Genomic DNA, 59,486 nt, shown 5'->3' with positions numbered 1-59,486 from the left:
TGGAGGAAATGGACGGATGAGGGGAGCCTGATCTGTGATTTGCGGTATAATGGAAGCCCAAGGAACAAGGAAAGTTGGAAACATGCAAGGGGCCAAAGATTCAAATGAGAGAACATAAGACCTAATTAACTTCAAACGATCACAAATCTCATGTGTATAATAAATTAGGCTCTGGATAGGGTATCAAATTAAATCTTGAAATCTAGTTTTCAGCGGCTCAAAACATTCGTCATTTGGATATTCCTACTAAAAGTTATGGACATTTTACTGAAAGTTGTCAGTCAAAGCTTAGCATTGCCCATTTCCGCATAATTTGTTTATGATTGTGGGATATGTGCGTTGGTTGGTTCTCTCGGTGTGATTAAGGCATTGGATGCCGATTACGGGAGCTTACGATTAAAGCATTGGATGTCGATTACGGACCTTATGATCTTGGGTGGTACCGGCCTCATCAGCGCACTAACCATCCTAATCTTCATTTATGTCTATTCTATGATTTTTTGGTAATGTAATCATGAATTTATTCTTACAAATGTAAACATAAGTTGTTCAAATATGGTAACTTATTCTCTTGACATGGTAATTTGGACCGCAATTTCTTGGATTTGGCTGAATTGATCAATCAACAGATTTATCTCAATTTCAAGTGTGGACATCTATCTATATATAATACGAGAAACAAACAATATTAGGCTGAAAAGTGTCATCATCAGAAAATTCTTAATTTAAAATTTTCAAAAGACAAAATTAAATAAAAAATTACAAGGATTAAAAAATAAAAATAAAAAAACTGTAAGGAGCATATGACTAGCAAAATTAAAAAATTAAAAATTGCCAGGGTAAAAAAATATGAGACAATAGCCATGTTATGGACTCTCCATCGGCACTCTCTCTATCATTCACGCGTATTTTGATCATTCAAGCCCTCCTCCAATCCGTCGGAACAAACTTCCTTCCATGTGTGGGCTTGAAATTCTTCCATTAAATTCAAGTTTCTCTTCACTATTTCTGCAATTTTACATCTCCCGCTCAAAGGTATCTTCAAATATTGCATGTAACATTGGCCTATAGACAGAAAGGTAATTATTTTATATATTTCTTTTACCTGTTAGGATGTGGACAGTAGAAATAAGCTCATCTTCTTTCCTAAATAAGCTTATCTTCTTTCCTTTCTATTGGACATGGAGTTGTCAGTTTACTGTGTTGCCAGATTAACATTGCCTCTGATTGTACTATTGAAGCGACATCTCAAATTGCTTCTGAATTAGCCGTTACTGCTCAGGGTGATGGAAAAATGATCAAAAGGTGTTATTACAAATGCCTAAGAGGCAATTTACTAGGTCTGCTTTGAAAGCAAAAGAAGATGCAAAGATATTATAGTTTGATAGCATTAAGATTGAGGAGATTCATGACACTGATTCTGTAGGAACTATGTCTGCTCCTGCAAAGCTGGAGTTGAAGATATCTAATAAAGTTGCACTAACTAAAATTTCCACAAAGTTGAAAGATCTTGAAACATGTTTATTGGAGGATTTACCTCGTTGCTACTTTTGTGGCACCACGAATGTGAGTTTTAAAAACGCATGTATTGAGTTTCCATTTGGAAATGGTTGGTATTTTGTTTGGAGATTAACCCAATCATTGTAATTTAGAGGAGACGACGACCCCAAAAAAGACTTTGTGGAGAGACTAGAGTCGGGGAGTATTATGCTTCTGTAATAACTATCATGGAACAGCTGTAAGTGTAGATTTTTGGATTTTCTTCGGTAGATTAGCTAAAGTATCCCGTATATGATGTGCTTCTTTGCTCAATACAGGTTGTTACACCAAATCAATTTGAGCTGCATGCCAATAGTGCCAACAAACGTCCACCAGAATACATCTTTTTGGAGAATAGAAAAACTCAGAGGGATGTATTAAGTATGTGTGAATATGCTCCTTCTCATGAAGTGGAAGTAGTGATATGCTATATATATATATATATATATATATATATATATATATATATATATATATATATATATACCAGTTACTGCAGGTCCGTGCTAAGCTCGGGCCCAAACTCAGAATATAAAATTAATAATATTTTAATTAGAGAAGTATAACCTGTATCAATTTTTTTTACCGCATAATTAATATGATCTAGTGGCACGTTGAATATGTATTTTTATATGGTAGTGAACCTACTAATTTTTTACTCAGAACGGAAAATCTTGGAAGCATTGTGTGTGGACAAATTAGGAGTAACCACGTATTAGGCTGTGTCAAAAAAATTGTTATAGGTAGAAGTCTTCGATGTAAGATTATTTTAAACCAATTGGAAAAGAAAGATCACATGACAATTAGCTTTTATAATTGGTTTGGAAGGTTTGGTTGGAATTGTAGACTTCTTTTCAAGGGATTAACCCAATGGTGGAACTGAATCGGAGCTGTAGACCTTTCTGGGGATTATTAAAAAGCTCTAAAGCAGAGCTCCAAACTATCAGCAAGACTACCTAAAGATGGGCTACCTTCCCAGTAAATTTAAAAAAAAAATACAAAAAGATATTAACAAATGCACAGGATGCTGCTTGACTTGACAGAGAGCACCCCTGGGACACTCCTCATGCGGAAGATGACCACACCCCGATATTGCAACCAGTCTCTGTACAGTCTCTGTACGTTAAATAGATATCACAGTTAATAGCCTGAGACTACTAAATTTATGCAAGCCCATAAAATTTTGTTTCAATTTCATTCTGAGATGGTATAAGTATTTTTTTTCGCTATACATGTTATCGATATTATGTGCATACAAGTCTACACCAGTGAAACAGAATTATCAACATAATAAATGTGTCATTCAGGACATCATTGAGCATTAATATGTGAAGAAGAATTATAAGAAGAGATTAAAGTAGTGAAGCCATCTAATTTCTCCACATACCACATTGAAATTGTCAGAAGCAGCTAATTTTACGAAGCACAACCTAATTCAAACCAAAAAGTAGATTATATTGAAATTGCATTTTGCAACAAGCAGTTTAGATTATAGTTATAGGACTCCCAAGTTGTGCTATTTGACAAAAACACATTTTCACAGTGGGCAAAACTAAGGCTAAAAGATATAAGCACGGATAGTCTTGTATATTTTAACCGTTGATCCATGACCATCTGGGGCATCAAAAGTTTGGTATGTACAAGCCACCAAAAGACGTATGTACAAGCTCGCCACAGTCATAGCGAACTGTAAATAGAAATAAGGGATATGTTATTAGTATCAAACGTAGATAGGTAAAATAGAAAAGAAGATAAGAAACTAAAATTCTTTTCCTAAGTAATATATTAAGAAGATTGATTTGACCAAAAGTTTCAAAAAAAATAAAAAATCACAGATCACAGAACATCATCATTTTTTCAACCAAACCGAACCATGAACACCCCTAGCTGATATATGTGTAGTAGCTCCCTTAATTTTCATGGTACCACCTTTCATGTTTAAGTTGGTATAGAAGTTTTCTCAACATTTTTATGGCATTCATTTTACTTTTACCTTAATGGATCACTACTAAAATCAACTAAGAGATCTAAGATGATGGATGGAGAATTAATTTCAATAAGTACTTGTTTTTACTGAAAAATCAGTTCGGTGTTGCTCATCTGCAGAAATGAGCAAATGAAAGAACTTAGCATTTGTTTACTTTGCTGATAATTTTTTTTCTATTTGAATATTCAAGATGTCACATAAAGGACAGTCAAATTCTAGAAACTATTTTGTCAAAATACAGACCAATACTCGAAGCATTCTACATAGTTTACTGACCTTTACTTTTTCTTAGTTGGAGTGACTGGTTCGATACCCTCCCTTTTGCTAGAAGATGTAGTTTTTTTGGTTGGAGTTGGTCGCTCAGTCTGTTGTCTCTTGCTAGATGAGGTACTTCCAGATTAGCTTTTTTTGTTCTTCTAATGATGATACCTTGTCAAGTTCTCTTTTACTGCTTTCTTCAGCATTGTAGAAGTTGATACTACCCGCAATTGGAGAGTATCCTGCTTCTCAGCAAATGACAAAATGAACAGTTTGCTGGTGTTTCATCAGAATTTCTAGAAAAAGATTTCTTCAGTTGTACTTTAAACACTTTGTCAGCAAGATGTTGTTGAATATGCGGAAGGGGCAATGGGTCTTCTACAATTAAGAAGAAGCTCTTCAAGTTCTAAGATATCGGTTGAAGTGAAGAATCTCAATTGAATTCTAACTGATTTGTACCTTTATGTTAATTGTTTCATAGATTTGTTGAGCTTTCATTGAAAGAAGATTCTCTTCAGGTTCACCTACTAATGTTGCAATTGTTGATCCACTTCCATCACTAATTTGGACTTGAAAGCAGCACCTGTTATATAACATTATTACATGTTATTTTGCATTCATAAATTAATTGAGAAAGTAAATTTGGATTATAAAAGATGCAGTTTTTAAAAGCTATCTCTTGAATAAAGACGTTTGGTTACCTGGGTGTTAACATCGCTTGCTGATCACAACTTACACAGTCAATAGCCTTTATTATTTTGACCCTAACAAAGTTCTTGCATTTTGAACACATTAACTCATAAAACAGCTGCTCATCATCCAACAACGATATTTTACCTTCAACATGAAAAGATTGCATCTATTCAAAAAAGCGAAGTGTATAGGATTAGTTGTGTTGCTGGTAATAATATTGAACCTAAATATATAGTAGCATATGTTGGACATATACCGCAGGTTGTGCTGGGATATTTCCTATAGGTATGGCCTCATCATTTAGTGATATAAGAATTGGCGATGAAGCTCTTTCCGGAGAACTTCTTTGCGTATATGTGCTAAACATTTCTTCATTCTCTTTCGCCCTGTAAATGAACATAGTAATATTATTTTGGGTCATATACACAATTAACTTTTTGTACATGCTTGTACCATTGTTATGTATTTATCTCATACCAGTTCATCAATTATGTAGCCTGTGGATAGAATGGATTTATCAATATTACAGAATTGTATCTTGTTGTCAAGGATGTTCCTGTGTTGTACATCGTATAAGTAAGAACAATTAATGTTCTTAATATACACAGAAAAAATTAAAGTCTAGTTCATAATGGCATATGAAGACCGTGCAATTCGTTTTGCTAGGATTACTGGATGTTTTTCAATTTGTGCAGCTAGGTCGCTTCCATCAATCTCAGCAAAGTCCTCTCACAAGGTAAAAATACAATGATGCATACTATAGAGAAGAAATAATTAGCAATAGTTAATAAGGATTGGCATTTGGCAGTAGAAGGGCCAAAGGGCAAGAAAAGTTGAGGGATGATCGTCAACTAAGGGAAGAACAAGATGTAGCTTACATTGCATTACTTCAAATTGATGAGGTCCATTTATGTTTATTGTTCCATTTACTTTATACATAGTTCTTCTTATCAAGAGAAAGCTGGAGACCAAACAAGTTCCTTGAAATTTCAGGAGAAAGAGAAACTCAAGAACATAATGCCCTTACAGCGAAATTTAAAACCAGAACACATTCCAAATAAATCAAATCAAGAGAAACCTAAGCAAAATCCAACACAGACCCAATCCTGTAAGAAGAAAGAACCTACTTGTAATAACTCATGTTTTTTAAATAAGGGTTTGTTCGGTAATTTTTGCTAAAAGGAATTAAAAGAAAATAGAAAAGAAGGAATTTAGTGGGCCAAGCCCAAAAAAGGAAAAGGAAAAAAAAAATTAAAAAGGAAGGGCTGAAGCCCAAATTTGAAAGAAAAGAGAAGAATGATTTAAAAATAAAAAGGAAGCCTATGTAACAGAAGCAGAAAAGGCAGAAGCAACAAAAAATATGCAGAGAAAGAAAAGAAAAGGGAGGGAGAAAAAGAGAGGAAAAGAAAAGATAAAAATAGGGATTTTCAACCCTAATCATCAAGGTAATGCTTCTAATCTTTTATTTAAGTTTATTAAGTAATTATGGGTAAATTTTTGTGGAGAAAACATGGGGATATTTTGAGGAATTGAGAAAGTTTAGCTCTAGGGTTCTTCAACCAAAATCATTAATTTGAAAGGACAAATAGCGTCGGATTTTAGATTTCTATATATCATTGGAATCCTCTCGTTAAGGCCTTTCCGAAAACATAAGTCTTGTCGGGTTTTGAACACATTGACCAGAGGGCGTTTTCATCCTTTAAAATTTGACTTTAACCGTTTAAGCCTTTAAAAATATAGAAGTGGTTTACCCTAAGGGTTTTGACCATTCTAAATCTGTTTTTGTGTAGTTTGAGGCAATCCAGAGAATCGAGAACGCAGTTTTGATTTATTGGGAAGTGTGCTTGAATTGTGAATTTGAGGTAAGTCAGACTTTAAGCTTTGAGTACTTGCTTTTCAAAGCCCGTTTTAAAAATATGTTTTGTCTGCCTGGTCCATGTGTTGGAGTGAGCGTGTGCTTGGCAGAATCGGTGGTCCTTAAGGCCAACCACATATACTTTATTTTCAAATAATCCAATACTCTCTTTATAAATTATTTTGTGATGTGATATAGCTGTGAGTCATGATATTGGGGCATTGTGTATGCTTCCCTTAGCATTGTGTATGCTTCTTGATTATATTGGGGCATTGTGTATGCTTCCCTTAGCATTGTGTATGCTTCTTGATTATATTAGGGCATTGTGTATGCTTCCCTTAGCATCGTGTATGCTTCTTGATGATATTGGGGCATTGTGTATGCTTCCCTTAGCATTGTGTATGCTTCCTGACATATTTGGCACATTGTGTATGTTGCCGTGGATTCATAGTGTTGACTAATTCTTTAACTGCCACTTATGACGGTCCGTAGTGTAAATTGTGTTGAGATATATAATATATTTGATAAACAGTGGTTTGGACCTTGGTTGCAATTATATAATGATATATTCATGTGCATAATATTTTTGTGCTTGTTGTGTGTTTGTATTTTCTAACACTTGTCCCAGGGGTATTTGAAGTGGCGGGTCGAGGATCTTACTGGGTTATATTTATGTATAACTCACTCCTTACCTGCATGTCCATGCAGATACTGTTGTTGAGAACGAGGCTGGTAATTGAAGACTTCGTGAGTGGATTCTGTTGCTGAGGTGAGCCACCGCATTGTTCGTGGAGGCAGTCATTTCAGCTTTATCTAGTTTATTTCTAGTTATTTCTTTTATTTTGGGTTTACATGACCGACACTCAAACTCATGTAACTCTGTTAGATGCTCCATGGTCTTAGCGTGGGATGTGGGCTAGAGATTCTTTTTATCTTAGCATTGATTGGTTTTCATAAATCGATTATGGATTTGGTTGGCGACTATTTTACATTTTTATCATTAATAACGTTGTTGGACCTGCACTTATTTTTCTTTTAGTGCTTTTGTAAATGATTAAGAGTATGATATATGGTTCGCCTGGCGGGTGGTGTTTGCTGGGTGCCAATCACGTCTAGCGGGTATTTTGGGACGTGACAAAGTTGGTATCAGAGCCTAGGCTTTAAGTCCCGGGTCATGGAGCAATGTTTAGTAGAATCTTGTTCATGGGTATGTAGGCGCCCATACTTATGACCTTGAGGCTACTGAACATCTAGGATGGTTCCCCTTCTTTCATTCCTTATTCGTGCGTTGAGTTGAATCTAGTCTAATTGTTGTAATACTTATTCCGCAGACGGCTAGGACATGCATATCCTCCTCTGCTAGATGTCATAGTTGATTCGAAAGTTTTTTTTTTAACATCATATGTGCAACTGAGAGAGATACTGAGTACATGGAATGTTGTGTGTGTTGATTGTAGTTAAGATTGGACCGGTGTACACTTTGGGATAGTTTTATTTACAAAGAAAATTTTGCCAAATATTTTTTTGAATGTTTAGGAGTTAGTGAAAAGTTTGAACGTTAAGAAATCGTTGAATGAAAGGGTAGCGTCTGCTGGTTCCCTAGTCATCAAAAAAAAAAGTGGTCAAATGATATAAAAAAAAAAAAAAATGTGTAAGAGCGACCATCCAAATCTGGGGTTGTTGGTATAACTTTATATTATGAGTCTTATCGGTAAAGAGAAAGAGGGTAGCGGGAAAGTAAGAAGTGTAATTGCATACCCATGCCTAAGTTGTTGGGCTTTATGGTGAAAGATATTTTGAGGGAAGTGCTTAAATGGCTCTAAGATTAATGCCTCTTAAAGTGATTCACTATTATTAGTAACGTTGTGATGGTGATGTCATAAGTGTGACTGTGGCGTAATATTACATATCTTAAGTGTATTAAGTATGAGCATGATAATAGCCCTATGAGATACACAACTTGTTCGTGAAGTAGGTCCCTGGGTGAATTCCAGATTGTGAGCGAGAATAAGACTTAAGTATAAGAATTATTGAAACAAGATAGTAAGATGTTTAGCATGAAACTTAGTGTATAGTGGCTTGATTAGTTGTTGAAGGGAAAGACGTGGAATATTAAAGACTATCACGCACCAAGAAAATAAGTGAACCATAAAAGAAGTTGGAGTAAATAAGAAATGACATGATTGCCACAGATAACCAGTTCACACAGTTTTGTTAATATATGTTGTTTTAGATAAAGCACAAGCTTGAGGAAGATGAGAAACACGTTAATGAGATGATAGTATAGATGAGGATAAAGAGAAAAGTTGATACTTAGATGTACCCTTTGTGATTTCGCGATGGAGTCTACTATTATTGGCCGGTCTATCGAACATGTGTGGACACAGTTCAGAGTCATGATATGTTTATGTGCTGGGAAAAAAAACATGGCATTATTGACCTTGAGGTTATCTTTGATTCAGATTGAATAACTTCGTCTTTCCTTAAGCTTGATTGCCATAAAAAGACCGTTCCATTTTCCATTTCGATAGAGCCTAATATTGAGTTTGTAATGAGTTTAAAGGATTCAATTGGTATGTCCACAGACAAAGCAACCTCGTCGATAATATAGGTCGTATCTAACTTTAACTCGAGGCACCTGAGTTGAATAACTAACTAGTGGGTTAGTGTGAGTAGTTAATAAGTTTTTGAATATGAGTTGGTAATAAGTTTTTGACTATTCTTTCAGCGAACCTACTAATTATACCATATGATTGGGAGGTCGACTAAAACTTGGTATTGATATGCTGTCATTAATCTAGTATATTTTTATTTTTAATTATAGAATGACTGCAAAGTCAAAGGAAGTAAATTGTAAGTTACAAGATTTCGTGATTGAGAGGTCAGTATACCAAGTATAGAGCCCGGAGGTGCTTAATTTCTGTTTGTTGGGGAGAACATTGAATCTATGCAGATTTTTATCACTAAGAGAAAAATGACTTAATTTTTATCATATGATGGGCAAGTATCTTTTTGTCTTTTCCTAAATTACATAATATGTGGCTTCAGTTACAGGGTGTTATATGCTATTCTAAGATAGACTTGTGATCAGGATACGCTGAGTAGTAAGAGAAAGGGGTGGATAATCTGAAGACATGTACCAAGACTTATTTTGGTTAGTGTAAATTTCTGGTGATATCTTTTGGATAGAGAATGCATTAGTGATTGTCATGCACTAGAGGATTGGGGTATTCAAAAACGTTTCTTAGCTCTCTATTTGTTATGTTCATTAATGACATATACAAATATCTTCTCAGTCGATAGAATCATATGTTGTGGTTGAAAAAGATGCCGGGATAATATTGATTAAACAACTGAGGTTATAAGTGTGAAGTTTAATTTTTACATCATGGCGTTATGAGCCTTGTGGTATCTAGTAAAAGGATGGAAGGTTGAGTTTAATACACACACTAAGGCTCTATCATGTGTTATGCTACAATTGTTTTTGTTTGAACATGCATAGTTGATCGATACGAGAGTCTTGACCTTATTGGGGATTAGTGATAGTCTCTAAAGACGAGGCTACTTGATAGTGGAAAAAAAAGGGAACATTCTAATTAAAGAGTTGAATGTGTGTACACCTATGGTGGTTGACTTAAGGAGATTTGTACTAGAAAAGATACAACGTTTATTATATTTATTACTTTTTAGATTCACAAATATGCATTGGGGCCGCAGGAAGAGAGTTAAAATTGACAAAAGTTATTTAGGGTACATAAATGTTGTTCTTGTGTTTAAATCGTTAATATATTAAATAGAGTGTTAGAGACTCGAAATTTCCGATGCATGGTTGTCTCCAATAGAAAGTAAAAATAGATCAATGTAGACTTTGTAGCTGGTCTATATGTTCATTCAGAAAATCGTGATCGTAGCTTGGGTGATATTGATTGACTTAGCGAGATAGTGTACTTGATTTAAGCTGAACTATTTTTTTTTTATATATCATACTAGCTTATATGGTGTTATGTGTCAGAGATAGTGCAATGGCATGAGATGTCAATATTGTCATGTGTGACAAGAGTAACAGTGCATGGAACGTTTATGTAGGAGCATGTGGATGTGTTTCAGCATCGCTATATGTGAAAGTATTATGTAGGAGTGTATGGATGTGTTCCAACACCACTGTACATGTGAGAGATATGTAGAAGCATAAGGATGTATTTCTAACATTTTTGTACGTGAGAGCATTATGTAGGAGTGCTTGGAGGTGTTTCAGCTCTACCGTATGTAAGATTGGTGGATATATTTCGCCATAGGATCGTGGTTGTGGCACTTGGATTGTGCCATCCTTGGGTGCCCAGTCTTAACACTAGTCAGATGGATATTACCTGATGAGTGGTTAATGATCAGTTGCTTTTGACCGAGTTCGTGTATGATATTAGTTTACTAACTCATTATGCAAATCTTGTCGTTTTAGGTTTTATACGAATGTTGGAGTCTTACTCTATCTGGTTGATTGAATACTCTAAATCGGAGTAGTTGGGTCTAGACTTTGATTAGCAAGCCTTGAAGAAGGTTGCATTGAATGCGGGAACGATTTCAGATAGCATAGAGTAGACAAAAGTATAGTGATAAACAAGATTGTGATTTGAAGCTTATGAAAGGGAGTAATTTGAAAGTTCTCAATACGAAATGAGCCATGAGATTCAGTCGAACGGTAGGCAAAATCTTAGGTATATTGTTTCTTGTGGGATTGGGATCGAATTAGGTTGGTGCATGTGAACTTGCTTTACCTCTGTGATTGTCTATTGTTCATATCTCGTGTTTCACATGTCCATGCTTAGATCATATGTTCGTAATGGTAGCCATGATTCATTCTAAAAAAAAAGGTGGAGCTAGATTAAAATTTGACTTGCGAAGAAGGTTCAATATCTATTGTAAAGACAAGGGCGATAATTGAGCTCGAACAAGGTTTCTTAAGTGGAAGTATGGTGTGCAAATCATGTTTTTTTAAGGCTTTATTAGGATATCGATATCGTCTCTAGTTGAGTTGTTTGAGCTCGAGAAGACAATGCTATTTTATTAAGAAAACAAGTGTGATAGGCCCTGATAAGGTTGGGTTGGACCAAAATACAGCTTGGAGCAGGTAAAGTTTCCTTTTCTCTTCGAACAAGAAAAATTCATGACTTAAATTTATAGTGAGTGACTGCTTTTAGAGGTTTCTTTTACCGTTAGCAGTGTTGTGTGAGATATTGAAAGAAGGATAAGTTGTGGGGTGCAAGCGTATTACCGATAAGATTGTGGGCAATAGGTTGTGGTGGTAGCTAAGAGACTTGCTATGCTGCAAGAGGTACATGTTATATTATGTGAATACGTTCCGAGAGTGCATTTATGATCGGATCCATGTTATTGAGACTGAAATAGTGCTGGTAAATGCGAATTGCGTCTTTTGTAGGAAGTTGTTATTTTGTATTCGAACATATGATTTTGTTGGTTATGGATGAACAAGTATTCTGAGGTCAAAGTATTATAGTAGGACTATCTACAAAAAAAAGATCACTTTGATAGTATGAGTGGGACATGCGTACTGAGTATTCATATCCTGACAATTTCGAAAAGTTCTTGAACACGTTCGAGGACGAACGTTATTTTAAGTGGTGGAGAATGTAATAACTCATTTTTTTAAAATAAGGGTTTGTTTGGTAATTTTTGCTAAAAGGAATTAAAAAGAAATAGAAAAGAAGGAATTTAGTGGGCCAAGCCCAAAAAAGGAAAAGGAAAAAAAAATTAAATTAAAAAGGAAGGGCTGAAGCCCAAATTTGAAAGAAAAGAGAAGAATGATTTAAAAAGAAAAAGGAAGCCTATGTAACAGAAGCAGAAAAGGCAGAAGCAGCAGAAAATACGCAGAGAAAGAAAAGAAAAGGGAGGGAGAAAAAGAGAGGAAAAGAAAAGAGAAAAATAGGGATTTTCAACCCTAATCATCAAGGCAATGCTTCTAATCTTTTATTTAAGTTTATTAAGTAATTATGGGTGAATTTTTGTGGAGAAAACATGGGGATATTTTGAGGAATTGAGAAAGTTTAGCTTTAGGGGTTTTCAACTAAAATCAGTGATTTGAAAGGGCAAATAGCGTCGGATTTTAGATTTCTATATATGGTAGGAATCCTCTCGTTAAGGCCTTTCCGAAAACATAAGTCTTGTCGAGTTTTGAACACATTGACCAGAGGGCGTTTTCGTCCTTTAAAATTTGACTTTAACCGTTTAAGCCTCTAAAAATATAGAAGTTGTTTACCCTAAGAGTTTTGACCATTCTAAATCCGTTTTTGTGTAGTTTGAGGCAATCCGAAGACTCGAGAACGCAGTTTTGATTTATTGGGAAGTGTGCTTGAATTGTGAATTTGGGGTAAGTGAGACTTTAAGCTTTGGGTACTTGCTTTTCAAAACCCGTTTTAAAAATATGTTTTATCTGCCTGGTCCATGTGTTGGGGCGAGCATGTGCTTGGCAGAATCGGTGGTCCTTAAGGCCAACCGCATATACTTTATTTTCAAATAATACAAAACTCTCTTTATAAATTATTTTGTGATATGATATAGTTGTGAGCCATGATATTGGGGCATTGTGTATGCTTCCCTTAGCATTGTGTATGCTTCTTGATTATATTGGGGCATTGGGTATGCTTCCCTTAGCATTGTGTATGCTTCTTGATTATATTTGGGCATTGTGTATGCTTCCCTTAGCATTGCGTATTCTTTTTGATGATATTGGGGCATTGTGTATGCTTCCCTTAGCATTGTGTATGCTTCATGACATATTTGGCACATTGTGTATGTTGCCGTGGATTCATAGTGTTGACTAATTCTTTAACTGCCACTTATGACGGTTCGTGGTGTAAATTGTTTTGAGATATCTAATATATTTGATAAACAGTGGTTTGGACCTTGGTTGCTATTATATAATGATATATTCATGTGCATAATATTTTTGTGCTTGTTGTGTGTTTGTATTTTCTAACACTTGTTCCAGGGGTATTTGAAGTGGCGGGTGTAACATCCCGTACCTTTAACCCAAGCTTTGACCATGATCCCAGACTTAGATAAATCAGATAAAGAATGTGGGAATTGGAATTTCCCTGTTCAGTTGTAAGATGGGGGTTTACGCCCATGAACAGTGATCGTATTTCAGTATACGGGCCGTAATTCAAGTCGTAAACTGGTACCAAAGATTTCTGAGCATTCTGGAATTTGACATTTGGATGTCAAATGGTTAAATACGGACCATATTTCAAAATGAGGCCCGTATTTCAAAACTTATTTGGAATTTGGGAAAACTTCCTTGATTAACGTTGTAGAGCTTTGAAATACCTTTCCAACGGTATATTATGGGAGTCAAACGGACATCTGTGCAAAGAGTTATGACCATTTTACTGAAGAGACGCAGTGCAGTCCGTATTTCAAAATACGGCCAGTATTTCAAAATACGGCCAGTATTTAACTGGGCCGAAAATTTAATTTTTTCAGAACAATATATATTCGTCCATATCAGTTCAAATCATTATTTTTCATTCCTTCAAACCCTAGAACGACCTCCTACCCTCTTCCATCATCAAGAACACCAAGGTAAGCCTACTCTAATTATTCCAAGTCAATTCTAATACATATCCTTGTAATCAAAACAAGAAATCATAGTTCCAAAACTAGGGTTTTCAAGAAAACCAATCTCAAGGTTCAAGAATCAAGATTTTGGAAATCTTCTTCAAAGTTCAACTCTTTAATTCAAGTTTTGGAGCATTACCAGGTATGAAGAGTTACTATCTACGTGTGGGAACATCATTGTTCTTCCCCACGCCTCCTAATCCATAAAGTATGAAACTTTACAAAACTAGGGTTTCTATTCTATACTATGCTCATAATAACCCTAGGTCCATGTCCATGATTATATTATGTATGAATTGCGATGATTCTATCATTGTGTTCTTAATAACTCCATATGATTATTGAGAATCAGTCCGTAATCTATGAAAACCCATATCTCGTATTCCATGGGTTCTTGCATGCATATTTTTAAATAAAAATGATTATTTCATGAATATCCTACATGTCTACAAGTTTTCATGCAACTATATTATATAGTTACTTTCATGCTATGATACAAGATACATACATACTAAATACAAGTTATTTCATGAAATCATATTTACAAGTTATTTCATGAAACCATGTTTACAAGTTATTTCATGAAACCATGTTTACAAGTTATTTCGTGAAATCATGATTACAAGACAAGTACAAGTTAATTCACGAAAATCATGGGCTTCATAGCCAACTATATTATGTTCATGTTTTTGGGAGTTGCACGAATTACCGAGAAGGCTCAGATAGCCTGAAACTATGTAGCCGCCATAGGACAAGGATCGCTCCGCCCAGTTAGGACGATACCTTAATTTTAGACTGAATGGATCCATCAGGCACGTTACCACCTTATACCCTGGCAAGGTATGAGGGCTCTGCTGGTCCGGCGAGGTACCAGACTCCACGTACCCACGTGGTGATATCACATGTCGGTTTATGAAATGCTCTCCCTACTTATCATGTTTTACTTATTTTATATATATATATATATATATATGTACTCATGCTCATGCTCATGTTTATGTCCAGGTTTTCAGTTTCAGTTCTTATCATGTTATTCCATGTCCCATGTTATTTCTTTCAGTTACTTTACATACTAGTACATTCAATGTGCTGACGTCCCCTTTTATTGCCCGGGGGCCTGCATTTCACGATGCAGGTACTGATATACAGGACGACACATCTGCTCAGTAGGACAGCATTCGTATCAGCTTATTGGTGAGCCCCATCTCATTCGGGGTTTAGTCAACTTTTGTTTTATGATTAGTTATGCATCTAAGGTATGCTGGGGGCCTTGTCCCAGTAAGTATGTTTTCCAGTCAGACTCATGATAGAGGTTTCATAGACTAGACAAATCAGTTATGTTATGTCAGACATTCGGAGTCGTATAGCCATTTTGGCTCATTCATGTGGTTCGCTCGGTCACATGCAGTAAGGCACCGAGTGCCGTGTTTCGCCCAGGCCATGGTTTGGGGCGTGATAAAGCTTGGTATCAAAGCCTAGGTTCAAGTGTCTTAGGGAGTCTATGAAACCGTGTCCAGTGGGGTCACTTTTATATGTGTGTGCGCGCCACACATATAAACAGTTGACCACCAAGACATTTAAGATTGTCTCACTTCTTTCAACTCTAGATCGTGCAATAGAGCTATGTTCTCAGAAAGCACTCGAACTCATGTGTTGTTTCCCATTCTACCGAATACGCCTAGTCTCAATAGATGAGGAAGATGTAAATCTAATCATTATCGATGTGTTGCTTTCAAATAGAGTCATCATGAATTATTCTAACTCGTGCCATGAAGCTTAGAGCAGTAAGTAACATTCTTTTTCCATCGAATTCTAAACGTATCAAATGTGTAAGCGGCAAGAAGGAAATTCGAGACCCAAGACTTGGGAAATAGTGCATGGTGTGTTTATCAGGTGTTAGTACCATTTGAAAGACAAGTTTCGGTATGGTAGCACACGTAGGTTATATACCCTATAGAGTAAGTTTATTTGGACTCTTTGACCATGGAGCTATAGTATAAGGGTGATGGTTCATATTTAAGACCCCACGAGGTAGGATGTTATGAAGTTAACCGCAGCAGGCATAAATTGTCTACGGTAGTTTTGAGCAGGAAATAGCCTAAGATCCAACCACCTGTAATACTAGAATGTCTCGACCTTTTCTAGGATATATATATTTTTGCCATATGATCTATGCACATGACTAAGAAGGGACTGATGCGGTAAGAAAACCACGAGCAGACGATATTGATTTTTTTTTTAGTATTAGTTTCAAATTATTTAAGTTTATTCAGATCAGACTTAGAGAGTATGATGTTAGTGAGTTACTACAAGAAGCAGATATTACTATGAGATAAAAGATATGACAATTCCCTCTTAGGTTATGTGATTAAATATTTATCCCTGATGTGTATAGTATGATATAATTTTTGAAAGTGTATAGGGAGTTTGGGGTTAGTTGTTTCAATTCCTTGTTTGAGACAGATGAAATTTCCCTAAGTGTGATCCATGTCCATAGTTCAGAAAAGATAGTATACAACCCCAGAATAGAGTTAGATAAGGAGGAAAAGTTAGAAATAACCTTATGCTTCACTTTAGTACTTAGAGAAGAATTAGATAATGTGATGCTAGCAAGTGGTTAACAGAAGCATAGTAAGTAAGTTTGAATAGATACAGTGAATTAGAAATTTTCAGCAGAGTTAGTAGAAGTACGATTTGAGTACTTAGTCAAGTTAGCACTACTAAGTGGGTAACTGTCTGAATACACCGAAGGCGTGTTAGAACCCAAAGGGTTTAAGTTAAATTTGAGGTATAGAAATTGGTGAAAGAAGAAAACCATCTAAGCAATAAGAGAGCAAGCTACAGAAGAAGAGCCTTTAAGGGTCATCAGAAAAGAGTTTTCCCCAAGGCTGACAAAGCTAGTATGCTAGTCATGTACATTAGAAACCCATTCATTTAAGTAATTCAGTTTTCCCAGTAAGTAAGACTTGCTTGAAGTAAGCCGAAGAAATGGGTCGTCAGTATTTTAGAGGAAATTGGCGGAACCACTAGATGACCACTTATCGCTAACTCGACAGATCCACAGGTTTTAAACGTCAGCTTTTGAACTAAGGGGGAGATCGTGCGATAAGGTGCCGATATAAACTATATGTTTTGTAAGTTGATAGGTGTTAAGGAGATTATGTCAGAGGGTCACAGTTTCATGTAGCCAAGATAAGTTGCGTAGAATGTGATCTTTGTCATGCTGTTGAGAGCAAGTACTAGGTAATTATGTTATGAGATAAAGTTCTAGATCAAATAGCGGGTTTTAAGGGTATAACAGTTCCAATTCCCGAGTAATTCATGTACTATGTGGTACTAATGTCCAGACGTACTCTACTCGTGCCTTTCGTACCCATATCATGCCCATGTTAGAGATTGATACTCCGCGTTTAAGATACAAGAATTAAGACTTCATACGATAGTAAGTTATGCAAGGGAATGTCCTTTCATGTCTGGCACTTCTGGTGTGCTCATGTCTAAAGTTAAAAACCGCATTCAGGTCTCACGTATCTATCATGCTTTTATACTCATGTCTATGTTCTAGCATCTAAGTGCTTTTCAAATCTGATGATGATCTTGACCCCTATGATTATGTTATCCATGTTACCACATACTCGTGCCCCAATTCATTTCGCTATGCATTCCACTTATAGCGGTATCGTAACAATGATTTTGTGAGATAATAATGAAGGTGAACCAAGATGGATGTCCTACCCATGATTCTATGTAATTCGTGCTTATGTTCCTTTAGCTAATGTTTTACGATAATGATGACATGATTCCTTTTTCCTTTCGCTAAGTATCTAGGCCTGGTTATGTTCAAGGTGACTTTCTACCCATGTCTTAGATGCTTGAGGAACGAGTTATACATGCCTATTATCCATTCTTTCATGTGTCTTATTTATAACAAGGGCGTTTACTGTCCTATTCTTTCGGTATATCTAAATCCTAAAGGTAATGTTTTATCCATGCCTTACGTCTCTGAGTACCCAAGAGTTAGCCTACAATTGTACTCCACGCAAGTCACACTTTTGCCTTAGTCTTACTTCAATGCTCATGAACTCAATTCTATTCGCCATGGTATGCATATACTTATATGAACGTCATGTTTTTCATGTACCCATGTCCCATGTCATGCTATTCACGTATTCACGTTTCATGCTATATGAATCACGTTCCCATGTACGCATGTTCCACATTACGTCCTCCATGTACAATGCACCATGTCATGTCTATTCTCTAAAGCAAAGTATCTTATATGAATAGTACAAATAATTCCTTTTCTCTCAGTCCTCTATAATCCGCTCACGAGAATGAGCAAGATGAGCTAAGGTATCCATAATCATGATTAACAGCTAACAAGATAATCAGAAGTAAGGTGCATTCCTATATTCAAATAGATATATTTTCTTGTACCCTATGGTACTTATCTCGGGAGTATTCTACTCAGATTCGACGTATTCATGTCATGCCTATGCTAGAGATTTATGAACACCTATGTTAGGATCATATTCTTGTTATATAACTCAAGTTTGTCGCATTCACATTGAGTTGCGCTTACATTCAAAGCCTAAGTTGTTATATCCCGTATTTTTGTACATTGGACTCATCGAAGTTAATCGACATAAGTTTGAGGACAAGGTTAATTTTTGAGGTTATAATTATTTATGCGATGCTTAATAAGTGATAAGTAGGTGTCGTGAAGGTTGGAGGTTACACAAATCGAATAGTATAAGTTTCATCAATACTATACCGGTACCTTCGGGCTATGGCTTGAATCACTCTCACCGGAGGATTTTGATCATGTTCAAGTGTGCAAATAACGAGATCGGTGTATAAAAAGATGAGGTCCCGAAATTATTTAGGACTTAACAAGTGTGACGACAGTGATTGAGAATAATATTTGGTGTATGTATAAAGAGGCTATGGACTAGAGCTCTACCACATTATTATGACCATGAGTATATGAAGTGTATTAAAAATTATTACGATTTAAGTAAGTTGAGATCAAGAAATTAATTGGGATTGTTGGGAAAATTAGGATGTGGGCACGGTCCACATGTGTTGTGGACAAATGGCCCAATAAAATGCATGCACATAAGTGAGTAGTGGCATGAATGGGTGAGGTGTAATAAAAGGGGCAGCCTAGGAGGGTTACACGTATAAAGGTAGTCATATTCCATGAAATTTTAACTCCTTGTTGGCATTATTGCATGATGGAAGAAGTTGTACATTATCCTTTCTAATTTTAGGTTCTTTAGCATCTTTAACTTGAAGGGAAAACGTTCCAGCTTTATTCATTCAACTTGTAGAATGGTTCTTTCATTTTGAAGATTGATTCATGTCCTTGGAGTTCTCTTGGAGAAAAAGAAAAGTATCCAGCAACTTTTCGTAAGACATAGCCCATCGTGAAGAGTTAAAAACGTTCCAGCAACCATTTTTGTTACCTTGGGGAATAAATCTTTTGGAGGAAGCAAACTTGGCAGCAGCCCACGTACCATTTCATTAAGATTAAGAGAGTAATTGAAGTGTTAAAGTCCCGTGTGGTGCTTGTTGGATTCTAGTTCTTCTTCTTACGGTGGTTTTGGAGGATACTTCATGGTAAAGTAATCGTTGAATTGGAGTGTTCTTGAGTTTCTGAGGTAAGGTTCCATCTCATGCTATTGAGTTTATTAATTCTTAACTAACTAATTAGGGATGGAAATTGTAGATAGAATATTCGAACTTGTGCTCGAGGTTATGTTGAGCTTGCGGGCTATTTTGATGACATTGTTGTTTTGTTATTGAGATGATTTATGTGTGTACGGGTGGTAGCTGATGTTGTTGTTGTATTGTTGTTGATACACTTCATGAATTTGGAAGAAAGAAGTGTATAAAGTATCGTATACAAAGCGTATGTTGGTTTGTTTGGCGTATGATCTTAAACGTTAATGATTTGGATTGGAAAAGGATTAAGAAGAGTTATTGGATTGTTTGAATTTTTTATGGGCTGAATTGTAAGGGTTTTATACGAAAATTTATATTACTGTCATTGTTGGTATTGCTATGATAACAGGAGGTTAATTGGAAGTTCGGGTTAGGCAAGTTATATAGGGGAAATGCTGCCCGATTTCCGTTAAGTTCGCAACTTATGAAAATCCTAATCAAGGAAGTATGAATTAAAAATAATTCCTATAAGTGATTGGTTGCAGATTTATAAGCTAGAAAGTATATTTTACAAACGATAGCGTTACTTTCATATCAAATAGGCTAAAGGGGCGACGAAGCGAACTTAATTGCGATTAACCTATAACAGGTATGTAAAGTTATCCTTTCTTTCTTTTTGGCATGATCCTTATCATATGAACGAACACAGTGAGCAAGCGAGTTCCAAAGACTCTATTCTTAGATAGTGTAGAGATATTTGTATCCTTGGCCTCCTATATTTTATGTCCATAACTCCCAGAGACTCTTCATATTAGCTTCTCATGTCACCAGAGGAGTTCAGAGTTTCCTTTTCCGAGTTTTACATGCATTTATATATATTATATTTATGGATCGGGCCGTATGTTGCTCGGCACTAACATATTATATTATATATGGATCGGGTCGTACGTTCCTCGGCACTAACATACTATATTGTATATGGATCGGGATGTACGTTCCTCGGCACTAACATATTATATATATATGGATCGAGCCGTACATTCCTCGGCACTAATATATTATATTATATATGGATCGGGCTGTACGTTCCACAACACTATCAGTTATATTGTAATCTATGCCTATCATACGCCGTAGAGTCAGTTTCTGTCATATAGAGTTATGCAGATATTCTCAGATGTTAGCCACAGATACATTCTATTATTGAGGCTGATTTTCATGATTCATCTGTACTTGATGTTCTTATGCTTTATATACTCAGTACATATTCCGTACTGACCCCCGTTTCTTCGGGGGGCTGCGTTTCATGCCCGCAGGTACAGACGCTCGATTCGGTGATCCCCTAGCTTAGGATTTCCAGTCAGCTGTCTTGGAGAGCTCCGTTGTTCCGGAGCCTAGACTTTTGGTACAGATCTTCTGATGTATTTATATATGGTTGTCCAAGGGTACGACGGGGCCCTGTCCCGTCATATTACACTGCTAGTACTCTTAGAGGTCTGTAGACATATGTGTGGGTTGTGTATAAGTTTGTCCGGCTGTGTCTATACGATGTGCTATATGCTCTTCTGTAGTGGAAGCCTTGTCGGCTTGCGTATCATGTTGATATGTTGTGGCAGCCTTGTCGGCTTGCGTATCATATTATGTTCTGATCAGTTGTGACTCCCCAGGAGACCGGTTATTTGGATATATGTATATATGATGATGTTGTAAACCCTTGGAGTTCTTTTGCAAGTTTCCATATTGATTTTAGCTTTAGTTGCCTATATCTAACAGGTACGTATACGAGTGTCCAGGTCGGGCACTAGTCATGGCCCACGGGGTTGGGTCGTGACAAAAGTGGTATCAGAGCAGTTCATCCTCGGAGTGTCTACAGACCGTGTCTAGTAGAGTCTTGTTTATCGGTGTGTTGTGCACCACATCTATAAACAGGAAGCTACAAGACATTTAGGATGTTATCTTTCCTTCTTATCCTAGATCGTGCGATAGAGCCCATCCATAGGAAATGAAATTCCTTACACTAACCTTTGATTTCAGCTGAAGAACGACATCGACAGAAGAAAGTGACTGATGATATTAGAAGCTACACAGTACATAGGTAAGCAACGGTGCGAAAGAGGTATGTCGGATAGGGTAAGAATATTGAGGTACGATTGAAATGTAAAGTTGAAGAATGAAATGGGAGGTAGATAGGAAGGTATAACAGGACGGATCGTTAAGGATCAGGTACGTCTCGAGGTGCGATATGTGAGGTAAGTTTCGACACCTTTATACTTTTACTTGAAATTGGGAGCCCTGTGTGGCTATGATATAATATGGTATATATGTATATATGTTGGCCCTGTGAGGCATTGTTAGTATTTCCTGCGTGCAGGTTTTGGGATAGTAAGAAATACAGAGGAAACTCTGCCAAAATTTACTTAGAAATAAAAAGGGAATGAGATATAAGTTCGTAATATGTCTTGAAAGGTTGTGTCAACAGTAATGATAGGATTTGACCAAGTTGCAAGTCTGACTTCTAGAAATAAGTTAACGGTTGAATGGATGGTAATAGTAATTATGAGGTCAAGATCAAAATGGTAAAAAGGAAATGCTAGGACAATTTGGAAGGGTTTGTGATAATAAGAGATGATTTAGAAAAGGCTGGCAAATCTTAATAGGGTGTTATATTGAAGTATCACTGAATTGACAAGCAGGGATAAATTATGACGAGTTTATAGTTTGAAGAAGTAACAGTATGATTGAGACAAGAGTACAGAGGAAGAAGACGAATACGAATGTATTGATAAGACAGCCTGTGAGGTATTAAGGCTAAGATTAATCAGAAAGGGTAAAAGGGTTAAGTACGCCTACTCCACAGAGTGTAATTAAACCATAGTAAGAATCGTGAATCCTTAAGGTTAAGAAGTGTTACACCATAGGATTAATTACGAACAGGATATTATGTGAATTCAATAAGGATTGTTATGAAAATGAGTAAAGCCTAGTGAGGAAGTGACTAAAGGATATGACGTGGTCTATGCGACTGAGGTATAAAGGCAAATGTGAAAGGGAAAGTCAAGGTATAGAACGAATAAGAAAGAATTATAAAGTCCTTTTCTAGGGAAAGTTCAGAATAAAGATTATGCGATAACGGAAATGAAAGCGAGCACAAGAAAAGAAGGAGTTAATAGAAAGAAGAAGATAAGAAGAAAGCGAGTGGGATTACAGTGTAGCGATGCGTTATGACGCGTATAGCTGAGAAAACGAGTAATATAAGTGACAGAATTGTTAAGGACCGAACTAAGGGAAGATGAGCAACGAGACAGAATGAATGCCAGAAATGGCTGGTATGATAAGAACAAACAGGGATGAACATAATACGTTTGGAGAATAAGAAAAGGGGTTATGTAGAAGTAGTGTTTTCTGAAAGATACAGGAGTAGCATGAGATTCCTCATACACAAAATAAAAGATGGACATAGACTGGAGGAATGAAAGGAATACTAAAGGAAGCACTCAAGACAGACGTAATTGATTGAGTATGAGTATAGGATAAAAGGGAAATGTATAGCTACAAACTTAAGGTGTAGTACGACGAGAAGGTGGTAAGACAAGACCACTATTAAAACGAATTTGATATGATTTTGAGTAAGTTAGAAGTTAGTGTTGGGTATACAACAAGGGTGAAAGAGCATGAGGCATGAAAGAGTACTGCATGCATGTGACTTCACTTCGGTAATAGTGAAATCCTTAAAGGACAAGGATTGTGGATTTGTGAAACAACTGACGTATTGTGAATTTATTATAAGAAACAGATGATATCCGTTGGGATAAAGATAGTGTTATAAGAAAGCTTGGGACACTTATCATCAGAATATAAGTGCTACTTAATTGAGAAATTGAAACGACTATAAGCACTAGCTAATTACTGATCGGAATAAATGCGATGTGACTTTGGATAAATTGCTACATTAATTACATTACTCGAGTACCAACCATCAGATAAGATTTTGTACTATATATTGAGAGTTCTCATCGCTTCGCGATTTGGTTAAGGTTTCGTACGTGGGGAATCAAAGTTATAAATGATAAAGAAGACATGGATATGGTGCAGTATACCAAATGTATTAGAAAGGAATCATATGAATTTGAAAATTGAAAATGGGGACATAAAGCAGAATATAAACAAATAATGGTATAAGTACAACCTCCAAAGGGGGGAAGCGGTTGAAAACGAAGCAAGTATAGATGAGAACAATTGACACTACAATATATTTGATATGGATACTCAAACTTCAAGTAAGATCCCATTCTGAAACAAGTTAGTAAGATCTGGAAGCCAGCGATAAATGAATAGTAGTCAAGGTGGTATTTGAGACAGTGCTGAGAATTATTTGTAAGGACCTTGGATAATATGACATTAGAAAGTATATGCTTATAAAAAGGGAGAATGCGACAAGAGAATGGTAACGAGTAATTCAAGTTTGGAAATCTTCTTCAAAGTTCAACTCTTTAATTAAAGTTTTGGAGCATTACCAGGTATGTAGAGTTACTATCTACGTGTGGGAACATCATTGTTCTTCCCCACGGCTACTAATCCATAAAGTATGAAACTTTACAAAACTAGGGTTTCTATTCTATACTATGCTCATAATAACCCTAGGTCCATGTCCATGATTATATTATGTATAAATTGCGATGATTCTATCATTGTGTTCTTAATAACTCCATATGATTATTGAGAATCAGTCCGTAATCCATGAAAACCCATATCTCATATTCCATGGGTTCTTGCATGCATATTTTTAAATAAAAATGATTATTTCATGAATATCCTACATGTTTACAAGTTTTCATGCAACTATATTATATAGTTACTTTCATGCTATGATACAAGATACATACATACTAAATACAAGTTATTTCATGAAATCATATTTACAAGTTATTCCATGAAACCATGTTTACAAGTTATTTCATGAAACCATGTTTACAAGTTATTTCGTGAAATCATGATTACAAGACAAGTACAAGTTAATTCACGAAAATCATGGGCTTCATAGCCAACTATATTATGTTCATGTTTTTTGGAGTTGCACGAATTACCGAGAAGGCTCAGATAGCCTGAAACTATGTAGCCGCCATAGGACAAGGATCGCTCCGCCCAGTTAGGACGATACCTTAATTTTAGACTGAATGGATCCATCAGGCACGTTACCACCTTATACCCTGGCAAGGTATGAGGGCTCTGCTGGTTCGGCGAGGTACCAGACTCCACGTACCCACATGGTGATATCACATGTCGGTTTATGAAATGCTCTCCCTACTTATCATGTTTTACTTATGTTATATATATATATATGTACTCATGCTCATGCTCATGTTTATGTCCAGGTTTTCAGTTTCAGTTCTTATCATGTTATTCCATGTCCCATGTTATTTCTTTCAGTTGCTTTACATACCAGTACATTCAATGTGCCGGCGTCCCCTTTTATTGCCCGGGGGCCTGCATTTCACGATGCAGGTACTGATATACAGGACGACACATCTGCTCAGTAGGACAACATTCGTATCAGCTTATTGGTGAGCCCCATCTCATTCGGGGTTTAGTCAACTTTTGTTTTATGATTAGTTATGCATCTAAGGTATGCTGGGGGCCTTGTCCCAGTAAGTATGTTTTCCAGTCAGACTCATGATAGAGGTTTCATAGACTAGACAAGTCAGTTATGTTATGTCAGACATTCGGAGTCGTATAGCCATTTTGGCTCATTCATGTGGTTCGCTCGGTCACATGCAGTAAGGCACCGAGTGCCGTGTTTCGCTCAGGCCATGGTTTGGGGCGTGACAAAGCTTGGTATCAAAGCCTAGGTTCAAGTGTCTTAGGGAGTCTATGAAACCGTGTCCAGTGGGGTCAGTTTTATATGTGTGTGCGCGCCACACATATAAACAGTTGACCACCAAGACATTTAAGATTGTCTCACTTCTTTCAACTCTAGATCGTGCAATAGAGCTATGTTCTCAGAAAGCACTCGAACTCATGTGTTGTTTCCCATTCTACCGAATACGCCTAGTCTCAATAGATGAGGAAGATGTAAATCTAATCATTATCGATGTGTTGCTTTCAAATAGAGTCATCATGAATTATTCTAACTCGTGCCATGAAGCTTAGAGCAGTAAGTAACATTCTTTTTCCATCGAATTCTAAACGTATCAAATGTGTAAGCGGCAAGAAGGAAATTCGAGACCCAAGACTTGGGAAATAGTGCATGGTATGTTTATCAGGTGTTAGTACCATTTGAAAGACAAGTTTCGGTATTGTAGCACACGTAGGTTATATACCCTATAGAGTAAGTTTATTTGGACTCTTTGACCATGGAGCTATAGTATAAGGGTGATGGTTCATATTTAAGACCCCACGAGGTAGGATGTTATGAAGTTAACCGCAGCAGGCATAAATCTTCCACGGTAGTTTTGAGCAGGAAATAGCCTAAGAGCCAACCACCTGTAATACTAGAAAGTCTCGACCTTTTCTAGGATATATATATTTTTGCCATATGATCTATGCACATGACTAGGAAGGGACTGATGCGGTAAGAAAACCACGAGCAGACGATATTGAATTTTTTTTTGAGTATTAGTTTCAAATTATTTAAGCTTATTCAGATCAGACTTAGAGAGTATGATGTTAGTGAGTTACTATAAGAAGCAGATATTACTATGAGATAAAAGATATGACAATTCCCTCTTAGGTTATGTGATTAAATATTTATCCCTGATGTGTATAGTATGATATAATTTTTGAAAGTGTATAGGGAGTTTGGGGTTAGTTGTTTCAATTCCTTGTTTGAGACAGATGAAATTTCCCTAAGTGTGATCCATGTCCATAGTTCAGAAAAGATAGTATACAACCCCAGAATAGAGTTAGATAAGGAGGAAAAGTTAGAAATAACCTTATGCTTCACTTTAGTACTTAGAGAAGAATTAGATAATGTGATGTTAGCAAGTGGTTAACAGAAGCATAGTAAGTAAGTTTGAATAGATACAGTGAATTAGAAATTTTCATCAGAGTTAGTAGAAGTACGATTTGAGTACTTAGTCAAGTTAGCACTACTAAGTGGGTAACTGTCTGAATACACCGAAGGCGTGTTAGAACCCAAAGGGTTTAAGTTAAATTTGAGGTATAGAAATTGGTGAAAGAAGAAAACCATCTAAGCAATAAGAGAGCAAGCTACAGAAGAAGAGCCTTTAAGGGTCATCAGAAAAGAGTTTTCCCCAAGGCTGACAAAGCTAGTATGCTAGTCATGTACATTAGAAACCCATTCATTTAAGTAATTCAGTTTTCCCAGTAAGTAAGACTTGCTTGAAGTAAGCCGAAGAAATGGGTCGTCAGTATTTTAGAGGAAATTAGCGGAACCACTAGATGACCACTTATCGCTAACTCGACAGATCCACAGGCTTAAAACGTCAGCTTTTGAACTAAGGGGGAGATCGTGCGATAAGGTGCCGATATAAACTATGTGTTTTGTAAGTTGATAGGTGTTAAGGAGATTATGTCAGAGGGTCACAGTTTCATGTAGCCAAGATAAGGTGCGTAGAATGTGATCTTTGTCATGCTGTTGAGAGCAAGTACTAGGTAATTATGTTATGAGATAAAGTTCTAGATCAAATAGCGGGTTTTAAGGGTATAACGGTTCCAATTCCCGAGTAATTCATGTACTATGTGGTACTAATGTCCAGACGTACTCTACTCGTGCCTTTCGTACCCATATCATGCCCATGTTAGAGATTGATACTCCGCGTTTAAGATACAAGAATTAAGACTTCATACGATAGTAAGTTATGCAAGGGAATGTCCTTGCATGTCTGGCACTTCTGGTGTGCTCATGTCTAAAGTTAAAAACCGCATTCAGGTCTCACGTATCTATCATGCTTTTATACTCATGTCCATGTTCTAGCTCTAAGTGCTTTTCAAATATGATGATGATCTTGAACCCTATGATTATGTTATCCATGTTACCACATACTCGTGCCCCAATTCATTTCGCTATGCATTCCACTTATAGCGGTATCGTAATAATGATTTTGTGAGATAATAATGAAGGTGAACCAAGATGGATGTCCTACCCGTGATTCTATGTAATTCGTGCTTATGTTCCTTTAGCTAATGTTTTACGATAATGATGACATGATTCCTTTTTCCTTTCGCTAAGTATCTAGGCCTACTTTCTATCCATGTCTTAGATGCTTGAGGAACGAGTTATACATGCCTATAATCCATTCTTTCATGTTTCTTATTTATAAATAGGGCGTTTACTCACGGTGATAAGAGTAAGCTATGTTGAACCATGTCCAATTCTTTCGGTATATCTAAATCCTAAAGGTAATGTTTTATCCATGCCTTACGTCTCTGAGTACCCAAGAGTTAGCCTACAATTGTACTCCACGCAAGTCACACTTATGCCTTAGTCTTACTTCAACGCTCATGAACTCAAGTCTATACGCCATGGTATGCATATACTTATGTGAACGTCATGTTTTTCATGTACCCATGTCCCATGTCATGCTATTCACTGAATGGATCCATCAGGCACGTTACCACTTTATACCCTGGCAAGGTATGAGGGCTCTGCTGGTCCGGCGAGGTACCAGACTCCACGTACCCACATGGTGATATCACATGTCGGTTTATGAAATGCTCTCCCTACTTATCATGTTTTACTTATGTTATATATATATATGTACTTATGCTCATGCTCATGTTTATGTCCAGGTTTTCAGTTTCAGTTCTTATCATGTTATTCCATGTCCCATGTTATTTCTTTCAGTTGCTTTACATACCAGTACATTCAATGTGTTGACGTCCCCTTTTATTGCCCGGGGCCCTGCATTTCACGATGCAGGTACTGATATACAGAACGACACATCTGCTCAGTAGGACAACATTCGTATCAGCTTATTGGTGAGCCCCATCTCATTCGGGGTTTAGTCAACTTTTGTTTTATGATTAGTTATGCATCTAAGGTATGTTGGGGGCCTTGTCCCAGTAAGTATGTTTTCCAGTCAGACTCATGATAGAGGTTTCATAGACTAGACAAGTCAGTTATGTTATGTCAGACATTCGGAGTCGTATAGCCATTTTGGCTCATTCATGTTATTTCCGCACTCATGTTTAAACAAGTATTTTTATTAAGTTTTATGACTTACTACGTTTTATAAAGGCTCATCATGCATTCACGTTATATTCCGCTCATGTTATGCCTCATGATGATTCAGCAAGCCATGTGGTTCGCTCGGTCACATGCAATAAGGCACCGAGTGCCGTGTTTCGCTCAGGCCATGGTTTGGGGCGTGACAGCGGGTCGAGGATCTTACTGGGTTATATTTATGTATAACTCACTCCTTACCTGCATGTCCATGCAAATACTGTCGTTGAGAACGAGGCTGGTAATTGAAGACTTCGTGAGTGAATTCTGTTGCTGAGGTGGGCCACCGCATTGTTCGTGGAGGCAGCCATTTCAGCTTTATCTAGTTTATTTCTAGTTATTTCTTTTATTTTGGGTTTACATGCCCGACACTCAAACTCATGTAACTCTGTTAGATGCTGCATGGTCTTAGCGTAGGATGTGGGCTAGAGATTCTTTTTATCTTAGCGTTGATTGGTTTTCATAAATCGATTATGGATTTGGTTGGCGACTATTTCGCATTTTTATCATTAATAACGTTGTTGGACCTGCACTTATTTTCTTTTAGTGCTTTTGTAAATGATTAAGAGTATGATATATGGTTCGCCTGACGGGTGGTGTTTGCTGGGTGCCAATCACGTCTAGCGGGTATTTTGGGACGTGACACTACTGCCACAGCAACTATGTAAAATCATATACTATCCCAATCTAGCAAGGAAAAAAAAAACTATCTTTGCCAAAGCAAACCAATGCAAATGCAGCCGCATATTGCAAGTCAGAAAGCAATTATTAGTATAAGCTTTCAAAATTCAATTTGGATAAAAACCCAGTATAAACATGCTTCATGTATGAATCCATGTAGAATTAATCGCTTGCACACTAATAAGCCAAAACTCTAATGCACCAACCTAAGGATACAAACACTAATAGTTCATATGAAAAGATTTTCAAATTATAATTTTAATAATTAGCAGAGTATAAACACATTTTCCTGTAGACCTTAAATATATCAATACACTACATTGAAATCCCAAATCAGTTGATTCCACTCCTATAGATGTTTTATCGTAAAGTGGATCATTTTTAATACCCCTATACATCAAATTTATATGACTATTTACTTCTGGCAGAAGCCCTTTGAAGCAAAATATGACCTCTTATGCAAATGTTAGGTGGATGTAGAAATAGTTGCTGAATGCTTTTCAATTTTCCTCTGTTGTACAAAAACATTTTCCCACAGTTACTGCAAACTTCAACAATTTCTACTGAGTATTATTTTAGAGGATCTTCAAGCATCCACTGGTATTATAACATATATCTAGAGGCTTGGATCATTAGATACCCACTATAGAACATGCTTTCAAAACTTGGTAGTGGTAAAAGTGGAATTGTTAAGAAACAAAAGATTGACCACAATTCACCCGTGGTACTTCAGATTATCTGATTAAAAAACGATGTGTTTGTGTGTGTGTTTATATCAGCTATTATATGCGGAAAAAATAACAAATGAGCAACCAATAAAATTTTGCTATGAAGCTCGATTAAAAAAGGGAAAAAAATACATTAATGTTGTATTTTAATCATATATTATTGAAAGTGGGAAGCCTCTAAATTAAAAGTTGGATTACCAAAATGTCCTTTAAAAATTGATATACTACCATTCTACCTTAAAACCAAATAATCAAAACCTCTCTCCTCAGGCACTAAAGATGGTCTCTGTATATGAATTTAAATATATATGAGTAGTGGGGTTATGAATTTATTGTAGGCATTAAATCTGTTAATTGCACGAATTATATGGCTCCTATCTCTTTCTCATTCTTTGCTTCTTTTAGCTTCCATCCGTTAGATTACTTTTGATATTCTTTATCAAATTCTATAAATTGCATGGAACACTTCAAATTACTCAATTAGTATTTTCTTTTGTCTTTTGTCAAATCATTATCTACTCTAATTTCTTTCTCTGACCACTTTCTGCAACAATTTGAGGTACATTACTCTTTTACAAATTTTTCACTTTCTTTTTTAAACCTTTTATAAGTTAATACCATTATTTGACACACCTTTCAAAATTATTTTTTTATGAAAGAGTGAAAGATCAGAAATATGGAACCAAAAAGGGTGGATGGACTGCGTGGACGACAAGAAGAAGAAGTTGAGAAGGTGATACATCTTAAATGTCTAGTACTCTAGAAGGCTGGATTTTACTATGAATTTATTTATTTAATTCGGTGTTGCATGCTAGCACAAAACATGTCGATATTGACTTATACGACTCAACCGATATTTCTGTCAAATTTACAGATGAAAGGACTCATAAGTTTGAATCAAATAAAGGGTATGTATACCTGCAACTATGATATATATATATATATATATATATATATATATATATATATATATATATATATATATATATATATATATATATATATATATATAAGTATGAAATTAATTTTCTTATGTCAATAATTATTAAGTTTCTCTATAACAAATAACTATTATCTTTTTTTTTTTGCCGGTGTACACCATGAAATTGATGACAATGACTACTAGCCATCATAATAAAGAAAAATATTAATCGAATTTCCATACAACTTCTACAGAATACTACTTTCATTCGACGACAACTTCTTGATATGTATACGGCTGTAAAAAGACAGAGATTACAATTTATTAAAGACAAGGCACAAACTTTAAGACGTTAAGCTGATATTTGGCACAAATATCATATTTTGTGTCGTATTACAACTTCTTCTTATGACTTTTATCGCTTAATTCATGAAGTAACCGTCGTATTTGAACTTATGTCGTTATATTTTATGTGTATAGGTACGATGACGACAAATGATGGGAAATGTGCTTGAAGTGATTGGAATTCGTAGCATATGTCGATTGGCTGAGGTGAAGAGTCGACAAACGAAAACGACGAACTGAAAAGGAGAGTTAATCGACTGCAGATCCTCGCTTTCCTTCCGCATCGCGGAAGGATCGCGAGAAGCTTCAGAACTTCAGGCTATCGATCCGCATCGCGTGAAGAAAGCAGAACAACCAAACTCAGACATCAGGTTGCGCGATCGATCCGCATCGCGGGCAAAAGGCGAGAAGCTGCAGATCATTGCGCGATCCGTCCGCGATGCGGAAGGAAAGCGGGACTCTGCGGATGTTTTCCCGATTAGACTAGGATTTTGATTCCTTATTTATTATTTTTACCCTAGCCTATATATACACGTTTTGATAGCTGAGAACGGTATTCTGGGATTATTCAAGGATTTGTAAGCCACCATTCTCCTTTTTTCTCTCTCTAGGTTATTTTATTTTTCATCTTTTTCAACCCTAGTTTATTCATGGCTTCTTTTGTCTATGATCGAATCATGAGTAGCTAAATCTCCTAGTTCTAGGGTTATGGCGAAAGACTTGAAAGTTGATTTGATGACGATTATTATCTATTGATTTTCCATATTGTGGGTTGCTTATTTATTCTTGGTTTTAATTGTTTGATTATCTGGCCAATAGTTAGACACTATCTGTGGTGCGTGAATCGAACTTGAGAAAGGGAATTCACGTACGTAATAAGAATAAATAGAGTTTGTTCGATTTAATCGTTTCGCTAATGAGGATAGAGATATACCCTTTAGCCCTACTTAGTTGAAAACGGAGAAATAAACGTGTTCTTGTTACCTCTGATGACCATAGAGATATAGGCGTTATGGTAACATCTACAAGCTTGTGAGTAGTTCGAGAGAATATCATAAAGCATAATTAACCCGTTAACTAGTAACCCAGGAAATAAAATAGGTGGAATTGTCTGAAGATCAACTGGATTGTCGAAAGCCATAACCCTAGATCTTTCTCTCATCTGATAATTCTTACAATCTTTGTCAACATAGTCCCAGTCATAAAAACACCAATCACAAATTGTTTACTTTTCAGTTTTAGTTTAGTACAACAAACAATCTTGGTTTTCACTTTCTTGAATAGTTTCATTCGAATTTGAATTAGTTTAACAGTAGAATCTAAGTCTGTGTGGGATCGATATCTGGACTTAACAGTCTATATTACTTGTACGACCATGTATACTTGCGTGTGCGTTTGGGAGCAACATAAGCGTTTGTGACCATACGTGGTATTGCTCATATTCACATTTAAATTATGTGTTGTTGAAATATTAGATAAGTTGAATATTTGATATATTAAAAAAACTGCATAAGAAAAGATTATACAATTTCTTTAATGTGTCCAACTATACACTATAGTATTAGTGACTGAAGTAATAAAAAACAATGCTAAGAAACTTTTCTTTTCTCTCTTGAAATGAAAAGGAATGGTATCATTTCAATTTCACTTGATAGTAACTTCCGATAAGATAGAGCTTTGTGATGATAATAAATACCGATTGTATTAGCTCACTATTCATCGGTTTGAGCATGCATTCTTCGCTTTCAAATTTTGTGCAATTCATCACACTTATTCAAATATTATTTCTAATATTTTACGAAGTTTGTACTAATTATCACGGAATACATGTGCAATGTACATGTCCGAAAACTATCATACTATTCTAAAAGTGTGAAGCTCCTAAATCTAAAGTTGAAAGACAAAAATGCCTAAATAAAATTAATCGACATTTTTTCCCTTCAATCAAATATTACTCATAATTTACCTATGTATAAAAATGTAAATTTACAATTAATACAAAACAGGAATTTTGGGAGGTTATACTTAATACAAATTCATCTTAAAGAATGCACTTTGTACCCAAATAGTCGTTCTTTATTTATGTACTTAATGGTGCACAATAAAGATAAATATGTCAGTAATTTGGCAACATTGAAATTAGACAAAGGGGATTAAATTTCTAATTAAAGTGAAAATAGGATTGTAATTAAAGTTAATGCCATCTTTGATATAATGATGCTTATTGTAACCACGTCTCTTGACATTCTGATACTCCATATTGTAACTGATCAGTGAATTCATGCTCATATTTATGGTCCTTATTACTTAAGATCAATTATAATGTACATTCTATACTATATAAAAAAATGTGCTCCAATTTACGTGCAGCTATGGATGCCATTATAATTTTGTTATGTGCTTCGAAAGTTCACACTAATCATTCACTTTATATTTGCTTTCCAGTTTTTCTAGGTTGCTAATTTTAAGCTTTACTTGAGTATCTTCACCAAAAATGATAAATACTGCTAATTGGAATTTACCACGTGCCCCATCTACTTTTTCTTTTAATTTGGATATTTAGACATGTTAATTTTACTTCATGTTCATTTTTTATGCCTTTTTTGATTTTATGATGATCTTTAATCCTAAATGACCGCTTAGAAGGCCTACCTATTTTTTTTCCCAATCTGTCACTTGCTCGTCCCTTTCTCATGAAAATGGTCTCTCCTCTCCAACCAGTCAAGTGGCTTTCAGCTCCTCTCCCGGCGGCATCGATTGTACAAGTTCGTGAAGAGGGCTGGACGAGTGGAATGAGGGAAAGCGGCTCGATCGACAAAATCACAAGAAAGATTTGCTAAAAAGTGACTAGAAAAGAGGCGGTCGAGAAGGAATGAGTGGAAACTATGTTGATTGAGTGCAATTTCCAAATTTAATTTGTTCTCTTTACATTATTTTATATTTTTTTTACGGGTGTGGTTGGTAGAGAAGTGCTACTACTTTTGAACTAATTCTTGAGATAACGCATATAGAGCTATGGAAGAGAGTCGACGATATTGGAAAGCTGCTGACTCCTAATCGAAACGACATAAGAAGGATGTCATGGATTGTGCTGTATATGGATCCTCTAGCCAGCTCAGTTTGGTCATAACTCCTATTGTTTTCACCCTAACACCCTTATCCTCTTCCCTCTTGATTGATAGAGATGTTGTTGTTGTTGTTTTTTTAATTTAGAGATCCTTTGCTATCCTTATTCCTTTAATAGGGATCTCAAACGTAGGATACCATAGTTGCCATCGGTAAAATGATGACACATTATAAATTAAAAAATTAAATAGGCAAGTATATGTTTCGCTTAGCAAGTACAAATTTAGAATTTTACGTTAGAAATTGTCTCTATTGTAAGCAAGAACTCAAAGTAAAAGAAAATGGCCAAAAAATTCTAGGTCCTAAAACGGATCGAGATAAAATCAAAAATAGGTAACATCATTAATGTGCAAGTCCAAATCATTTTTAAATAACTTTCTTGCTTTCTGTTTAAATAGATTACTGTATAATACTGGATATTATGAACATTTGATTATATCAGCATAGTGGTATTATTATATTAAAAGGCTCATCCCAATTCAACGTTGATTTCAGCAAGCTGGTGACTATCGAGAATTTGAGTAGCGAAGGCCATGGCTTCTTGATATACATTGGTATAAAATTCTTTTTTATTTTGGTAGAGCACAAAACCTTATATGACCCTCGGAGATAGCAGTTGTCAAGAAACTCTTTAAAAATTAAGATTGTCCGTGCAGTGCTAATGTTAATTAAGCGTAAAATCATTTCACAATAAAGAAATTATCATGATAAGAAAATTATGATTCATTAGTTTGAGCTCACATATTTTCCTTCAAATTTCGTTTAACTTATCGCAAACATTCTAATATTAGTTCTATCATTTTAAAACGTTTATACTAATTAGCATGGAATACACGTGCAACGCACGTGTCCAGAAACTAGTGATACTATAAACAAGAACTGCTCTAAAATTTAATATGTTTAAAATCATTGATAATTTTCAAATAAGTAGAATGTTAGTGGACTTACTTTGTATCCATGACAATGACTTGTCGACATTTGTTTCCATGGACGCCAGCAATCTTTATTGCACCACAACTCACAACAACAACAAGTATGTTTGTTTATAGGGGTGTCGTGAATATTATTTCATGAAATGACAAATAAGATAATTTAAAATACACTGTGAAGTACTCCTTACCAAACTCCACATGTCGTGGCTCTTGGTCCAGATTCGCTAAAGATATTGTGTTTAATCTCATTGGAGCAGGCAATGGTGGATCCCTACATTGTCTTCTTTTACTTGTTCAACAATAGTAAATCTATCTAGAACTCATTCAAACCTATTCACAAGAATTCCATAGGGTAGAGGTGCTCTAACTTTTGCGGTTGATATCAAATATGTGCTGAAGGGGGTGAACTTCTTTTCATATTTTTCTATGTCATTCCCATACAAAACAACAACAACTTGTTCTTCCTGTATTTACAAATGACCAGTTAAATAGATATTAAAAAGTATACAACTCGAAATTAAAAAGATCAAATTTTGTCTCCATTTATATTATTATATGATTTTTACTACAGATGAAAATAAGAAAGAAATCATAAATTATTGGAAGTAGCAAGATTGCCGTCTCATCTTGCTCAATCATGATTTGAAATCATATCCGGCCATCCTTACTCTGTCTTGCTCTAGCTTTTTCAATAAGTTGTACTTTGCATGTCCGCTCTCTCGTTTGCGGAGTTATTTCATTAATATTAAGTCTATATTCCATATTCTGTAGTAGATATTATAAAAGGGAAAAAAGAAAAAAAGAAGATATGGTTAGTATATTGAGTGATAAAAGTAAATAATGCAAAATAAAATGGAGAAAGAACAAAACAATACTTGGTTATGCTTTATTATCTTTGCAGAACAGTGTTTTGAATGATTTCATCATAAACTACATTATATGTTGAGCAATCGTCATGATCAGTTGCTATTGGGGGCCGAATCAACATTTTTACACAGTTTGAACTCTTTGCTCTTGATAAAGCAACATAAAGTTGACCATACGAAAAGACAGGTTCTCGCAAATAAATTCCAACAAAATCCAATGTTTGACCTTGCGCTTTATTTATGGTCATAGCAAAACATAGTCGTATAGGAAATTGCGTCCTTTTGAAAGGAACTAGCATTTTTTCATCTTGAGATGCTATTAGTGGTATTCTTGGGATAAAGACATGTGTATCTTTGAAGTCACCGGATGAAATCTTAACACTTATAACATGTGTTTTAAAGTCATAGCAAGTCAACCGTGTACCATTACATAAGCCCTCACATGGATTTAGATTTCATCATAATATAATTGGACAATTCTCTTTCAATGATAACTTATACGGCGGCAAACCAGTAGGGTCAAGAGTATGTAATAGGTCCTCAAATTGTGCCTGATCATTAGGTTTAATCGTTTCATCAATACCGACAAACGTTTTTGATGTTCCTGTAAATTTAGCTATAAGCATGTCATTTATTTCGTTTATGAAATCATTTTTTGTTGTTAGAATAACACGAGAATTTGAGGAAGATGATATTGAGAAAAATGTGTGCATATTTGGATACGTTATTGTGAACAATTTATGTAAAGATTCTCTTTCAGTTGTAAAGGGAATAGTGAAAGAATCTGAAATTTCAATCTTATTTGTAGAATTGGCTTTCTCTTGTCCATTTCCAAATCTCATTAAATAATCACAGAATTGAGGATTTGCTTTTGCTCTCATATTTTCGGATAAGGGCAATCTTTCAAGTTCTTCCCAAATGTTAGAATATAATAAACTTTCATTAATGAAATCTTTTTTTTTGTTTCGCACAACAGGAAGCGTTTGTCTGAAATCACCTCCAAAACCCACAACTTTTCCACCAAAACATATATTTGTATCCACGAGGTCTTTCAAGAGTAAATCAAAAGCTTCAATCAATTTTTTTTTATTTTTTTTTGCCATTGACAATTCATCCCATACGATTAATTTTGCCTCTCTAATTCAGCATGCTAGTGCACTTTGTTTGCTAATATTGCAACTAAACGTATCATCAACATTTATTGGAATTTTAAAGCGTGAATGTGCAGTTTGTCCACCGGGAAGAATGGAAGCAGCCACACCAAAGGTAGTTGTTGCCAATGCTATGTATCCTTTAGACCATATATTGCGAGTAAAGCATGATATAAGAATGTTTTCCCTGTTCCTCCTAGACCATCAATAGAAAATGCTCCCGCTCTATGTGAGAATATTCTCTCAATAATTATATTATAAGCTTTAAGTTGATCTCTATTTAGCTTCTTGCATAGTGACACGTCTTTTTCACTGACGATGATTTTCTCTCAAAATGAATTTCCTTTGCTTCTTTTGCTATTTTGGAAGGCCGGATTGTTTGTTGAACAAGTTTAAATTCATTTATGTCAGCACCCATAGAATACAATATGTCATTAATATGACTTAAAACTTGAAATCGGATTTCACTTCTTCCAATATTAGGTAGTAGCTTGTAATCTTCTGACATGGGTTGTGCAAATTGTTCCCACAATTCTCTTGGGTTCACTGGATTACAATATACTAATAATGTAGCAAACAAGCGTCTTAAACTATGTGGCATTTGATAACTTGTTGCTTCTAACATGCATTCAATCAAATTGTTATCACAATGTAGAAAACCTCGTTTTTCAACAGATTCTCTGAAGCTACTACATGGTACTCCATCAACAATTCGTAAATCTTCATATGATTTCGCTCCTCTAACATTCATTAAGAGAAACCTTAGATAATAGTGTCCACCCTCTGTTGGATGACATGTTACAACACGTCCAATAGTATGCCCTTTTTTTCGACGTGACCACTTCCTGTCTTTAGGCGACCACACAAAATATTCAGAAAATTCTTTATACAACAAATTAAGTTCTATAGCATCTGTGTTAGTTCTATTCATGTAAAAAAATTCAGTTAGCATGGTCAGCTTAATCATCGGATTATTTACAACCGCACGTATATTAGCATTGTTTTTAAATGAACAAATTGTTGTCCCTCAAGATGAATTTGAAGGGAACATACACTTGATGGCATTTCACTAATAGAGAAACCAAACAAGAGCCATGTAGCTTCCGGTCGTGATATCCATCTAGCAGACTGATATTCTTTTATTTCGTCAATTTCTACGTTTTTCTCATTAGCATGTACAAAAAATACAATTTTATCATGTCCTTTACAAATATATTTATATAGATACTTCACGAATTTAATGTCAGAGCATACTTCAACATTTCATATGACAATTAAATTTTATTTTCCAAGCAAAAATGGGTTGTATGGAACAACCCACGAATTGTCCAAGTAGTGCTCTCTTATCTTTACTGTTACTCTTGTATTTCGTCTTCTATAAATTGGATAAGAATCAGCTCCTTTTGAGGTATGATCCGCGAAGCTTATTAGATAATTAAACTTACAACAATCCATCTTCTTCATGCAAGGATTTGTTGGGTTAAGATTACCACAAGGACCATGCATCATGTGTTTAAGAACGCATGAATATAAATATGGTTCTGCATCTTGATCAGGTAATTCAAAACTAATAATATTATCATAAGATTCCGGTGTTAAGAACTTGTATTCAGCAGTTAGTATTAGAAGGAAATGAGAATGTAGTAAACCTCATTTTTGAAATTCTACAGTATACATAAAAGCTGCAACTTTTCCAAAAATATTTCGTTTTAGGATATTCGTTTTTAGTTCTTCTATTTTTGCTCTAAACACTGTGTTAATTAGATCAGGTCTATTTTGTGCTTCATCAATAGATGCTAAATGTTCCTTTATTTCTGTCCAAGATGGATTACACATCATGATTATAAATAAATCAGGTTTACCAAAACGCTGGACTAATGAAATAGCATCCATGTAGCGTTAACGCATATCTCTAGGGCCACCAATAAAAGAATTCGAGAGAAATCTTCTCTTACCTATATTTGAAGCATCTCTCTCACCCAATCTCAAAATATCAATGAGTCCTTGCAGTACATCCGTTATGAATAAATCCTGATTAAATGAATAAAAATCCAACCTTTGTGTTTCAAGTTTTATATATTCGTCGACCGAATATTGCTGAAATATTCTTCTAGTGTGTAAGATTTCATCTTCTTTATCATATCTCATTTGCCGTTTGTAACAATAATATTCATGAACGGACACCGTATTCCGTTTCCGCTTTCCCTTGTTCAGAATATCATCCTCCATTTCAAGATACCCATCAAGAGAGTAAACGTTTCGTATGTTTGGTATCTCTTCATTTTCATAAGTTCTAGGATGTCTACAAATGTTCTTTATCCCATAAATTTTCTTAATACCACAATGCCATCCACTTTGACCGTGTGGAAACAATAACGAATATTCTAAAACATCATAACATCCGTAATAATAATTTACTCTTTTTGTACAATTGTTGTGAGTATAGATTTGAATGTGAGGTGCCTGAATAGCACTACCATCATTTTCCTCAACCCATATTGTTGCAACTTCAGAGGAGGTAGGCAGGTTATATACTCGTTGGTCTAAACCCGCATCACATCTAAGAACGATATGAAAGTCTTCAAGGTTTGAAATATTTACCAAAGATCGAAGAAAGATAGAATATGGATTATTTGATAATATGTCCATCAGTTCCTTCACTACTGATTCATGAACTTTGTTGGAACAAGCCATCCTATATGCTATCTCGTTACTATTATCGTAGAAGTACAATTGTAGATTTTTTGGTTTTCCATCTCGTGGATAAAAATCATTTATCAAATGATACATTTGTCCTTGAACTTAAAGGTATATACACCACAATTTCTTTTAGCCAAATCTTTATCATACTTTGCACCAAGTGATGTAAATGCGAATAGGTTATTATATGTTCTTATGTATGTATGGAAGTGTGTGGATTGTTCATCATCTCCAAAATATAGATTCCGTAATTTTGTTGGAATCTTATGTGAAGATAGATTGACAGTACCGTTGGCACAACAAAACGCAGGTGGTTCATACTCAAATCTCTTTGCAGAGCCAAATTTATAGTTTGGAACTTTTTTAGTGGGACATAATTTGATTGTGGCTGCTCATCAAATGCATCTGAAGTTGAACCTAAAATTAAAATACAAAAGATGCTTATTAATCAAGACCAAATATTTGCCATTGGCATGACTAATATATTATATACTCACCTTTTTCACAGGTGTACAACGGATGCAAAGTAGAGTTTGTAGAGGATACAAAAATTGGCACAATACTATGGGAGGTTGCATTTTCAAAAAGTCTATGTCTTTTTGATTCTTGGCATTTGGATTTACATTGCAATGTTAAAGCTTGTTTTTCCTCAACTGTCATGTTATTGTATTATTCACGTCGTTTGATGTTTCTATTTGTAACTGAGACAGAGTGCTTATTTTGTTTTCCACATTCCATCAAAACCAAACTCTATTGTTCCAGCAGATATTATTCAAACTACCTTTCTTTGAGAAAAGAGATTTTTCAAATTATCCCCAAATCTTTAAGTGATATAGTGAATTTTGTTCTGTAGGGCACACAAGTACAAACATAAGTGGCATGATAGAAAGAAGAATAGTAGATGCATCATAATACATGCACACACAAGACATATGAATCTGTCATCAACATGAACACAACTCAACATAAAGAAGAGCAAATCATTCTTAAGTTAGAAGCTTACATGTACAGTGCTGACTCCTTATCTAGAATGCCTTTCTTACTTCTTCAGCTTTGTGCATCCAACAACGAGAAATTATTATAGTCCTTGAAAGATAAAATGAAGTTATATCAAGTTTAGTAGTGAACATCCATCACGTCTAAACATATATTAGTCTAGAAAAGAGAAACAAATTGATACGACAATTGGTGACCACTCCATTGAAGACAAACTCATATTTATGAACCCTGTACCAGAGTATAGGGGAACCAGCAATTGGAGAACCACTACAATCAAGATTTTTCTGCAAGCAGCCATGTTAATAGGCAAATCTCTAATCACTATGAGGGAACAGTTCCACAAAATGCAAAAGCAATTCAAAGTCAAAATGACTAGCACTTTTTCTCTGGTGGGGGGTTTTGGTCAGCAATTTAGTCAGCCAACACTTCAGCAACATGAGCAGAAACAACATGCCTCAACTGATTTTACGGGACTCAAACCACAACCAATTATTCCCGGCAAGCTTTTCAGAGCAGGCAACAGTTTGCTCATGCTTCCACTGCAGGAAAATCATCTTCTGGCCGTCCACCACAGGCTTTGGTCACTTTCGACTTTGGTAGAAAACTGATTGTGATAAAAGATCATAGTTCTTTTGGAAGTCAGGTTTGTGTCAACATAGTTTCCTTTTTTGTCTTTTCCTGACATTTTGAGTTGCAGTACTCTTACTAATGATGGAAAGTATTAGTGAATTGTGGGTAAAGAATCCAGTAGAAGGTTCAATATCTGTGCTCAATTTGATGGATGTTGTCTCTGAGAGAGTTAACAATTCAAGCCTTGTGATGGGGGCATGTGACTATACCCGAGCTCTGTGCCGTTTGAAATTTAACTGATCTTTAACCAAAGAGAATATAATCCCCCAAAATAAACAATATAAGAACCATATCTCTGAATCTAACCCTTCTTCTGTCCTAAGTTAACAAAAGCAGAACTGTCTGTTTTAACATAAGAAAAGAATCCATGTTCTTATAGCAATCATCTAATTTTGATGCTCTTCCTTATTAAAGGTGATGTCGATAAATCTGCGAATCTAGAAATTCATTTCGGGCAATTGAACCTTCTCGACTTGTTTCTTTTTAAGAACCAAAAAGATTTGTGCCAAAATAAAAGATGCCTAGAAGAACAAAAGTCCTTAGACACTTACAGAGAAAATTTCTTCTTAGTTGTCCATAAAATGTATACATCAGTATAAAAATCAATGGGTCATAAACAAATCACCGAATCAGAAAGAGGGTTGAGTTTATTAGATATCGACATAGTACAAATTTACTTTATTTGGGCAAATCTACAAACATAAACCAAAGGATGATTCTCTGTTTGTCTATTTGTCGAGTACAAAGGCACCAATACTATATGCATTTGCAGCGGGAAAAAAAAATAGGCAAAAACACTTCTTATTGTGTTTCGTGTGGAGCACATTACCTCTGGCAAAATTTTGGCAATTTTACCCATTTTGACATGACTTTTTCAGCACATTTTAGGGAAAAAGGGGAAGCAAATTCCTCTTCTTTTAGTCTTTTGCTTGTTTCTTTTAAAGAAAATATTTTTAACTCTAATATGCATATACATATGGTTTACTGTCAAAATTCAGTTTATTAATACTTTTGTTAACCAATTTAAGCAATTTCGACAGCCATGGTAGATTTCTTGACTTCATTTATGCCTCCTCCTATAAACTGATCCATAAACATGTTTGAAGGGTTACAAATTGTTCATTTTCTTGGATTTCAATATAAAAGATAGAAAGACACAACAGACCAAAAAAAAAAAAGGACAGTTAAATTGGGACGGAGGGAGTTGGAAGCACGGGTTCCTGAAAACGATAATTCTAACTGAAATTCAATCTACAAGTAAATATATTTGTATTACCTCCAACACTATTAAAATTGGAATATCGGGAATGTTATGCATAAGTGGCATACAAACACACACAGTTGAGGTGGTTCCTCCATCTACCCCTAATATCACATATGTTTCAGAACCCATTTACCAACACACACAAACACTCCAACTATTTCTTGATTTCAATATATGGGTTAAGTCAATATGGGGTGGGGGTGGGGGTGGGGTGGGGGGTACAGGAATTTAGATTTTTTTTTTTTTGGATAAATATAGGATATAATGGAATTGATTAAGAGTGAGATATGGAGATGAAGATGGTTGAATTATGATGGTGATTTGTCTACTCTCTAGGGTTGATTCCAATCCCTACTTTTATTTAATTGAAATCAGAAACAAAAGAACAAAATTGAAAAGGAAAATAGTTTTTGGTGAATATCTAGTCAGAAGGAGTAGTATGAGAGATATTCATTTGTCTGGAAACAAGCTTTTCTCATGACTGGGAAAAAAAACTATTCCTCATATATGGAGAATCTCAACAGAACAAAAGCTAAAATTCTTTAACTGATCAGAAGGCATTAAAAAAAAATAGAGAAGATAACATAGAAAACCAATTCCTGGAAGTAAAAGAGGCAAAAGAAGATTTTACCTTGGCTTGAGATTGTAGAAGCTGCTGATGAAAAACAAATGAAAACTCATGGAACTTTTAAGAAAGTTGAGACCACATTGTTTTTGGTGAGTCATAGGCAAAGGACAACACATGCAGCACATTCATTGAATAAAATGAAAAGTGAAATTACAATTCTGACCCGACTACAAAAAATTCCTCATTTCCTTTTATATTAAGTAGTAATGTATGCAAGTAAAAAATCTTTGCTAGCTAGATATATATAGAAAATATTTGCTGGAACGCTCAAACATGTTGTTTAATTGCTTTTGCATAATGTTTTTATCTTCTACTCTTGATATCCAATCGTCTCTTTATGCGACTTTTCTATTATTGCACAAGGTGTTTGAAGATGGATGTTAGACAATTTATGGGAAGATTGTAAGGATAATATTGATTCGCTAGTGTTCAAAGTACAATCATTCTGCTATACTCATTCTTGAATTTTTTTTCTCTCTTCATTTGAAACATATAATGAATGTGATTATACCAATAAAGGTTGTGGTGCAGTGACTGGTACTACTTCATCCTTAACCAAGAGGTCTCTAGTTTCACCCCCTTGGGTACGGAGTCACCATTGTTAGGGAGTGCTTTGCCCCCAATGAGGGACTACCCGGCACGAATCCGAATTCAATCGAGCCACAATGCGGGTACCGAACACCGGATGAGAAACCAAAAAAAAATGTTATTATGTACATAAGTATTATGAAGAGTAAAATACTACAAAATATATAACGAGTCAATTAATATAACAAAACTAGAAGTCTTTCATGTTCCTTTGTGATTACCGTATTTTTCAAGTAACACTTTCACATGATAAATTATATTTAATATTTTTCACGCCAAGCGCAAGTACAAATACTAGTTATATGTAACTGAAATGTTCTCATGACTCATGCTTTATAAGAATTGTTTAACTAACACCTATTCAGGTGTGTGGTGTCAATGATTACTGGAAAACGAAAATAAATGTATGGTATTGGTGGAATTATGGTATTGGTGCAATTATCTTTCTCAATCTTATTTAGTTTACATAAAAGGGTTAAAATGTCCGACTATGCGAAATTGAACAAAAGTGTCTTTCAGTAATAGTTTGGTTCAAAAATACCCATGATGTTAATAATTTGGTCCAAAAATGTCCATGTCGTTAATAATTTGATCCAAAAATGACCCTGTTTGAGTCAAAATTCGTATTTTACCCAAATAGTTGAATTTGTTCTAAGTTTAACCATAGTTGGTAGTAATTTGATACAGATGTTAGAATTAACACATGCAAGTTATTTAAAGGTTAATAAAGAATAAGTAAATAAAAGGAAAAAGTAAACTTATGCCAATTGCAGATGAACAACAATGAGGATTTCTCTGTTCCCCAGAATGAATAAGAACTTGAGGACAAAGAATAATGATAATGATAATAAGCAGAGAATAATCAATACTTGTCTATTTTTCAGTCAGTATTGGTCGTCCAGATATACAAGTGAAAGTCTTATTTATAGGTATTTGGTCTTTATCTGGTGTTCTTCCCGTTGTATGTGTGTAACGGCAATCATTAATTGTTGAATTAATGATTGTCATTTAAGTCCTTGATTCTGGTCGTTAGAAACCATTTTGTCGTTACCATATTAATTATATTTAATGCCCAATTAAGAGGGTCTTGTGTGTTGTTTCAGTTGATGCTCTCTTCGTTGATCACATCATCGGTATCAACTATCTTTCCGCAAATGCTTTGCTCGGCATTACCATCTGATTTCTCTACGTCATTATATAAATTGACACGTGTCGACTACATGTTGGTCCACGTGTTAGGTGTGATTTTTTACTCATACAGATAGTCCCGTCCCTCAATTTTTTGGGTTCATCACAAATGTGTTCCCGAGAAATTGTCTTGCCAATTTTCATCAATCTTCCCTTGATTAGACATTTGAATCTTCTTATCGTGGAATAGAAAATATTGTAACTGACGTTAGATCATGGCCAACTGACGTGATGGGTACGTGGCATAATCGCAGAAGTTGAAAAGACTTGCATTAAATGACAAAGTCAGATATGAGGCACGTGGCGGTTACCGTGCCCTTCATTTTCTCGCCGTTTCCCAAGGTAATGATGGCGGTTTTACAAAAGTTTAAATTTTACCTTTTCATTATTTCATCCCAAATTTTCTGCTCCAAAACTCTCAACTTCAAATTTCTTTGCTTCTTTTTCTTTTTCTTCAATTTCTTCAATTCTTAATCATGTCTTCTCCTTCATCTTCTCAAAATATTTTACCAGAAAAGACCGTCATTGTTGATGCTCTTCCCCCCAATATGGGTGTTGAAAAACCTTGGAGCAGATTGCCTCCTAAAAAATTTATAGGTGACGCTATTGCTACCGCTGCTGTTCCCGGGCCTTCATCTTCATCAACTTCTGATGTTGGTGATGATGAAACTGATATGTTTAATGTGAATCTGCCTTCTGTTAATAGTGTGATTCCGAAGAATCCTTCAAATACTACAGATCTAGAGATTGCTCTTCCAAAAGGCGATAACCGTGATATTTCGGAGCTGGATGGGGAAAGAATGGCTTTAGTTTCTTCAATTACTTCTCAGGTTACTGAGGAGTCTCTCGATTCTGTCCGAGAAAGGTGTCATTGTACAAATCCCAATCTAGATATCGTAGTTTCAAAAAAGGATATGCCCGCAACTGCTCATCTTCCCGGATATTCAGCAGTGTACATCTACCCTTTTACTATTGGCTTTACTTTGCCTCTTCCGCCATTGATAGAAGAATATTACCGCCGCTTGAATATTTGTATGGCACAAATTACTCCCGAGGTCTGGTGACTGTTTTAATTACTCGAGCATGTTGCTCATCTGGCCGGAGTGAATAGTACTCTCGATCATATTTTATATTTGAATTCGATCCGTTTTATCCGGGGCTCTATGATTATTTTTAGAGCTCAAGGACCTAGTAAATTGTTCGACGATCCCGAAGATGGTCATGATCGGCATTGGTTTGACGAGTTCATATTTATCTTCACTACTCAGCTGGTGAACGGGGATGTTGGCACCTTCCCGGAGAAATGGAACGTGAGAGGTAATATTATTTTTCTTAATTTTATTTATTACCTCAATTCTTCTCTTTAAACTTATCCTTTGTTCAACATCTTTTAACTCTGGATCGGTTAAACCTTCAAACATAAGGGAGTTTACTAAAACTGTGATTCGGGCTTCGGCGAGTGTTCGTACATGGGGGGCGTATGCTATTTTAAAGGGTATTTGTACTCTCAAAGAGATGAAGCCGGACGGAGTCTCTACGAAGGGTATACGTAAAGATATTTGAAGAAATATCTTGCTTTGTAATGGCGAAAGAATTTATCTTATATTCATTTTGTTGTTCTTAGGTCCTTAAAAGGAAAAAAACACGTAGCAAAAAAATGATTGACTCTTCCGAGAGACGAAGGGTCGGCATTGGAAAAGATAAGATCTCTTACTGGTAAGAGATCTAATGCCGAGGTTAAGGATTCCAAGGCCGTTGATGAACCTGCTTTGAAGAAGAAAAGTTTGAGAAAATAATTTCTTGCGGAATCGTCAGATGTTGTTCCCGAGAAGATGGGAGGTATGCATAGTGAGTTCAGGATGATTGATAAGAGTACTGATTCTGAGGAAGATCCTCCTTTAGTTTTACATCGTAACAGGCGGGTTAAGTTTCCAACCTCTTCTGCTATTGTTGTCATTTCAGATGAATCTCTGGTGCAGGAGATGGAGAAATTAACAACTGTTACCTAGTGCCACAATGAAGGTGACACTGCGGTTCCTGAGGCTGATACCACTGATAATATTGTTGCCGATAAGACTGAGACCTGTCTTCCTAGTACTGTTGATGAAGCTGAAGTTGAAGTTCCTTTTCGTGAAATTGTTGTAGCTGTTGTTGAGGATTTGGTCGATACTGAAAACATTGATGCCAGTGTTGCTGATATCCCTGTTGGTACTTCTACTTCTTCTTTTTAACGGCGAGGAACAAGTACCCCTACTATTCCTTATAATACCGCTCAACCTGTTTCCCGCTTTAACGTAGCCAATAAAGGGCAAAGCATTTGGAAAGAAGGTAACACTTTACATGGGGTTGATCCTCGAGCACAACTTCTTCAGGCAGATGATCCTGCCACTATGTGGATGAAGACTTTCGTTCCTCTCAATGTCAATCGTAATCGTTCATTTGAACTGTCAGGTGAGGACAATATTTTGGCCAATCCTCATGTGATGAACCGTTTTGCTCATAACTATATTGGTCCCAAAGAGAATATGATTTTGAAAGATATGCCCACTCATCAAATGGACATGGTTGCTCTCGGGCTTATGATTCAGGCTCAAACATATTTATGTGGAAGTCTTGAACGTTCTGAAGGTGAGGCTAAACTTATTCAAAAGCTTCGTGAGGAGAATGCCGTACTTTCTCAGGAACTGGAAATTTTCAAGGCGGAATGCAACTCTTCCATTGCGGAGTTGGACGGGCCAAAGACGAGATTGTGGTGCATCAGGTTGAAGAAAGGAATTTTTGGAAACAAATTGATGTTCTCGAAAAAGAAAAAGCTGAGGCTTTTCGCATAGCGAAGCAGGAAGAGTTGGTTATTGGTGATCTAAAACAAAAATTAGTGGAATCGAATCAGCTTCAAATTGATCTCCAAAACAAATTGTGGGATCAAAGTGCCAAATTCAGCAAACTTGAAGTTGAGCTAACTTTCATGCTTTGGAATTGAAGAATGTCAAAGACTTCAGAGAGCTTGCATAGGCTTTGATTGATCTAGATCAAGGTAAGCACGATATTCAAGCTCTTCGGAAAGAGTTGACGAATAAAGATCGGGATCTCAGTAAGAAAAATGTTATGTTGGCGGAAAACCATAAAATATTCTCACAGTTTATGGATCGTTCTAGAAAATTGCGTGATTATGCAAAGCAACTCCTAGATCGGAATGACATGTACAAGCAAAAAATTGAAGATATGGAGAAAGATTTTGAGGATGAAAAACAAAAGATTCTCAGTTGGGCTGTTATCAAAGCTCATCATGAGTTGTTGAAAACTTTCAACCCTTCTTCTTTTAATCATGCTCAGGCTCTCGCCGTCGCAGAGCGGAACATGAAGAAGCCAGTGAATTCCTCGGATATGATGCGGAGGATGAATCTAGGGCTGAAGAAGAAATGACTGAAGAGGAAGATGATGTTGGTACCTCAGATGAAGTGGATATGTTATCCGGAGATGCAGCTATTCTCGCTTCTGAGGATATCGTAATCGCGAGGGATCCAAACATTGTTTCAAATGTCGGGGATGTTCCCGAGAGTAGTCCTGTGAAAATTGCCACTTCCCTCTTCTTCAACAGTTTCTTCTTCTCATATTTGAATGTTTTGTACTTTGTGTTAAATTCCATCGTTTTTGGAAGTTTGTACTTTGTGTCCTTCTCTTGTAAGGCTTTGCTTTTTATGAATAAAATTTCTTTTATTCATGTTTTGCCTTTATTATAAACAATCTCTTGGAAGTTTTCTTTAATTAAAATCTTTCGCGGGTGATCAATCCGATTAGGAATTTTAATATCAGAATCCTTGTAAGTAGACTTGTAATTTTGATGTTGCTTTTTTGGGAAGTTTGCTAACGACTTATTGGAATATAAAGAAGTCGTATGTCAAATTCCATCGTTATTAACTAATGGAATCGGAAACTTCCGGCATTATGAATGCATTACTGGTATGTATGATCGGAATCATTAATACATTATTTGTACAATCAATTGAAAATAGGCATTATTTGTACAATCAATTGAAAACGGTCATATGTGTGTATGATCGGAACCATGAATACACCATACAAACTTACAAAGCTCATGTAATAATAAACTTTATTGCTAACATGATTATAAGTTTATGAGTCGAGCCCGAAGGCCTTTTCCGTACATTTTTGGGGCGATAGCCTTTATTGTCAGTCCCTGGTGATAGTCCCTAGTGTTTTGTTGTGAAGTATGAGGAACTAAGCAATGATGCCCATAGTCCATTTCCCGTACATTCTACTTACTGCCTCGCTAAAAACCTCCCCGGTAAAACCCAAACGGGATAAAACCCAGGTAAGGGGAAAAAAGTACAGTTTGTCGAATGCATCAAGATGTTAGGAGTGGAAGAGCTTTAAATTGCTTATGTTGTAGTTGTTGGAGACATTCTTCCTGTCCAAAGTTTCTAATTGAAATGTTCCTTTCCCAGCATCAGCTATAACCCTATAGGGTCCTTCCCAATTTGCTCCTACTTTGCCCTCGTTCGGTATCTTGGTGGCTGGAATTAACATTCGCATGACCAAATCTCCAAGTTTAATTTGACGCAATTTGGTTTTATTATTGTAGTATCTTTCTACCTGCTGTTTCTGCGCCATTAACTTGATCAGAGCGAATTCTCTGTGTTCTTTTAATAGATTAAGTCCATCCTTCATTGCTTCCATGTTCTCTGTATCTATAGGATGCACATATCTTATGTTTGACTCCATCACTTCAATTGGTACCAGTGCCTCCACTCCATAGACTAGCAAAAAAGGTGTTTCTCCTGTACTAGTTTTGTGCGTAACCCGATAAGACCAAAGAACTTTGGGGAGGACATCAGGCCAATTTCTTTTGGCTTTGCCAATTCGTCTTTTTAATACTTTGAGTATCGTTTTGTTTGTTGATTCTGCCTGTCCATTTCCGAATGGATGATATGGTGAAGACGTTATCCGTTTGATCCCGAAATTTTGGAGAAAATTTGTTATCTGCGCTCCAATAAATTGCTTTCTGTTATCACAACTTATTTCCTTTGGAATTTTGAATCGACATATGATGTCTTTCTAGAGGAAATTGATAACCTGTTCTTGTCCAATTTTGCGTATGCCCCTGCTTTAGCCCACTTAGAAAAATAGCCAGTTGCAACAAGTAAGAATTTAACTTTACCTTTGGCTTCCAGAATGGTCCCATGATGTCGAGTACCCATTTCATGAATGGCCATGGGGTAATGACTAAATGAAGAGGCTTTGTGGGTTGATGTATTGCAGATGCATATGCTTGACATTCTTTGCATCATCTTACAAAGTTTTGTGAATCTTTGCCCATTGTGTTCTAATAATAACCTACACACAGCAAACATCGGGCTAATGATCTCCCACCGGAGTGATTTCCACAATATCCACTATGCACTTGTTGCATAGCGGGTTCTGTGTCCGTTAGGCCTAAACACTTGGCAAGTGGCCCTCCAAAGGTTCTCCGATATAGCTCTCCGTAAACCAAGCAATATCTAGCTGCTTTTACTCATAATTTTCGTGCTTCTTTCTTATCTGTGGGTAGATTTCCTTTTTGCAAATAATCAAGTATCTCATTTCTCCAATCATGTGTTGATCCCGTTGCACGTACTTCAATTTCGCAACCAATTGGATGCAATAAATGGATCATACTTCTGCTTCCTGGTTCTGCGAGATTAGCAGCTGATGCCAATTTTGCTAAGCCGTCGGCCTCTGCGTTGCTTTCCCGTGGAACCTGCTCTAATTCCTAGTCCTTGAATTTTGCAAAAAGGTCTGATATCTGCGTTTGATACTTCTCCATTCGTGGTTCTTTTATACTGAAAGTTCCATTCACCTGGTTGACCACCAACTCCGAATCACAGTGTACCTTGATGCTTTCTACTCCATATTCCAAAGCAAGTTTTAAACCTACAACAACAACCTCATACTTATTCTCTGCTTCATTGTTAGTAATTTTTGGGCATTTAATGGTTTGGCAAACAATTTCTCCACTGGGTACTTTAAGCACTAAGCCTAATCTCAACCCACTTTCATTAGATTCCCCATCCGTGTATAGGGTCCATATCCCGAAGAATGACCCTGAAGTTGCGGTGGTTTCTTTTTCCACCTCCAATGTTAATTTTGAACTAAAGTCTCCTACAAAATCGGCAAGAATTTGCGATTTTATAGCATTTCTAGGTTGATAAGTAATATCAAATTCACTAAGTTCAATCGCCCATTTAGCCAGTCTGCCTGATAATTCCGACCTATGGAGAATACTCCGTAGAGGAAATGTCGGTACCACGACAATTGGATGGCTTTGAAAATAATGTCTCAATTTTCTAGCAGCGTGTATTAAAGCTACAACCAATTTTTCTAAGTGTGGATATCTTGCTTCGGCATCTAAAAGTATTTTACTAACATAATAAATTGGAGACTGCTTACCTTCTTCTTCCCGTACTAGAACTGCGTTTATCGATACCTCTGAAACGGCAAAATATAGAAATAGCTTCTCCTCGGGGTTAGGTTTTGACAGCAACGGCGGGCTTGACAGATACCTTTTGAGCTCTTGCAATGCCTGTTTACATTCTGGCGTCCACTCAAAATATTGGTGCTTTTTTAGTACAGTGAATAATTTGTGGCACCTCTCTGATGATCTTGAAATAAATCGAGATAGCGCTGCTACTTGACCACTCAAACTTTGAACCTCCTTTTTGCTGTTGAGATCATCGAGAATGTTTTCTGTCACCTTTATCTGGTCTGGATTTATCTCTATTCCTCGCTTTGAAACCATGAATCCTAAGAAATTTCCGGAAGACACGCCAAATGCGCATTTTTTGGGGTTCAGCTTCATGTAGAATTGCCTTAATATTGCAAAGGCTTCTTTTAAATGAATCAAGTGATCTTCAGCTCTTTCCGACTTCACAACCATATTGTCAATGTACACCTCCATCGTTTTTCCTAGTTGATCTTTGAACATTGTTGTCACTAACCGCTGATATGTTGCACCAGCTTTCTTGAGTCCAAACGGCATCACATTAGAACAATGTAAACGTGTCAGTGTTATAAATGTTGTTTTTGTTTGATCCGCAAGATTCATCTTGATTTGATTATATCCTGAATATGCATCAAGAAAACTCAACAACTCATGGCCGGCTGTTGCGTCTATCATTTGATCTATATGAGGAAGTGGAAACGGATCCTTTAGGCATGCTTTGTTTAGATCTGTGAAATCTACGCACATTCGCAGCTTTCCGTTCTTCTTTGGCACCACTACTACATTCAACATCCACTCCGTATGGTCTACTGGTCTTATGGATCCGGCGTCTAATAATCTTTGTACTTCTTCCTCTATGAATTTACTTCTATCATCGGGGAATCTTCTTCGGGGTTGTTTTACGGGTCTGTGATAAGGATCAATGTGCAGTGTGTGTGTTGCTACCTTGGGTGCTATTCCTGTCATGTCAGCATGGCAAAAGGCAAAAATATTTATATTGTCACGTAAAACTGAAATATACTTACCCGGTTGGTGTAGTTTGCATCCAATGAATGTACGCTTTTTCGGAGATGCATCATCAAACGACATTGGGTCGAGATCCTCAACTATCGCCGTTGATTGCCCCTCTGTTAAAGTATCTTGTATAGTTTCTCTCTCGGCATCGTTGATACTTGATTCCGTTTGTTGTAGTATTTGGTAGATTTGTTTATCCTTTTTACCTTCGCTTTCCGGTTCGAAATGTTCTACCCTTGGCACGCCTTTCTTTATCACCACAGCGTAACAGTCTCTGGAAATTCTTTGCTCTCCACGAACTTCGCCTACGCCCTACGGCGTTGGAAATTTGACCACTTGGTGATATGTTGATGGTACTGCTTTCATGGCTTGAATCCAGGGACGTCCAACTATCATGTTATAAGCCATCGCAGAGGACATGATTGAAAGGACAGTTTGTAGCTCCACTCCACCTGCTACTACTGGTAAAATGATTTCACCCAGAGTTCTTTCTGTTGAATTATTGAACCCAGTGAGCATGATGGATTTGTGGATTATTTTGTTCGTCAATTTCATCTCCTCTATGACCCTGATGTTTATGATGTTGGCAACACTTCCCTGATCAACAAAAACACGTTTAATATCAGTATCTAAGATGCGCAAAGTAATTACTAACCCATCATTATGCGGAAATTGCATATTATCGGCGTCGGCTTCATCGAAGGTGATACAATCTTCGACGAGAGCCAGCCTATCCCTTTTTTCACTTCTGGTTGTTATTCTTTTGAACTTCACGCCTAATGTTGATATCTGCACCACTTGTAATAAAATTAACTACTTGCTTTGGTTTGGGAAACGGTGGTGGCGCTCTTTGCTCCCTGTTCCGATAATACGCTTGTTTGCCTTTCTTCGAAAGCAACTCCGTCAAATGCCCATGCTCTAAAAGATCAGCAACTGCTAATCGCAATGCATGGCAATCCTCGGTCTTGTGACCATGTCCTTTATGAAATTCACAGAAATATTCTAGATTTCTTTTACTAGGATCCGATTTTATTTTCCCAGGCCATTTGACCCTATTACCCAATTTGTCCAATACCGCAACTACTTCTGATGTCGAAACACAGAAATTATAGTTCGTGAGTTTTGGAGCTCTGGTGTTGTAATTTCCTCGGGAAGTTCCTGCTGCTGGTGGTGATCTATGCCGATATTGATTATTTCTTCGTGTACCTTCGCAGCTTCCTCGTGAATAATATGGATCATAACGTTCTCTTCTCTGCGTTCAATCTCCATCGCTTTTTCTGGAATTGCATTTACTTGATGTATGTCTAGTTGATAGTGATGATTTCCTCATGATCGGATTGATGATATCTTGCTCTGTCCGAATTTTTGAACAGTATTGATAATATATATTGTCCCGTGTCTTCGCCGGATACTCAATTAAGTGTTTGGCAAGATCCTTTGTTGCCAGTGTTCCATCGGGATGTAATGCATGTCGGAATGCAATCCCAGCCCATTTGTCTTCAATTTGCGGCAAGGTGTTGCGGTGTCTCTGGAAGCGATGAACAAATTCTTGTAGAGTTTCATCCCTCCTTTGTTTGATGTTGAATATATCTTCCATTCTTTTATCTGCTTTCCTTGCTTCAGTGTGTGACTTCTGGAATTTATCTACCAAATCCGCAAAGGATTCAAGCAAATTTAGGGGCAAGCTTGCATACCAATCTAGTGCTCCTCCTGTCAACACTTGACCAAACCGTTTAATCATAACAGACCGAGTCATCTTTGGCCTAAGATCACAAGCCCGAATACCGGATGTATATGCAGTGATGTGATCTTGAGGGTCGGTAGTTCCGTCATATTTTTTTATTTTTGGTAATTTGAAACTTTATGGAATGTGTTCCAAATCTGCAGAATCTTTCCATGGTAGATGTATGTAGTCACTATCACCTTTTTTTTTTTTATAGCGGGTGGTGCCCCATGTATTCTATTGATTCTTTCCTCGTGCTCTTTGATTTTTTTCATATGCTCCTCAAACCGCTGCAATATTGGAACCGGCATGATTGAGTTGATATCAACATCGCCATGACTCGTTGCCCCTGCTGTTACGCTGAGATCATCAGCATTGGTTGGCTCTCTGTTTAAGTTTCTTTGTTCAAAGGGTACTGATCGACTTGAGTCATCAATCCTGTTCAGTGGAGGTGGTCGCGAGGGATTTTGTCGTATTTCAACCATCATTTGTTTCATCAGCTCTGCCATCTCTCCTTTCAGGAAATCCAGCAAATCTCCTATTGGTATTGAAGCTTGATTTGGGTCCGCCATTGATGTGTTTCCTGTTGTCCCGTTAGTTCGGTCAACCAGTACCTCTTCATTGATGTTTCTATTTCCGTCAATCGGTGGTGTAGGTGTAGTTCATGTCATATTTGAGTGCAAAAACAGAAGAGAATACCAAAGTAATAACGCTTGCGTAAACAGAGATCTAACTAAAAAGCCAACTGTAGAATTTCCACGGACGGCGCCAAACTATTTGAGTCAAAATTCGTATTTTACCCCAATAGTTGAATTTGTTCTAAGGTTAACCACAGTTGGTAATAATTTGATACAGATGTTAGAATTAACACATGCAAGTTATTTAAAGGTTAATAAGGAATAAGTAAATAAAAGGAAAAAGTAAACTTATGCCAATTGCAGATGAACAACAATGATGGATTTCTCCATTCCCCAGAATGAATAAGAACTTGAGGACAAAAGAATAATGATAATGATAATAAGCAGAGAATAATATATAATTGTCTATTTTTCAGTCAGTATTGGTCGTCCAGATATACAAGTGAAAGTCCTATTTATAGGTATTTGATCCTTATCTGGTGTTCTTCCCGTTGTATGTGTGTAGCGGCAATCATTAATTACTGAATTAATGATTGTCATTTAATTCCTTGATTCTCGCCGTTAGAAATCGTTTTGCCGTTACCATATTAATTCTATTTAATGCGCAATCAAGAGGGTCTTGTGTGTTGTTTCCGTTGATGCTCTCTTCGTTGACCACATCATCGGTATCAGCTACCTTTCCGCAAATGCTTTGCTCGGCATTACCATCTGATTTCTCTACGTCATTATATAAATTGACACGTGTCGACTACATGTTGGTCCACGTGTTAGGTGCGATGTTTTTACCCATACAGTCCCTATTGTTACCTAATTCGATAAAAAATGCACTTTCCTAATACTCATATTGTTTCTTTTCTTTTTAAACACATTTGTTTCCTAATAAAAATATTATTTTAGAGAACTCTTTTCTTATTTATTTATTTTCGTTTTAATATCCCTATAACTAATAAAATAACGAGAAGTAATCTTTTTTTCTTCTTAATCTCATTTTATTAATTAAAATAGAATAATCAAATGTACTTTTTTAACTGATAATTAAAAGTCATATGTATAAGATCATAGTAACCCTATCATTAATTTTCATTTAGATAACGATAAAATTATTTTTCCTAATAAAATAAAAAATAATTTATTTCTTAATATTTTCCTAGTTGAAGATAAGCATTTGCTAATATACTCATTGGCTTTAAAGTTAAGATACAACATTCACAATGCCATAAAACACAAAAAATTATTACATTGCTTCAAATCACAAAATATCGCTTATGGAGTTATTGTTGACACTTTTTTCATCTTAACTTTAAAATCAAGGATTATACTAGCAAATGCTTATCCTACTTCAATTTGAAAAGATTAAAAAATAAAAATATTTTCCACTTTGTTAGGAAAACAAATTTTATCGTTATTTAAATGAAATTAATGATGAGGTTACTATGATCTTATATATATGACCTATATTATCAGTTAAAAAGTGCATGCTATTATTCTATTTTAATTGAGAAAACAAGATTAAGAAGAAAAAAAAGATTACTTCCCACCTTTTTATTCGTTAAAGGGATTTTAAAAGAAAAGAATTTAAAACAATATTTTATTAGGAAAATAATATGTTAAAAAAATAATATACTTATTAGGAATGTGCATTTGTGACCCAATTAGGTAACAATATGAGCAATTTTGGACCAAACTTTTTGACAAATTATTAACGGAGGGATTTTTGTTAAATTTCACATAGTTTAAAGGCATTTTGGACCCCTTTCCGTTTAATTTATGTTTGGATTAGAAAACGGCTTGATCTTTTTGCTTCAATTTTGAAAAATGTGTTCTGATTTGATTTTTTTTCCCCAAGTTACTGCAACTGTCACAACGTAAGTTTACTCGACTAATTTTACTTTATAATTTACACAACTAATTATATTAAATTTTTCAGGAAAGAAAATAGTAGAAACATTCCATAACTTTGTAATTGGTATGATAAACGAAGATGGACGTGAGGAAAATAAGAAGTTTCAAATGCTTACAAACAAGATAGAAATAAAATTTTATATACGGAAAAGGGCCAAAATTACCCCTGAACTTTGAAAAATATTTCATCCATGCCCTTCGTTATACTTTAGGGCCAATTATACCCTTACGGTTATACTTTGGGCCAAATATGCCCTTAGTATAACGGCGTTCCACGTGTCACTCTTTCAGTGGCTAACTTATTTTCCATATTTTTTTTTCATCCGGATCAAAACAAACACAACACCCGACCCAATTAATTTATTAACCCACCCGTTAATAACATATCCTACCAAATAAGCCTAAACCAAACCCGTATAACATATGTAACGCTGCTCTCTCTCTCTCTAAAAAACAAAACCCACCACCTCTCTATCTCTATCGTCTTCAACCCCTGACTTCTCTATTAGAAACCCTAGGTTTTTCATGTTCCGAATTCAGTCCATTTAAAGGCTCAAGAAGGTAGTGATATTTTCATGAAACCTAACTTCGTTTATGTCATGATTTCTGTTTTCATGACTAAACTTTGTCCATTGTCTGCTACTGTTGTCACTACAACATAATGCATGTATAGCTACGGAATTTTAGCTATGAATTCAAAAATTGTGGCTAATAGCTAGTAATAGCTACAAAATTTTAAATTTCATGGCTATCTACAAATTCATAAAATTTCTTAGCCACGAAAATTAAATTGACAAAGCTAATTCCTCTTTTTTGCTATAATTGCTAACAATCGAGGCAATAATTAGCTAAATTGCTACAACTTTATTGCTACAATAAAGTTTTGTAGCTGATCATAAGTTTTTGCCACACGATAGAAGCTAGCGTAGCAATAGTAACCTTTTAGCCACAATAAATTATTTGAAACTAAATGTCGTAGCTAAATAAATATTTTTGCTTCAAATTATAAACAAGTGTGGCAATAGTTAAATGATATAGCTACAAAGTTTTTGGTATAATAAAATTTCGTAGTTAATCATTAGTTTTTACCACAAATTGAAATTTGTTATAGCAATAGTAACCTTTTAGCCACATAAAGTTATTTTAAACAAAATATTGTAGCTAAATAAATATTGTTTGCTTCGAGTACTAACATCCGTGGCAATAGTCTACTAATAGCTACAATAGTTTGTCATGAAGAAATTAAATAGCCACAGGGTCATTGTTGTGCTAAAATTTCGTAGCTAATCATTATTTTTTACCACGAGTTAAAGTTTATTATAGCAATAATAATCTTTTAGCCACACTAAAGTATTCAAAACAAAATCTAGTGGCTAAATGAATATTTTTTCTTCAAGTTATATTTGAGATAAAAGTGAAAATAGTTTGCTTAATAATTACAATTATTAGTCATGACAAAATGAATAACCATAAATTTAGAGTGTCAGCGACAATAAACTTCATAGTTAACCATAAGTTTTATATGCACATGAGGCTCTCATTGAAATACTAGTATTTTAACCAAAATTCTGTAGCTACAAAAGATAAATATTTTTGCATCGGTTACGAAAATCATGATGAGAATTGGTCTAACAGTATTACTTTTATTTTATTTTATTATTTTCATATAAGAGCTTAGAGTAATTTCTTATATTAATCACTTATTGTGAAAAAACGTATTCATATTGAAGACTTTAATAGTTGCAGAGATGTTATGTTAAGTATTTATAGCAATTTCGCATATCTAATTTAATTTTTTATAAGTGCTCATATATTGAAGAACTTTGCGGTAGTTTTGGTATATCAAATTTTGATAAATATAATAATAATTTTATCGATAATAACCGTTCATAGCTACAAAGCCACAAAACAATGATAAATTTATGATTGCGCCACTAAATTAAAAAGAGTATATTAAAATAATAAATTTTTAATGAAAATGAAATTTGTTGTTGGTTTTTGCCCTAGATTATGCAAAAATATTTAAGACAGAATCTTTATATCTAACATTATTAATCATATTAAATTTTATATAGTGTTCTTTTATTAAGTCATACTAAGAATTAAGAATTTAATATGGTTGATATCTAAGTCATAGTAAAACTAATTAT

General features: G+C 35.7%; 2 protein-coding genes and 1 long non-coding RNA gene across 4 annotated transcripts; all 3 read right to left on the bottom strand.

The window, feature by feature from the left end:
- Nucleotides 1-38,423: 38,423 nt before the first annotated feature.
- LOC132619178 (uncharacterized) lies at nt 38,424-44,084 on the bottom strand. Of its 2 annotated transcripts, none has more exons than XR_009574599.1 (3): nt 43,788-44,084; nt 41,267-41,349; nt 38,424-40,680 (listed from the first exon to the last, which is right to left on the bottom strand). It is a non-coding gene; the product is annotated as an uncharacterized LOC132619178 (long non-coding RNA). The 2 variants fall into 2 exon arrangements; XR_009574600.1 differs by lacking the exon at nt 43,788-44,084 and adding an exon at nt 43,169-43,781.
- Nucleotides 44,085-49,934: 5,850 nt separating this feature from the next.
- LOC132620012 (uncharacterized) lies at nt 49,935-53,751 on the bottom strand. The gene is made up of 4 exons (XM_060334751.1): nt 53,431-53,751; nt 51,418-53,322; nt 51,196-51,330; nt 49,935-50,486 (listed from the first exon to the last, which is right to left on the bottom strand). Exons 1-4 carry the CDS (start codon nt 53,749-53,751, stop codon nt 49,935-49,937), a joined length of 2,913 nt encoding a protein of 970 aa, XP_060190734.1.
- Nucleotides 53,752-53,815: 64 nt separating this feature from the next.
- LOC132620011 (uncharacterized) lies at nt 53,816-55,368 on the bottom strand. The gene is made up of 3 exons (XM_060334750.1): nt 55,085-55,368; nt 54,518-54,836; nt 53,816-54,325 (listed from the first exon to the last, which is right to left on the bottom strand). The coding sequence occupies exons 1-3, from the start codon at nt 55,366-55,368 to the stop codon at nt 53,816-53,818; spliced, it is 1,113 nt and encodes a 370-aa protein (XP_060190733.1).
- Nucleotides 55,369-59,486: the final 4,118 nt, after the last annotated feature.

The sequence above is a fragment of the Lycium barbarum genome, chromosome 11 (assembly GCF_019175385.1).
Source record: "Lycium barbarum isolate Lr01 chromosome 11, ASM1917538v2, whole genome shotgun sequence".
Taxonomy (NCBI): Eukaryota; Viridiplantae; Streptophyta; class Magnoliopsida; order Solanales; family Solanaceae; genus Lycium; species Lycium barbarum.
This window is presented reverse-complemented; position numbering and strand designations above follow the sequence as displayed.

Excerpts from the sequence above, each read along its gene's own strand:
- LOC132620012 (XM_060334751.1), bottom strand. The coding sequence starts at position 53,751 with ATGCAATTTCCGCATAATGATGGGTTAGTAATTACTTTGCGCATCTTA. Across the intron at positions 51,331-51,417 it reads CGGAGTTGGTGGTCAACCAG|GAATTAGAGCAGGTTCCACG; the intron begins GTGAATGGAACT and ends TTCAAGGACTAG. Across the intron at positions 50,487-51,195 it reads CAATTGGTTGCGAAATTGAA|GCAGAATCAACAAACAAAAC; the intron begins GTACGTGCAACG and ends GGAAATGGACAG.
- LOC132620011 (XM_060334750.1), bottom strand. The coding sequence starts at position 55,368 with ATGGCGGACCCAAATCAAGCTTCAATACCAATAGGAGATTTGCTGGAT. Across the intron at positions 54,837-55,084 it reads CCGGTTCCAATATTGCAGCG|GCCAAAGATGACTCGGTCTG; the intron begins GTTTGAGGAGCA and ends TTGTGATCTTAG. Across the intron at positions 54,326-54,517 it reads TACATCCCGATGGAACACTG|AGAAGAGAACGTTATGATCC; the intron begins GCAACAAAGGAT and ends GATTGAACGCAG.